This window comes from Taurulus bubalis (genome assembly GCF_910589615.1).
Source record: "Taurulus bubalis genome assembly, chromosome: 20".
Classification (NCBI taxonomy): domain Eukaryota; kingdom Metazoa; phylum Chordata; class Actinopteri; order Perciformes; family Cottidae; genus Taurulus; species Taurulus bubalis.
The window spans coordinates 3475524-3537153 of NC_136608.1; the positions used below are offsets into that span (position 1 = coordinate 3475524).

At 43.5% G+C, this 61630-nt stretch overlaps 1 protein-coding gene across 1 annotated transcript; it reads right to left on the bottom strand.

Annotated features, from left to right (window-relative positions):
* Window positions 1-8432: 8432 nt before the first annotated feature.
* osbpl8 (oxysterol binding protein-like 8) lies at window positions 8433-60357 on the bottom strand (the record flags this gene model as incomplete). The annotated part of the gene is made up of 24 exons (XM_079236222.1): window positions 8433-8562; window positions 8637-8742; window positions 9474-9509; window positions 9769-9871; window positions 11834-11987; window positions 13435-13620; window positions 13736-13872; window positions 14016-14105; window positions 15080-15177; window positions 15274-15372; window positions 15485-15581; window positions 15772-15870; window positions 16312-16393; window positions 16987-17171; window positions 17535-17760; window positions 17872-18037; window positions 19183-19267; window positions 20821-21024; window positions 21135-21236; window positions 21563-21643; window positions 22822-22895; window positions 39281-39457; window positions 40542-40578; window positions 60313-60357. The coding sequence occupies 24 exons, from the start codon at window positions 60355-60357 to the stop codon at window positions 8433-8435; spliced, it is 2799 nt and encodes a 932-aa protein (XP_079092348.1).
* Window positions 60358-61630: the final 1273 nt, after the last annotated feature.

The window sequence follows — 61630 nt, forward strand, 5'->3', positions numbered from 1 at the left end:
GGTACCTGTACTCCTCCTCCACCATGTGATGAGACACCAGGTACCTGTACTCCTCCACCATGTGATGAGACACCAGGTACCTGTACTCCTCCTCCACCATGTGATGAGACACCAGGTACCTGTACTCCTCCACCATGTGATGAGACACCAGGTACCTGTACTCCTCCACCATGTGATGAGACACCAGGTACCTGTACTCCTCCACCATGTGATGAGACACCAGGTACCTGTACTCCTCCATGTGATGAGACACCAGGTACCTGTACTCCTCCATGTGATGAGACACCAGGTACCTGTACTCCTCCATGTGATGAGACACCAGGTACCTGTACTCCTCCTCCACCATGTGATGGAGACACCAGGTACCTGTACTCCTCCATCATGTGATGAGACACCAGGTACATGTACTCCTCCACTATGTGATGAGACACCAGGTACCTGTACTCCTCCACCATGTGATGAGACACCAGGTACCTGTACTCCTCCATGTGATGAGACACCAGGTACCTGTACTCCTCCATGTGATGAGACACCAGGTAGCTGTACTCCTCCACTATGTGATGAGACACCAGGTACCTGTACTCCTCCATGTGATGAGACACCAGGTACCTGTACTCCTCCATGTGATGAGACACCAGGTACCTGTACTCCTCCACTATGTGATGAGACACCAGGTAGCTGTACTCCTCCACTATGTGATGAGACACCAGGTAGCTGTACTCCTCCACTATGTGATGAGACACCAGGTACCTGTACTCCTCCATGTGATGAGACACCAGGTAGCTGTACTCCTCCACTGTGTCCACGTCCTCTCCCAGAACACTCAGAGGACTAGGAGCTGTTGTCTTCCTCCTGAAGTCCACCACCATCTCTCTGGTCTTGGCCACGTTCAGAAGCAGGTGATTCTCGCCGGCCCACTCCACAAAGTCACTCACCACTGCCCTGTACTCCTCCTCCCGTCCATCCCTAATACACCCGACCACCGCAGAGTCATCAGAGAACTTCTGCAGATGGCATGACTCCGTGTTGTACTGGAAGTCAGTGGTGTACAGGGTGAACAGGAAGGGAGACAGAGCAGTTCCCTGTGGGGCTCCAGCATCACTGACCACCGTCACCGAGTTTCCTAGACACTTATGTAATGTGTTCCGTGTGTTAGAACCGGAGGCCCCGAGACCTTGAGCGATGAGCAATGTTTCGATCTGTCTTGAAAAGAGAATTGCTCTTTCTAGACATTCTCCACAAGCTTTTGATGTAGGCCCTTGGCTGGAAAATGTACAGATGTAGCGATGTCGATATAGATTGACTGAAAGCAGCGTTAGTTCCTATCTAGTAGAATCTACCAGTATCCGGGTGAAAACGCCTCATCAGGACGGATGAAGCGATCGAACCCACCAGCAATGCAACCTTCTTTTTGAATTTGACATTCTTAATAGGAAAACCTTTTGAAATATGATGCCTGCCTTATGTTTAGGATACTAAATGGCACAGCAACCACCACTCAGTGGTTTTATTAGGCGGAAAAGCTCATCTTACAAGGACTAACACTTGTAGTATTGCTCCTGTGTGATCTGTTGCTTTTTATGTCTGATCTACTGAACAGTGGACGTATTGCTGCATCTCTGTTTTGCCACTTCCTGTTGCTCCGCATGCTTTGTGCACACCGTCTTGTGAAATGCTGATTTGGTGTCTTATTGTCTTCTGTTTGGATTTCTTCACCTGCCACTTCATTGGGTTTTAGTACATATTGCCAAACGTTTGTAAGAGGTGAGGAGGGATTTCATCAATTTGCATTGAACACAGTGCAGCGGTCCGGATGTCTCTTTCTGTTCCTCTTGAAAGACAACTAATCAATCATCCAAACTTTCTGAAAAAATATACGCACAGTTATATCTTTCTCTGTTTCTTATTATATTACCATGAAATTGAGCTGAATCTAAATCTTTACAATGTTTTCCACCTTGACTCTGTGTGTGTATAGACATGGCAACTGCAAGCAATTTACTGCGAGACTCATGGAGCCTCATCAGAGCGTTGCAGCCCTTAAAAGACATACGCTGATAGATCCCGTGGAGAACCTGGAAGGCAGGAAGCATGAGAGAAATGAGTTGTTTGACTGCTGATAACCCTGGAACAAATCCAGCTGCTTGTATGGAAGGCCATCACAGAAATGGAACAATAATTAAAACCTGGCTTGGATGAAATAGACCAAAGTGAATCTGGACCTACATCTGCATCCAAAGCTGCATTTGTTGTCTAGCAACCCGTGGTTGCAACTTTCTTTCCTTCCTTCCTATCTTTCAGCTTCTTTACTTTCTTTCCTTCCTATCTTTCAGCTTCTTTACTTTCTTTCCTTCCTATCTTTCAGCTTCTTTACTTTCTTTCCATCCTGCCTACCTTTCAGCCTCTCATTACTTTCTTTCCTTCCTGCCTACCTTTCAGCCTCTCTTTACTGTCTTTCCTTCCTGCCTACCTTTCAGCCTCTCATTACTTTCTTTCCTTCCTGCCTACCTTTCAGCCTCTCTTTACTGTCTTTCCTTCCTACCTTTCAGCCTCTCTTTACTTTCTTTCTTTCCTTCCTACCTTTCAGTCTCTCTTTACTTTCTTCCCCTCCTCCCTGCTTTCAGCCTCTCTTTACTGTCTTTCCCTGGCTCCCTCCATGGCTAGCACTTTTGTTGATGCAAAGTAGGGAAGGGACAGATTGGGGGTTGATATCAGATGTTCAGTTGTTATCCGAGATGGACAGGAAGGACTGTTCTGCTCTCTGCACCTTCGGCAACGTCCTTGGCTCAGGAAAAGACACTTGGCAGTGGATCCAACTGTGATGGTCGGGCGGCTCAAGCTCACGGAGAAATCAACTTAAAGTAAACTGTGGCTGGGTGTTACTGGTTTTCTTAAAGTAAATATCTTCTTAGGATAGAAAGCTATGTCAAGATTTTTTTCTTTCATGGTTTCATATTCTCAAATCCATTTTTTTTTTTTTTAGGAACTGCTAGTGTGTGGGAACTTGATATAGAGTATATCGTAATGCTTATTAATAACTGACAATCGCTTCAGACAAGACTTAAAAGTACAACATCTTTAGTAAAGAAAATACTGAACTCTAGTCTCTTGTAACACTTTATATTTCAATATTCTTTATTGTCCTTTGTACTGGCCTCCATTAACAGTCCAGCCTCAACCCTCTGTGACCTCCAGGCGACCATGAAAGTGTCAGATCATTAGAAACAATGGTGAACCTGGCAGGGCTGACAGCTGATGGAGATGGTTCAAGAAATCAGACAGGTCCAATCAGCCCAAACCTTCTGGAAGCAGACGACACCGCCCCCCACTGGTGGGTGAGCTGTTTTACAGAATCCTGAAAATGAGTCTTGGTGGTTTTATCACTAGAAAATGTAGATGATAAAGGTTCATTTTAAACATTTGAATAGGTTATTAGAGCCAATACATTGTTAATAGGGGACTATACACATCTTCATTTGTGTTTGTACATCGAAGAAAAAAATTATATAAAAGACTCTAATTTATATTATTACTATTATAATTTCCAATTAATAGTGCATCAGTGCATGCAAGTGTTTTTAGCATAAACTTAGAAGGTATGCCACCCTGCATTTCACAGCATACATTGTTGTGTATGTCACAAGTAAAACCTCATCTGAATCCTCAAGTTCAAGAGGAAACAACTAATAAAAGTATGACATCTTCTATTTCAGTTTTGAAATTCAAAATGGCATCAACTTCGAGGCCTTTCCAGTGTCATCAATTATTTCACCGCCATCTGCGACAGCATCAAAAATGGGGAATGGCAGGCAAGACTTCATTTTCATTAATAATAGGGGTCAGATAGGGGTTATGTAGTTTTGTACGCTGATCAAATTCAATAGAAAGCTTCAAAAAACATCAGTTCCCTTTTAACTGGAAAAATATTAAATTGTTCATACAATGATAAGCTGGCAACCAAGTAAGCAATTCCAAACATATTTAAATTAATCTGATTCAAATCTATAAAATCCCAAACCAATTGTATTTGAACCATTTCTCTTTCCCGCTCACACACACATCCGAGTACTTCTATCCTTGGGAGGACACACACTAAGATTCAAGATGTTTTTATTGTCATATGCACAGATAACAGCGTTACTCTGTACAATGAAGTTTGTTTTGCTGGGTCCTCCTAACACACAGAATTACAATAAACTATATATTGCATTAGCCTAACCAAAACCATCCCAACTAGATGCCTTACCCAACCCTTACCTAAGTCTAATTTGAACCTTAAAACCAAGTCTAAACCCTCAAACAGGCCTTTGAAAAGTGTCCTCACTTTGAAGGTCTAAAACAGAAGCTGGTCCTCACAAAGATAGATGTACAAGAACACACACACACACACGCAATGATTTTATTCCACAAATCAGGGCAGTTAAAGTTTCTTATTTCTATTCATTTATTATCCACCTTTTGTTTTTTTCTGATGTTATTTAGATTGTATTCTCTTGACCTGAATTAGAGACATATTTCCATAAGGACATTTGTTTTGACCTCACATATGTTTTTAGGCATTTACATGATAATACCATGTTTAGGTCTAGACCGTCTATGTTGCAATGCTCGTGTGTAACGGACAGATGATCCCAACAGTAATGACAGTCATCACCCTCTCATACCATTTCAATAAATGCACAATAATAAATGCAACACTCCATCTGCTATAGCCGGTGATGTGCGTCTTTGCACCGAAGAGACGGACGACCCCAGGATATCATTTAGTTTTTATTCTGTGTTATGTTACATGTGACCATAAACTTACAGGAAGTTATAGTTGCCATGAAGATACAGTAAATATATTCACATACTCAGATCAGAAAAGGGGTAGGTGTGTGTGTGTGTGTGTGGGGTAGTTGACATTGACAGTGTGCACAAGTTGAGGACAGTCGCTTGTGTGTGACGTCAAGTAACGCGTGGTGGGATAAAACCAACTGTGTGCAATTATATAAAATCAGCATTGACCTAATGCTACAAGCAGAAACAAATGAACGTAGACCCACATAGAAAAGAGGAATAAATAAAAGGTATTATTTTACAGAGACAGAGACAACAACAACAACAACAACAACAACAACAGAGATGTTTATTTCCCTCTGAATTTTGGTTTGTGAGAGAGCGGGAGAGGGACGGCGATGCCAACGCAGGGGAGTGGTCTCTCTCCCTCCCTCCCTCCCTCCTGTGGCAGGAATCAGCATCTGGAAAACCCACGGGTGATCTAGTATGGCGATGCTTCGGGGCGGGGCTCTGGAGGCGGAGTCAGACTCGCTTCTAAGGCTTCGTATGGCACGTCTGGTCAAAACACTACAGTGACTCCAGCCGCCGCCATCCAGTCTCAATCCAAGTCAGAGTCCCTGCTATTATTCCAGATTATTGCCATGATCATGAGTTCACCTTGAGACTTGGACACTTTGAGACTTCTCTCTCCCCCGCTGACCTCCTCCCACCTCCAACACACCCCCTATCTACCCGCTCCTCAGTCCGACTCTAGAAGGCACTGGTATATACTTATTTCTCCACATTCTAATATCTGGATTCTCCATTTAAGATGAGCAATCGAGGCAATGAGGATACACAAAAATACACGTACAGATACACACGGGCCAGCCGGGTAACTTACGGGGGGGTACATGTTGGCTCCCAACGTCGCTACCAGTCTTTCTCTACACCTGCGTTAGCATCACAAAGTTCTCATCGCTCAACAGTCTGCTGACGGCGGAGGCAATCGGATATGTAAACGTGGACAAGGCTAACATCATGACAGGCGAAGAAGAGATATACAAAATCAATGTTCAGATACGGCCGAAGAGTTTTGGGATCTTTTTGAATCGCCTTCAATTAAGCCGTCACTGACTTCGTATCTTTGGTGGAAAGTCCTGACAGGCCGTGTGGGTTAATCAGGTCAGCTGTGGCTTCTAATATGCTGCCTTCACCACGGGTTGGTAATGAAAACAACTAAAAACCAAAGTGGGTCTTCGGTCTGCAAAACACAGCTATATAGTCATAGTAAGCCTGTACATTTTACATGTATGTCCATCATCCTCGAGTCTTTAAAATGGCAAAATATTGCGTCTAAAGAGGAAGGCAACAGATTAGAACCACAGTTTACACTCAACATTTTTCCCCCAAAACATCTTTATTTTTGACGAATGACAGCAACGTCTTGAGGCCTTTTGGATAGATTTGCGACGGGAATCTAATCGTGTACCCCAGTAATTCCTTTCTTTTCGCCGATGTCCATGTGTATCTACAGAGCAGTGGACAGAAAGACACACGAGGTTAAAAGACTGGCTTGTGCACGGCAGCGCGGGAGTCTCACTGTGAGCCGCCACGCGCTGCTCGTGAGGACCGAGCGCCCCGCCGGGTATTTACACAGTGAACGGGGTCGACTCCTATTCTACACAGCGAGTTTGGCTGGTACTTGCGTACATTTGGAATGGTTTACTGTGGTGATAGTAGTAGTTAGGTAAAGTCTATCTCCTCCTCCCACCAGTAGCTTACTAAAGTGTCTATACTAGTTCTCCTGGTTAACATCTGAGGCGCAAAAGCACTGAAAGCGATGATGGATGCTCTGGGTTTCTCTTCGCCATGACGGGCGCTGCAGCAGCAGCTGGAACCTTAAACATGGTCCGTCTATGGCTTGGTCAGGGGTCCGTTCTCACATTGGGAGACCGAGCTTTAGGTCAGCTCGTCTTTACATCTGTTGGATTTTTGTCTGCACAACTCATTTTGAAGGAATAGTGAAGTATTTATTCTGGGAAATACAAATACTCACTTTCTTGCCACAAGTTAGATGAGAAGGTTGACACCACTGTACTGTCTGTACTGTGAATATGAAGCTATATATGAAGCAGCTGCTTAGCTTAGCATAAAGACTCTAATCAGAGCCTGGCTCTGTCCATAGGTCACACAAAAAGCTCTCCACATTAACATGTTGTTTCGTATATATTTAATCTGTACAAAATCCAAAGTTTTGGTTAAATTGTACGTGTATCTGTGTTGACTTTATACTTGATTGTTTGTGCAGACAACACTAACAAAACGTGTGACAGTGCCAAGCTGGCTGTTTTCTCTGGTTCCAGTCTTTATGCTAAGCTAAGCTAAGCTAAGCAGCTGCTGGTTGTATTGATCGTACACATGAGTGGTGTCGATCTTCTCATCTAACTCTCAGCAATAAAGCGCACAGGTGCATTTCTTATTCTATTCCTTTAACTAGTTGTACGGTCTAAGAAGGCCGAGTTCAGACTAGCTTACTTTAGCCTGGCTGACTTTGATTAAAACGTATCTACTCCCTTTACCTGAAACGAGGGCAGTGTTCACTGAAACTCATTAAAAATCACAAAAACAACAACAATGTGTTGATGTTACAGACCTCCTCGGAACAGAGTCTATTTTTCACGAAGGTTTAACTGATTGAACTCCATAAATAACACAACTGTTACATTTCCAGTGCATTTGTGCCTTAAGACAAAAATACTGTACATAGGGCTGATGTCCTAAGCGCTCCTCGGCTGTACATGCTACCTACAGTCTACAATGACGCCGACTTCTTTCTTTCAACATTGAATTAGTACGCAAAAGGTGAAGATTTAATACACAGCAGAAATTATAGCTTCTGTACCTTTTGACAATGTAATTTGTCTTCCTCTTCCATTCCCACAAGGTGGAAACCCCGGCTCATATCAAAGTGTCTGATAATAAAAAAATAAAGTCACATAGATTGGACCACTGTGTTTTTCTCTCCCTTATCGCCGCTTGTTGTTCCAAGCAGACCCCTATTCACAAAGCACACACCAAGCAAAGAAACAGATCAATAATAAAAAAAACATTTAAATTAAAGGTGTACTGTTTTTAATCTGTTACCATACGGGCTATGGTACTGGTCTCCGTGTTAAAAGGTTCCCTGTTGTTTGAGGTGAAATGTGAAAGTAGTTTCACTCCATCGGAAAAAAACAAAAACAAACAGCTAAACAAAATAAAAATGGCTGCTGTCTTTGCCTCTTACATCAAGGCAAAGGAATGAGCTCCGGAGCGGCAGTTGAGACTTTGTCACCACAAAATCTCCTTCTCCGTATCGCCGCTCCTCTTCGCTTTTGAAATCTGTGGATCTCCCGAGAGTTTTGGAATGGACTGGTTAAAATAAACACACTTTGTCTTAAAAGTCTCTTTTTGTGTGGGAGTCTCCACTTTTCTGGACGTGTGTGTCGATGGATTGAATAAAGACAGAAGAAGAAGAGAGTCGGAGTCACTTATTGTGAGAGGTCAAAGTTCCCGTCTCTTAAGTTGTGACGCCTAATGTTCATTGGGTGTTTAATGTGTGTGTGTGTGTGTGTGTGTGTGTGTGTGTGTGTGTGTGTGGGCTTCACTCTCTCTCCTTGCCGGTATGGCTGCTACTTGAAGACGTAGTTGATCAGGACCTGGAGGAGGATGAGGAAAGCGATGATGATGTAGTCGCGCTGCTGGAGGAAGGAGCTGCCCTCCACCCGGCCGGCCGCACGACTCCGCAGCACACTGATGTTCCTGCAAACACACGGGACGGTCAAGTCTAGAGACGTCATATCAGGTCATATGTAGACACAGGAAGCCCCTCTCACCTGTTAATGTCCTCCTGCGTCTTCTTTATGGATTCAATGGCACTTTGAAGTTCACTGAGGTCTGCTCCTTTTTTCCTCAGCCGACTGTTATGCTTGCTTTTGTGTCCTGAAACAAAGTGTGTTCAACATGGCGTCCGCCTTTAATCGGTGCACCAAATACAGTTTGAAGACTTTGGAAAGACCTTTTTGACGCCACAAACGATGCAAGTTAATAATACAACATGTGGGTTCAGCCAGGTTTAAGAATCCCGGAAAACCAGGAGGGAAGATAAGGCCCACGACTATTGAAGTACACAAATTAACATCGACATTTATATCACATTATTGTCTTTCCCAGTTGTATATAATACAATAATTCTTAATATTACAATCAATCAATAGAGTGGACTGGACCCAGATAAGCAGCAGAACATTGATGATTAAAAATGGTTTAATAAATAAAAGATTTACGGTTCTGCTTCAATTGAGAGTCCAGAGTTGTGGACGTGCCAATGAACTGCACTGGAGGAAGTTCAGTGAGACGACTTTCATTTATGTTTTTATTGCATGGAAATCCCACAAATCCACAATCCACTGTCTCACTTGTAGATTATGTATGCATAACAGCCTGCAAACTACATAACAAAAAAAAAAACTCACAACTCACATTACTGTCAACGACAAGAAAAGATTAATATTCAGGACCTTTGTAATTACATTTTCATTGGCTGAGTGTTTTCTTGACAATGTTAATTCTAATGATGAGTATTGACACTTGTCCTAAATGAAATATGAAATATAAGCACCATCACCTCCACAAGAAACCACTAACACCACCAGAATGTGCTGTTTACTTACTCAGTCTCAGCCTACTACTAGCAGTCATATGGCCTTCTGCAGATTGGTTAGAAAGTGAAGGCTTTAAGGCTGTCCAGGTAACAAATGACCAGTATTTCAACAGCAATTTGACGTGTTCAAAATCTTAACATAATTAGCTCAGTTTTTACCGAGACATATTTTTACCCGCCTCTATGGCTGTTGTGTCGTTATTTAGACCGTAGGTCAGTGGGACCAAATGTTCATTATTTGTGTGTGTGTGTGTGTGTGTGTGTGTGTGTGTGTGTGTGTGTGTGTGTGTGTGTACGTGACTCACGTTCGCTGCCGGACGAGTCTTGGCGGTCGGGTTCGGGGGAAGAGCAGCCACTCTCTGGGCTCTTGGGCTTGTCGCTCTTGTGTTTCCTCTTTGGCACCGTCACCTACACACAAACACGCACACACACACACACACACACACACACACACACACACACACACACACACACAAGGAGAAACAGGTCAAACAAACAGGCCCCACACACACACACACACACACACACACAATAGGCTAAAACCAAATGAGAGCACATGCACAGGCACAAAGACTCAAGAATACAATACAAACACAATTGTTTTCCTATCAATAAAACAAAATAGTGTCATGATGCAAGAGCCCCTTCCCCCCCCCCCACACACACACACACTCCTTAACATGCTAGCTGGTGTGGGCGTGTCAATGCAAGGCATGCAGGTACACAAGTCAGTCACATCCATTTAAAACACTCAACAGACCAATCCTGCCAAGAGCCGTACACTCAGATTACAGCTCTTATTCTTGATGCTGTGTTTTATGTGATGACATCATAGTGGATTAAAGGTTGGCAGCACAAAAACATTTTGCAATTTGCCTGACAATAACCAGAAGGTCAAAATTGAGAAGAAAAAAAAGGCGGTGTAATCAAGTTTTTTGTTTTATTCTTTTTGATGTAGCTTGAAATATTGTTCCAATCATTCCACTTACGGACGCCCTGAGAGGAAAGGGAGGAAAATAATAATTCTGGCGATCCATTTTTCTAGACTGTTTTCTCTGCTTTGATGAAAAAGGTTTTATCTGGATAAAAAAAACATTTCAAGAGGATCAAGTGTGTTGTTGTAATACACATTTCGGCCACAAGAGGCTGAAGCGCACCACTACTCCATGTTAACTTGGACTAAAAGAGTTCACGGTTATTTTAAATGTATCCATGCACTCTCAACACAAGGGGCATACAATGTGTGTTATGAAGTTACATGAATTACAATCGTATTTAGACCATTTGTCCTCTTGTGGCCAAGATGAGTATAACAACAACAAACATCTTTTAAATCGTTTTCACTGAGGAAGACTCAGTGATCTATGGTCATAAACACGGGAGAGAAAACTAGTTAGATTAGACTGAAAATGGATCACTTGAACGTTTTTTTTGTCTCACTTTCCTCTTCTGGCTTCCATAGCAGAACAAAAAGCTAAACCAAAGAGCAAAGTGAACCGGAGCCCTTGGCCGGCGGTGACATGAACAAACTGTTCCACAGACTGAAACACGCGGCTGCAGCTTCCTCAACACGATGAACGAGGAGCAGCTCAGTGGGAGTCGACACTCGGTGAGCGAACACGTGGAAAACGGACAAAATGGAGACGAGGACGGGTGGAGGAGGGGGAGCGCGGGGCGAACACCCTGAAGCGGCCGGGCGTCGACGGTCTGTCGATGTAATGGATGTTCTCTCGTTTGGACTTTGTATGGGAGAAAAATGTATACGAGTGGGAAAAAACAACTTATGATGCTCTCTACATGTTATCCTAGGGGTCTTATTTAAACCCTCACATTGGATTATTATCATTTCACATTGGAGATTTGGTTTGCAGCTGTAGACGCTGCCGCCTCTCTCATTGTAAGACTGGAAGACGTTTTAATGAGAGGAATGAAATCAATAAAGATGGTTTCAATATGTATTTTACAAGGTGTGGTCCATGACATTAAACTGAGCATCCTCACAAACTCTCTGCCAAGTGCTTTAAAAGTTATTAAGCCGCTTTAATGTCTCAGAAACCTGAATGATCTTTTACCTCCTGGCGAGGCGAGAGAAGGAAGGTGAACCTGCTCCTCCTCCGCTGAGCTCAGCATGCACTTTGACATGACCTCCCCTCCCATACAGAGAGAACAGCTGGAGCCGGGGGGGAGGAAAAAGAAAAGACAGGGACAGAGAGAAAGAAGCAGAGGCGACAACGGCGATGGCGGCACAGCGATGGCGACACAAAAGAGAAGAAGCGACAATGAAGACGGTGCACCGGGTGCTGCGTGGGAGGTGGCGAGCTGCTTTTTATTTGATTGTTTTAATGTCGGTTTTCGATCGGGACGACCTACCTGGCACTTGCAATTGTCCCTCCGCGGCCCCTGGTTACTCAGACTAATAAGACTGCCAGAACGTACCATAGGGGTGCGGTGTCGGACCTTGGTCTGGATCCAGCCGTCTTTCTCGAACTGGATCAAGTCGTTGAGTGGATCCCATGGCCTCGTGCTGGGGTCGGGGCCGAGGGACACGGGGGCGAGGCGAGGAGACACAGAGGAGGAAGACAGGTGAGACAGGTGTGGAATGGAGTGGAGGAAAGAAGTAGACAGTCAACAAACAGGAAAACGACGGTTCTGCCACGATGTATCAGACACGGTTACAGGATATATTGATCTCCATCATCTAGAGCCGTCTGACAGCCGGGTGGACGTCACCTCTGCAGTTATGTGGATCACCACTAGATGGCACCCTGGCACATGGGATGATTCCATGAGGGAGATGGGAGCAAAAGGGTGAAACTAAGCCGCCTAACGGCCCTGATTGAGAGATGAGAACACAGTGTATCTGAGAGAGGTCTTCTGGTGTATTTCTGTAATTATAAATCAAGGTAATTGCACTATATGCCTTTTAACATTCATGTTTTTTCTTTTGTTCCTGAAAACAAGCACAATGTTGTTTTCCTTAAAATATTTGACAAAAAAAACAGCATCAACGAGAATAAAATATAAATAAAAAACACTGCAGGATTTATTATATTATGTTCAGTGAGTTGGGTTTCTGTTGTTCACTTTTGGACACTTTATTCACTGTGGACACTTTAATTGTACTCACCTTGTGCAATATAAATACATTTAAGTACTTTCATATACTTTTATTCCGTCTGTATATCTAATTTAAAATTGCGACTGTATTTTTCTCTTTACTGTTTTTACTACTGTTTATTGTTATTTTATTTATGTTACTTGATTGTTTTTACTATGTGTCTCTATTGTGAGCGATGCTGCTGTAATCCTGCAATTTCCCCACTGTGGGACGAATAAAGGATTATCTTATTTTATGTGATTATACAGAAGCTAAAACATTTAGATGTCCAGGAAAACTTCATCAATACCCCCACTGTATTACTTTAACATCAGTTCTTGTTATTTTGCTGACTGTTTATTTATTTAATTACTTGTAAGTGAAGCCTGAACTATAATTAGGTAGACTGATAATAAGGGATTAATTATTACAATAGTGTCCGATGTTAGCTTGACACTCAAATTGCATCTAATTGTATGAAATAATAATGACAAGTAATTGCAGTCCATTCATGCCAAATAAACGGTTGTAGTAATTAGTGGTAAAACAAACCCACATAGTCTCCATTACATAGTTAGTCCACTAGAGCGCACTCACAGGTTTATTTACATACTACAGGATGACCGACTCACAAGTCATTTTGAGTGTTTATGTTAAAAAAACAAATCTAGATCATTACATCACTGGCAGATTTAGTTTTAAACTTGACTTTACTTAAAATGTAGTATTAGTTAGGTTGCACTTCTCCTGTGTTGCTGGTAGGGTTCAGCTCAATGCATTTACAGATAGTTTGCTGTAGTGCTGAGGTAAAGAGCCTCTTTGCTCTTTCCCGTCACTATAACCTGATGTCAAACCCCAGGAGGGAATCACTCACTCTGCATATCTGTAATGCCACTCTCCGGTGACGGGGTCCTGCTCGAACAGGGCCGGGTTCCACTCCTCGCACTTGGCCTTCCGCTCTCGGGCGGACTTCCTCTGGACCTCCTCCAGGATGAACTTCTCGTTGGTGGCCTCGGTCTGGTCCTTGTTGTTGATGGCCCGCGTCACGTGCTGCCACAGCCTGGAGAGAGGGAGCGAGCAGTCATGAAGTTTACCTGCGCTCACGGAGGACAAGGGGAGTGATACAAAACAAGAAAACTGCACAAGCGGCGTTTTAAAGAGAACACAAAGTCCACCTTTCTGACTCAGAGTCTCCCTGCTCCTCTGGAGGGACGGTGCAGCGCGTCAGGCGACTCTGCCTCAGCTCGGTCGTCGGGTTCCAGAAGGTGTCCACCGTCCCCGTCTTCTTGTCGTTGATGAAGATCTCGCTGTCCTGCGAAGGGAAAGTCACAAGGCTCTCCTTACTTGTCTAAAGACGGCGCAAGAACTACAGCAGAGTAGCATGTTGCATGTACATCAGCGTTTATTACACAACAAGCAGCCGCCAGAAAGGTACGTGTGGACAATGAGTCTCACCCAGTGTCCTTCAAGCGTCGCCAACACCTCCTTCCCCAGCTTGATCTTTCCAGAGACCTGATTGACGCTGTCACTGCTGCCCAGGAACGGCTGGAGGAGGGAGGAGAGAGGAGAGAGGAAAGAGGAGTGAAGGGAGCAGCAGGGAGGGGAGGGAGAGACGGGAGAGCAGATGGACAGTCAAGAAAGGAGCAGGAAAAGGAGGAAGAAAGGACAGCGAGAGAAAAACAAAAACAAGGTGGAGGAGGTGAGGGACATGGGGGTTTAAAGAGGGGGAGATACACGCACACAGATAGTTTACTTTCTGCAGTTACTGTGGAAAAAAATACTGTGTGTCTACATTTGTGTGTCTGTCGTAATTTAAAACAGGATGCTTTCCCATTCAAATATGAAAGAAATGTGGCTGATGGAGCAGAACAAAACATGGAGCGCAGGCTTCAAGTGCAGCTTTTTTCTATAATTTAATGACAAAATAAATGAAGCTAGCAACCACCATGAACTTCTAGCTCCACTTATTAATGAAAGTACTTCAACTGACTGGTTCAAAACGGGGCACTGCCTTTAATACTACTTAATCCTCTCCACTAATCTGAAAAAAGAGATGTATTGATTCCCCGTTAGCTTCCTCTGACATGTACCTGTCGCTAGTTTGTGATGGAATAATGCAGTTGATGGTGTAAAGGGCGGTATGGAGGAGGGGGCGTTTTTCAGGGGGAGGAGGAGGAGGAGGAGGAAGAGTGGCATGGTGGAGTTGGCGATGGCGAGGTGGGGTAAGACATTCAGAAAAGTCATGTGAGAAACTGTTGTTTAGTTCTAAACACTCCTAGAGGTACTGTAGCTAGAACGGCTTTAAAGGTCGTATGAGGTACCTCTCCATAGTCAGGGTATTACTCTACACTAGATGGAGTTTAGAGAACTCCTGACTGGAGAAGTACCTCATACAAACCCACAACACTTCCACATTCTCCCTTTAAGACGTTTATTAGCTCCAAACGGCTCTAAAAGTCCCGCTCTATTAACAGAGGACTGAAAGGATCTACTACTCAGGCTTTTAAACACAGCCATACCTTTAGTTTGAACTCAAGCTGAGCACTGTAGCCCGTCTTCTCACAGGCGATGGTGATCTGCCCGCCCAGCTCCAGGGTCATGGTGCCATACAGGATGCCTACAGGGCGGGAAAAGGAGTTTCAGTCAGCACTGATGACTGAACTCTGACACGCGCTCAAAAAGGGAAGCCGAACAACTTCAAACGTGCACTGACCTTTACAGTGAGCGTAGGGCATGTTCATCACGTAGTCCTCTCCTCTGTTGAGGAAAGTCAGCCGAGCCTCCCCGTCCAATATGGCCGACAGGGAGTTTCCTGCGATGCAAGGAAACGGCAGTCAGTTGACAGATGTGCTGGCACGGCGCAGACAAAATGAATATTGTATTTATTTAGGGTGTTTGCAGGTATTGTCGTTGTGCGAGTGTACCGTAGAACTTGGACTTGGCGAGGATGCTGCCACTGAGGCAGAAGCCGTCCTTCCTGTTGCTGACATAGAAGGCTGACACAGGAGGATGATGGGATACCTGAAGGAAAACACACCGATGCTGTGGGACTGAACGCTACTGAAATAAACATACGAGCTAACTCTTTTGATTTAAATCCGCTAAAACAATAATCATCGGCCAACGTAGTCTATTCGCCTTGTACTATGTGAGTTATCTGATAGCTAGTAGTTATAACTCTACTACCCTACAGCAGTAGGCTGGTTGTTACCTGCTCTCCTATGTAGAAGGTCTTGCTGTTGGTCTTCTGGTGGAGCCACATGCAGCGGTACGTCTCTCCAATAATTGGGTTATAAGGCTTCTTCAACCCCTGGGGATCAAAAACAAACATGACATGTGGGTTTATGATTAATATAATTAATTGTATAAACAGTAGAAAGCACTTTATGGAAGTCCAGTTCCACCTCGAAATAAAGAGCAACTTTCAATATTTTGAGAAGCTTTCTCATTATTATGACATACTCAGTCATTATTTTCAGATATCATGTCATTTTTTTGATATATTAAGACATTATTTTGACACACTTAGTATCTGAATGTGAGACTTAGATTGTTTAAATAATTACTTAATTATTATATCCAGATAAGTCATCATCTTGAGAAAGTTTCTCATTATTTTGACATCCTTACTTTTTGATATCAACGTTATTTTATTTCAGGCTAAGTTTAAGCTTAATGTTTCTTTGACGGTGGAAAATGGCCTCCATAATACTCGTTCACATGAAGTGGGCTATGTGTTTATTCCCCTGACCTTTGGCTTTTTGTAAAACCCAGAGATGTACCACTTCACCACCTCCTTGATCCGGTTGTAAGCGTTCTCTTCGATTGCAGCCCTGAGAATGAAAACAAAGAGTCCAACTTAGACAGATGCTCCTCCATGAACCCGTGCAGTTCTCTGAACTTTGTCCATGCTCTGGCAACATCCTCTCCATCGTCCCTCCCAGAGTGACTCTGCTTGTCACTGTGCACTTCAGGCTCTTCACAGGGAATGAAGACACCCGGATATGGTTTGCTTATCCACACTGAAAGTGTCCATATATCACATTTTATAGAGTAATCCGTTGCTCAACTTCAACTATTGACATTGCCCATTACAAACACCAAGGAATCCCTGTTAGATTAAGTAAATATAAGTATTCTCATGTTAAATACAACTGGGTACATTTGGGAAAAGCATGAAAATATTTCATTGCTGAAGAAGAAAAAGCACGACATCAAAAATAATCATCTGATTTATATGTATTTAATTAGATATTTAGCTAAAAGTGCGACAGTTGCATATTCTGTCTACACTTCAGTCTTTGTTGTACTGCAACAGGCAAACAAAAAGAACCTTAGTTAAGGATGTACTGAAGTCTGGTCATTTGTAAAACGATATAATTTCTACTCCTTTGATAGGACTTTAAAAGCATAGCGTGAGGCTTACTCTGACAGGAAGTCTGCGTGGTAGTAGTAGTCAGACAGCTTGTCCAGGAAGGACCGTGGCTCCAGGATGAAGGTGGGCAGCACCACCTTGGACAGATCCATGCCGGGGCGCACCTGCTTCAGCAGAGTCCAGATCAGAGACTTATTCTCCTCTGAGACCGTCTCGGTCTGGGCCGCCTCGCCAGCCTGGGGAAGGAGACGCATACAAGTCATTTTCTACTGCGGACGTCCTGAAATGCTTGGTCTCCGTGAGTTCAATGCGACTGTTTGTGCAAAAGGTTTGACAGAGGTTTTAATTAGCTCCCAACCGCAAACATTTAGCCTCGGCTTCAGTAAGTGTTTAATTATTGAGCTGTCAAACGTCACTCACGGCAAACCCACACAGATCAAAGCCTTGTTACAGTTTTTCTAAAAGCCCCGGCAGAGGAACATGCTAATTTCTCCTCATTATGCAAGAAAACTAAAAAACTAAAGTTTTAATTTCATTAAAAAGCCTGGAGGAAAAGCAGCAATCTCATGATCTAGGCGTCTTCATCGCCGTCCTCCTACCTCTCCGAGCTCCTCGTGGGACTGCTCCAGGTACGGGGTTTCCCGCAGGTGTTCGTTGGGGTCCAGGTCGATGTAGGAGTCGTCCTGCCGCTCCGACGTGTCGCTGTCACTCTCCTCGCTCTTCTCCAGGCCCTCCGGGTCCGACTCCTCGTGGTCCTGCTCGCCCTCCCTGTCCGACTTGTCCGAGTAGAGGTCGGGGTCTTTCAAATGGTCGCTGTCGTTGAACCTGCGGGACAAGGGGGCGGATCGGGTGGCAGCATGTTTACGACAAATAATGCTGCCTTTGAATGCGAGCAGGCAGCTTATGGAAGCTGATTTGATTTGACTTCCTACTCACTGGAAGCCGTGGATGTTGTGCGCTCTGAGGAGGCTGTAGAAGTTAATGGAGTGTTCTCCGCCGGTGGCTACTGTGCTCATGTCCTCTTTGCCCTCGCGGATCATGGTCCTCTTCAGCAGGCTGGAGCACTTCAGGGCCAGCTCTAAGGCGTCCATCCAGCACCGACCTGGGAACGGGATTCGGAGACATCGGCATATATTTTCAAGCTCTGCTGTCAGTTCAGTATGCTCCTTTTAATGTGGAGCAACAAGCATTTAAGACATTGTACCTACAGCAACATTTTAATATTAACATCATTCAGGGTTCATACACATTCTAACCAGTGGATTTCATGACTTTTCCATGACTTTAAACTAAATTTCCATGACCAAACATTTAGTGAAATCTGGGTGTAAACAGTAAAAAGTGAGTAAATGTAGTATTTAAACTAACAATGAGAATACAAAGCATACAGTAAACCTTAAATGACACAAATGAATGAGACAATAGTTTGATTAAAAGAATAAACATTTATATAGATGCCTGTATGTATGCCTGCTTATATTTTGAGCGTCTTTCTTTTAAAAGCATATTAACTATTTCAAACTCAGCGCAAATGAACGTGATGAACACATGAATATAACACATTTACATGACTTTTACTAAACTTTGGGGATTTCATTTTTTTCAAGGACTTTTCCAGGTCTGGAAATAACCATTTTAAAATTCCAGGACTTTTCCAGGTTTTCCATGACTGTAAGAACCCTGATCATTACAGAAGGCACATTATGTTGTCACTGTGATGAAAACCAAACAGGAAGCTGACTTTTATCCAGAAATAGAAGGGTGCCTGTTGGATAAAAAGTTGCTTGGATTAAGTTTCTGATGGTATTTTGTAATATATAAATGCATACAACTTAGTAAAACTTATAATATTATAAATATTGTGCACTATGGTTGAAAATAGCAAGTGGTTTTGGAAACTGTAGGATTATTCCAGCCCCACGGAGGGAGCGACTAGATTGGGTGTTTCAGCACCATGGACAGTTCCCCATTCACTCACTGTGTAGTGAATTCTTCTTAGAGGTTTTCAAGACATGCCGATATTAAAATCATTAATTGGGTTAAAAATAACAAGCATTAGAGTTTCTGTCATTTCCACACACACATACTGCACATCAACCTAGTTTCAAAACCAAAACTACTATTTATTTTACGTAGCTGATACCAAAAGTCAATAGATTCGTTTATCTTTCAATGTTTCAATGTCAATGTTGCTGCGGACGCGACTCAGACACACAGCTGCAGTGTGATCGGGAGCCTGTCTCTTACCATCAGACTCTGAGGTAGCACGGAAGATGAGGTGGCTGCTGGGTAATGGCTGAGTGATGGAGCCGACTGCTTCTCCCTTAGGACCCTGGCAGCAAGAAAGCAAAGGAGGGAGGGAACACATCAGCTTTATGATCGCTCCATTAGTCCTTTTGATCTCCGACTCTGTTTCACTTTGAGTTATGAAGTCCTTGTTTAACCTGAGTTTGCGTATCATTTCTTTCACCTGGTCATTACTCGTGTGCAAACAGAGGAGACGTCGACTCCCCGGTGTGTCGTTATAATAATGAGCGATGAGAGCGGGACGGGAGGTGAATGCATGAAGTGTTTATTTCAGAAGTGAAGGGGGCGACACGGAAAGCAGGAGCGCCGTAATCTAAAATACACAGATTGCCAATTGTGATTCAAGCCTTCGCCCTGCAGACACAAGGGAAAACAACGGCGAGGCGAGGTCAGCGATGAATACCAAATCACAGTGGAGTGCACGACTGAGCGGAGCCGAGAACAAATGGAAAACGTGCGCCGCCAAATATGAAAATTGCTGGCAGTATGTATAATTTTCCGTGTCTGTCCTCAAATTAAAAGCAAAGATGAGCTCTTAATTATACAGCTAACATCCACATATGTTTAACTATTATTTGTTTTACTGCAGCAGACAAAGGATTTGGTTTCTAATGAAAGATCTTGTCCCCCGATCTGATCGTGTTCTTTTTGTTCCGCTCATCATGCATTCAGATTCATGCTGCGTAACAAACCCTGTTCAGTATTCTGCTTCTCTGGCTTTCTCCTGATCAATCTATCATTAATTAGCAATGGGACGATAAGGTCAGAGGCTTTGTTCCATCGCAGTGTAAAGATAATTAATGTATGTCAGATTTAAAGGGATAGTACAATAATACGCATATTTGCTGAGAGTTAGGAAAGAAGATTGATGCCACTCTCATGTGTGTAAGGTAAATGTGATGCTACAGCCATCAGCTGGCTAGCTTAGCTTAGCATAAAGACTGGTCCGGTTCCCTCTGGTTTACAGCGCTAAGCTAAGCGGCTCCAGACTGTAGCTTTATTTTTTACCACAGACATGAAAACGGTTTCGAACTTCACATCAAACTCTCAGCAATTGCTTCCTAAAATGTCAAACCATTCCTTTTAAATGCCAACCTCACAAATGCTCAACATGATTTCTGACATTCTGAAGTGTGGAGGACATGAGCATCACCGACACGAAACCTTGAAAACTCTCGTCAATGTTAAGCATCGATACTCAGACAGGGCAACTGTAACCGCACCGGACAGATGGATCGTTTGAAAACATCATTGGAAACTGTTAAAAAAAGAGCAGGCTGTCAAAAAATACTTTGCAGGTGATTGGCTGAACCACCTGTCAATCATTACAGACGGGAGTGAAGAGCCTTCTGTGTAGTTTTTTGCTTTTCTTTCAATGAAAAAACGACTCTACAGTTTTGACAGAACTGATGCTATTGCAGCAGCTACGCTAACGTTTTGCATTCACTATTCTTTAGTATTCACCTTCGTACCTCTGTCTCTGTTCAACGGCTGACACGTCTAGTCTTTGCTCCACTGACTACCTTTTCAAACTTCTAAAGGTTGTTTCAGAGCAATAACTCAATAAAAGGTACTGACCTTGACGGCCCAGATGGACTGCTCCAGCGGGTGGAAGAGCTTGAAGCAGAAGCCGTCCTTCTTGGACGGCCTCTCGATGAGCTCGCAGGCGTTGAGCAGCACCGTTCCCACCCACTGGCCGTTTTTGTGGGTTTTATAGATGAGCAGGACGCCCGGCTTCAGCACGCACCACAGCTTGGTCCAGCTCTTCAGGGTGCCACGGATCTGGATCAAAACCACCCTCTGTGTTACTACATGGGGACCTTGAGGATTCAGATTAGCCAATGCCTTTAAACGTGTAATGATATTATAAATATAGTCTATTGTACAATCACCTTGAGCCAGTCGGCCATGACGATGACGGAGGGGTCGGTGATGGTGCTGAGCAGCTCCTTGGTCGCCCTCTTCTTTTCTTCCCTGTAGTTTTTCTTCTGCACCTACACGGAGCACAGAGAGGAGCACAACGCGGAGAACTTCACACAACTGTGAATATTAATATTTCACACCGAATCTCATTTGGCAGCAGATAACGGGTCCTGTGATGACACTCCTCTGTTGTTGAATGACAGCTGGTACCTTCAGACTGCAGTGTGAACTTTGCATTTTATACTGTATTGTGGTGACATTGGTGAACAATATGGAAATGACACCCATCTACTATCAGTATTTTAGACATATTGACTCTTATACGAGTATTTTAAGACTCATTCTTAGTGCAGGGATACACAGAACTTACTCTAAGCTGATTTCTTAGCACACTCACCTTGAGGGACTCCTTCTTGGTGAGCTTTCCTCCGGATGCCGACACATCTTTGTCTGAGCCATTGTACAGCTTTGTTTCAGACTGAGAAAGAGAGAGAGAGAGAGAGAGAGAGAGAGAGAGAGAGAGAGGGAGAGAGAGAGAGAGAGGTTTATTTGCAAGAAATGACACCTGATTAATCTCTGAAGACATCGATTTCTCTATTATTTCTCAACCTAATTATCCAGAACTATTCAATAAGCCATTTGTACATCTGCTGAGAAAGCAAACCAATCCGCTGATTGGAACAAAAGCTTTTCTTTGTGTTTCAAAATGTGTGCCGACTCACTTAACAAACCGGTGTGTTTCACTGCTGCACTCCGTGTTAATAATAATAATAAAGTCTTGTTCCCCTCTTATTAACAAACCCATGAACACAAGTAACACCGTAAACAGAGTGGACCTAAACGAGGACATTACGCTTGTGTGTTGTGGAACAACACGGTTGTGAAACAGCATCTCCTTTCCCTCACGTGCCTCCTTGTTTCCCTGGTGGCCCAAACTTAGCTCAGTTAGCAGAATGGAGCCTATATTTGCCCGTGCAGGCGTCTCTCTGCCAGCTCCTCTCACAAGCCAATTGGAGCGATTTAAAGTGGAGAGACAGACCGCGGGTGTGTAGGAATACTTAAGGTCTTAAGCGGCCATAGACCGGGCTGGACAAAGACTGAAGGTGCATCATAACGAGAGCCACAGCTAAGATCTTCTCTTTCAAATCCTTTTCCTACGGAGAAACCCACACTGAATTTGTTTGTTTTTTGGCTGAACCGGCATTTGTTGCAGTACAGATTGATGGATACACGGCCATGGCTTCTTCCTAGCTTTGCTATGATGGTGCTTGTTCTTGACAGCAGAATCAAAAGATTAATTGGAGTGGGAAGAAAAAAACAAAACAAACATCTTGGTTTTGGGAAGCCTTGCTTTTTATCATACTTCACAAAATCAGAGCTCATTTTTTTTAAAGGATTCGCTGCTGTGACTCAGACTCCCTCGTTTCTCACTGATAAACATATGTGATGTGGGCCTCGAGCGATAAGATAGACGGTCCGTCTCCTCACTGGAAAGGAGGGCTGAGCTTGAATTTGAGTTGATAAATGTTTCTGTGCAACAGTGGACATGATGCGTGTGTCATCGGGATGTGGGCCAGACTGAGAGGAGAGGAGACGTACGTCCCAGTTGTTCCCACCGGTCAGGGAACTTTATCTCAGTGGGGTGATTTTCCGTACCTTGCTCTTGGATATGGAATGTGAGTCCTCCTTCAAAGGCAGAGGCAAGAGGTCCTCCTTCCCTCTCTCGAAACCTGGAACAAAAAAAACAAAGCATAAAAACTCAGTCCACCATCGTAAACTACAGGGTCCCATTCCAGGAGGAAACTAATGGCTGTGGCCCCGTGTCTGGTGGTCAGGTATCTTTACTGATTACGTCTCAGGGACCTTAATGAAATGGTGTTTATGTCGTATTTGGGTGCTCTGGTGCAGTGGGTGCCTTGAGGATGGGTCAGGCTGCTGCAAGATGTATCATAGCATTGATTTATCGTGCGTTTTATAACGTTATTAAAAATATATTTACATTAACTAGGTTTTATGTTACTGTTAAAACTTAAAATAATCTTTAAAAGACCCTAAAAAGGTCTTCCACTTAATAGACCAACATACTAATTGATTTCTAGATGAAATAACTGGTAGACTAAAGCTCTTCAGCTTTTAAAAAAGGTGCAACGTGTAAGATCTGGCCCAAAATGTTATTTTCTCACACCACCAACAGAATGTGAAGCGGTTCAGTGTTGACGGTGCCATCAAAGACGTCTCTGTATTGCGTGGCAATCCACTGAAATGGGCATGCTAACCAGCTAGCCGCGGCCCGTCCTGTCTTGTAATACCACTTGTACCTCGGTATGCGATAGTGAGTCACTGCCTGAGGGCCGTCGATCACGTTGAAGGTAAAGCTTGATGCTGAATGTTGGCTATTTAGCGGAAAACTAATCTTCTGTGCAACTAATGGCAACTCAAACCGTACAGAAAGACAGTTGGGATGTGTCTGTTTTCTTATTTAAACTGAGCTAAGCAAGCTAATGTCAACCATGGGCCAATTGGTGAGATTAACTGGCCGTTGGATATCAAAGTCTTTGAAAGCGGGGCTCTTCGAGTCCAAATGGGATCTCTTTACGTAAAGTCAGATGGGTCACGAGAGCGGGCCGCCCTTCAAAGCTACGCAGAGCAACGTGGATGACAACAAGCTGCTGGAGTCCCTAATCTGAACGGAGCTAAAGTTAGATAACTTGGCAGGTGAAAGGAGATTCCTTGTTTTAATCCATAGTTTGGCCGCGACAATGTGGGTCGCTGAAGGGAACGTGTGCTCAACAAGCTGGGAGATAATGAACGTAGTTGAAAAAGATCTAATGCGTCGCAACAACACACTCCACCTTGAGCCCCACCTTGTTTCCGATTATTAATGAGCCAGTTTCCAACCAATTAGTCTCACCCCGGCAACAGATTCCCCGCTGAGGTTCCTGGCAGTGGGTCTGCTGGTGGGCTCAAGGTGACAGAGAGCCTGTAAATATTTGATAGCTTCCGTCTCCTCCAGCAGTCATGAGAACGAAGGACTCACTGCAGAGCTGGATTACCAGAGGAGGTATTCCTCGTTTGGAAAACAGCCGCATTGCATTTGACGAGCCCTTTGGTTTAAAAAACATATTTTGTGTCTCTAGTTGTGGCAAAATAGGCATCTATGTTATGTATTCTTCCTGCATATGTTAATGTTGTAAAAACAATGTGACTTTGTGTAGAGGTGGCTTTGTCAATAACCTGGCTCTTGTAGCAAACAACCCCCTACAAACAAGTAGGTTTTTTTAATAGGTAGGAGTCCTTTAATTTAGCTGGTTTTATCCAAACTACTCAGTACACATTGCATACATTATAAATAAATTATATACATACACCTGACCATCTGTGCCCACTTGACATCTCCATGCCACCTTCAGCTGGAAATCAACTCAAGGGCATGTCATCCATTAGCCACAGAGGATACATCTCCCACCCCTCTCCAACTATATATATATATATATATATATATATATATATATATATATATATATATATATATATATATATATATATATATATATATATATATATATATATATATATATATACTATATAGTATATATATATACACTATATATATACTATATACTATATACTATATATATATATATATATATATATATATATATATATATATATATATATATATATATATATATATATATATATATATATATATGTGTGTGTTCGCGTGTCTTGTTGCAAACAGAATAATTTCACTACAGCAGGAGGAGCTGCACATAAAGCTCGAGGCAGCTTGTTAAACAGGTACGGTTAGGGATCTGCTAAAGCAAGATGAACTCATCGGTACGTCTAAAATAAGAAAGGAAATGTGAAGACAATTCTGGCCGTTGCTCTATAAAGACGTTTTAGACAGTCATTGGTTCAAATGTGCAACGACTTAAATCGGGTACCTCTCTTTGGAAGGACACTCTCCAACTAAACCTTTCCATCAACAGTAGAAAACGTTAGCTTCTAAAAGGATAAGAGCCGTCTGTCATGTGTAATCTTAATCCTGATAAACCCACAAAAACCTTTTTGTTACATTTTTGGATTATGCTGAATGTTAAGGACAATGGTCACGCTTATAGAAAAAAAGGCTTGTACTGAGGGCTTTTGCAAAACATTGCAAAAGTATTTCTTCTTCTCGGACAAGAGAGGAGGTTTAAGGGACAGCAGGTTTCAGTCCATTTCACACAGTGCTTAAAGCATGCTTTGATTCTTCAGGGCAGTTCTTATTTTCTACTTTAAGAAAAAAAGATCAGCAGGCTTCTTGTTATGCTCACGGTGATGAGTGAATGCCAACCGCTTGTCGTTTTAGTCATTCGGTCATTCAAAACTGACCTTTGATGTATCATTTCACATTTTTTGGCAGTGACCTGCCACTCTTATCCACAAATACCAACCTTAAGTGAGCGGTATTATTTATGTGAGCGGGTCAGAGCTCTGCCACAGAACTGTTTTAATGAAATATTCCCACTTTGCTACCTAATGGAAAAATAAGACATAATACTCTGCAATCTCTTTTAAAAGGAAAGCCAGATATAAAGTAACGGATACAACTAAAGAGCGAAGGATTGAAGAGCAATGAGTTTGCTCAGTGAACATTATTTGGGAGATTTTAGTGGATCCAAGCACAAATAAGAACGGTCCTGTTTTGATTTGATATTTTTTTTTAGATTAAATGTCTGTAGCGTACCAATGCTTCATTTTGCGGTACATTCAGTGTGTAAATCGGCTAAATCTTCACTCTCTCCTGATGTGAACGGATGTCAGAGAGTGTGTGTGTGTGTGTGTGTGTGTGTGTGTGTAGCTGAAGGCTCACGTCCCACTGCAGACTGACTGGTCTGCAACTAGAGCTGCAGTGCTTCTCACTCTGCATCGAAAGATCACAGACAGGATAGAGAAGGGAAGCGGAGAGACGAGAGCTGAAGCTGCTACCATGCATCTGTTCCCACTTTAATGCTCTGCCTCACAAAATGAACACAGTCGAAGTATTAATATGCCTTGGACTACGTACGGACACAAAAGCAGCGGTGATCACGCATCATCTCCGGAAAAAAACAGATCATTTATGTCCAGAAACCTTTTCTCGATGCGTTTCTTGTATTTTCAGAGACGTATTACGGGACGAGGCGACACTGAAGTAATCATGACTCAATGTCAGTTCCACCTGAAAGCATCCCTCTGGAAACCATGGAATCATGTCATCTCGTCCCAATCCTAAAAGGTGCAACACTGCCGCCGCCTCTCCCAACAAAAGAAAAGGAGCTTTTGTTCAAGCCACTGACATGATCTCCTTTTAGAGCTCAGACTGGTGTCTTAGATTCCTACATGTCACAGAGTGAACCATGTAATGAAGCCATGTCGAACATTATGCTTATATCTCCCTATTAAACCACGATTCAAAAGTAATGCGCAACTCTCAGCGAAGCTGCTATAGTGTGTAGGTCCACCGGAGAGGAAAAGAGGAACCATCTGGAAAGCTTCAGCGATGAAGATGTTCATATTTTACATGACTATGCAATTAGTAGCATGAATCAGACTGTGAATCCCTTTATGTGATGAAATACAGTCCAAGCACAAACCTGTTGAGTCTAATCAAAAGCACATTAAACAACTCAGAGCAGTCTTCCTTACTTCCTGTGCAGAATGACCTGCTTTCAATGATTTCGCTGCTCCAACTGAATATAGGATAAGAGGATACTGCAGTTTAAAGCTACATGATCCTACACTTCCCATAATGCAACTCAGTCACTTTTCCTTGACACATACATGTCAAACTCTACACCTGTTGATTGTAACGCAGGCTTCCTGTTATAAAATGTGCACTGGTGACGTCAACAGGGTTATTCAGAGAGACATTTTGACAGAGACATATAAATATAAAGATAAATATTGTACTAAACCGATTGCCATGTCCAATGGGGGAGCTTTAAAAGAAAGCTTTGATTATTCTTTTCTCACTTTAATATCCTTAATATATAAACCTCTTATTGGACCTGAAGCACACTTCTGTTCTTTGCCACTGCAGAGCACCGCTTCCTCGTGGTAATCACACACCTTATCTCACTAATCTCATCTCCGCTGAACGTTTCCAACTCCTGCTGACGAGCCGCGATTCCATCTAGTCATCGACCACAAGGGCACAGCTTTGTTTCCCGCTCTCTCATTAGCTTCATAAAAGGACCCAAATCAATTTCCCTCTTAGTTAATCCCTGGCTAGCGAGGAAGCGGCAGTAAACAATACGTTGGTCCACAGAATTAGAAAGTAATTGCACAAGTGAACGACAAAACTAAATTACGTTGGGACTAAGTGTATTTGTGGGTTGGCTGAGACCGAGCCCTTGATCACTTGAACCTCCAGGTCCTGTTTCTCATGCAGCCTGTCGGAGTGAAGCGCAAACAAACATAACAACAATTGGCCCAATCCACTGTACTTTTATCCTCTCTGCACACAGGAGGCTGACAGGAAAGCACATTATCTCACGGGTGATGTTTCAAACAGGATGTGTCTGGATGAGTGGGGGCATTAGGCAGGTTGCATTACCATGGCTGCTCTTTTGTGTTGCTGTTCTAATTATAGTCCACCGGGTCTGGCTTTGTGTGCACAGCCAGATGCAGGGCCTGTTCTTTGGCCTTGGTAAAGACTGCAGGCAACGACCCGGCTACTGATCTTTAAAGAGAAGGCTTGGGAGAGTCAAACGGCAATGTTTCTGCTCAGAAAAGGAAACCGGGAAAAGAAGAAAGGACTGTTAAATGTATTAAATCCAGGCGGCAACTTCTGGTTCTAAAAAGTGAAGAAAGTGATGATTCAAAACGGCACTTCATATATCCAGTCTACGATTAAACCTTGAAACTAGTCGTGAACTTTTATAATAACTTTCACAATAGCCAAAAAGTGTTGGTTTCCATTAAATGCACTTGACAGAAACGGCTCAGTGGCGGTTCAGTGCTGCCTTCGAGACAATTAGCATACTACAACCAAAAAGGAATCAACCGCCCATCCGTCCATGCGAGGCAGTCTTCTGTGAGACACAGCCTCATCGATTACAAGGTACTGAATATGTTAAAGCAACGCGAGAGTAGACAGGCTCCACAGCGGAACTGAGGGGCGATAGACGTAAAAAGTAAGAGAAAGAAGAAATAAGAAAAACAAAAATGAGTAAGGGCAACCCGCATGCACCAGCTGGCTCCTGCAGTCTCTCTGAAAGCCGGCGCCTGTGAGCGGAGCGTCGGAAATGAGGATGAATGGAGCCGAGGCCGGGAGCTGAATGAGGGAAACCAACATGACTCAGGCCATGTCTCGCGGCTCATGCTATTTGTATTGCCGGTTTAGAGGAGAGAGAAGCGGCTTATGGCCAAAAAGGTCACCGGCTTGAATCCACCGGACGCGGAGAGAAAGGCGGTGACGAACAACGTCCCCATCCTCGGCAACTGCTGCTCAGATGCCCTTCGGCAAGGCACTTATCTGACGGAGGTTGTACCAGGTCTCCGTTTGTGCACAGTCAGCCTTTCCTGGATTAATAAAAGGGTAACATAACAGTGGAACAGAACATCCACCCTCTCAAAGCCCAGGGGGCGGCCAGCGAACGGTGGGAAGATCACAAGAGGAGGCCGTTTTACAAACACCACGCTGATTTAATCCCAGAGGTTCTGGGGGATTTGCCGTGCTTCTAAAAAACGGAAAAGGATTATCGCTGCACTCTCGTGGAGGTACCGCTGGAACCCGAGGGACAACACGCCTGTTTGAAGTGCAGCGGCCAGTTAGTAAGTTATCCATGTTGTTCTCCACAAGTGAGATCAAGCAGCTATGACCTAAGCACAATTATTCACAGAAATCTTTACGTACTTTCTGATGCCACTACATGCATCCTGTGTTCGTTCAGACTTTTCTACCTTTTCGGCTCATGTTTTTGGATCAGAGTAACAAAGTCAGTCTTTAATTTTGATTAAATGGACAATAAAAGTAGTTAACATCACTCCAATTTCCACACACACGTTCACAAGCGGTTGGGCGGTGTTGTGAGCCGATGCCTGGTGTCCCGGTGGTTTTAGTCCTCCATACTTTTAGTGCGAACAGAGGCGAAAGTGCCTGCAAGTGCTTGTGAGTTTTGACAATCCGTTCATTTGTTGTCACCAAATCTGGAACCGCATACAGACTAGAGCCACCTCCTTTCTTATCTGTGACTACAGCTGCCGGTGACTCAGCAGGCGTAGAAATAACCTGAAGGAAATCAGTGCTAACATGAATCAACTGGGCGAACTAGCTGACGTTTTCCAGGTGGAAAACAAACTTGACGGCACCCAAATGTTGGAGCAGATGCCCTAAATCCCGGCTGAGGGCTCGTGTTCGTGGAACGAACGACGGTGAAGTTGACGGCTCGTCTCCTAGCGACGCCGGCGCTCAGATGTCACTAACCAGCTGCCGTGAGAAACTCCTCTTTTAAACTGTGCACAACGGCACAGTTTACATTGTTTTACACAAATTTAAGTTAGACTCATATTTTGCGGTTACCTCCATTCGTGTTTAGCAGTAAGAAATTGCATTTCTGCAGACAGAACACGTACAGTAGGAGAAAGTCGACTGTGTTCATGGCGGTAATGCATTTCCCTGGACATTCTTCTGGGTTCCCTTCTCTCTGCTGACATGAACAACAAGCTTTCTGTCACCCGAGGGTGAGCAAACACAAATGGGTCGGAACAAGCTCGCAGTATATTGACCAGGACGGCATGAGATACTCTTTAAGTGTCTAACACGAGCTTCTGGTGGTCAACGCGACACCTGAGGAGCACGCACAGTGGAGAACTAGTTTGACACGCCTTCGTCAGCCCAAACAAGAACAAACACATTCACTGCTACAGAGATACGAGTCACTCACGAGGTGGAACTACAGGGTCTACTAACGGGTCTCCGCGCCCTCATGCACCCACCTGGCAGCGAGATGGGCGACAGCTCGTTATATCCCCCGAAGGAGGCATTGCGGATGAGTTTGCGTCCGTCCGGGTGCGGTGGTCGGAGCGACGCCGTACCGCCGCACGTGGAGAAACGCCGACGACTCAGCAGGCCCGCCTCCTTCATCATGGGGCCGGCGGCGGGAGCTCCCTCGGCGTGAGCGAGGAAGGGAAGGAGGGACTGGGGGAGCGCCGAGGAAACCCGAGGGTGGAAGGTCGAGAGAGGGGAGGGGAGAGAGTCGGGGAAACAGTCCGATCCGTCCCACGCAGCTAGTGAGCCGAGCGGATAAACCAACCAAAACACACACAGACAGAAGCTCAGACACAGAACGAGTGCAGTGCGCTGCTTTCCTCTACGCTTCCTTCAGCAGACTGCTGCCTTTCTCCCTGGCTCTCTCTCTCTCTCTCTCTCTCTCTCCCTCTCTCTCTCTCTCTCTCTCCCCGAGTGTCTCTGAAAGCAGCAGCCTGTAAGTACTTAATAACAAATAAGCCGAGCCCCTCCTACTCCCTCTCTTCTGGATGGGTAGGAGAGCTGCATCTTCCTCTCTCTGCTGCTCTATCTCTTGCTGCATTTTGCTGTTTTTTTTCCATTCAAGGACTGAAGATTCAAAAGGGGGACGCTTTACCGCTTAACATATTTATTCCAATGGATTATTCATCAGGGTCTAAAATACCTGTAATCAAATTGAGTTTCTCCATTCACTCTACTGGCATCAGTGGATGATGTCAAACCAAATAAAGGAGGATTTGGCTGATAGAAGTTATTCTTTTTCAAATGCAACAAGCAGAAAGCTCCAGCTGCTACTCGTGCTGCTGCCTTCCTTCCTACTGACGCAGCCAGGTAGCAGCGAGTGTGCTGACGGACAACCAGCAGCACGAGGGACGTTGTGTTTACATCCTTACAAACCACGAGGAGTTAATGAACATCCACGTTAATAGCCGTGAAATGTCCCCTTAGCACCCCCTCCCTCTAGTCACACTATTCTATTCATCACTCAAGGGATAGAGCTTGTAAACTGTGAAAGCTATACATCAGACTGCACACACACACACACACACACACACACACACACACACACTATTCAATCACAAAACATTGGCTCTATTGAGGACAGAAGATCACACCGGTGCTTTGTTGACTTTACTATTTTCCACAGCCGTAAACCAATCACTTTCAACCACAGGCCATCTATCAGAGCGACTAATAGCTCCAGGAGAGTCGATCAATCACATTTCTGAAAATAGAATATCATCACATTCTCTTCACGTCGTCATACTTCCCATTTACCGTGTTCAGCCTCGACAGCTGAGGAGACACGGAGGCTCCCGTGTGGTGAGCACGGGTCACTGACTGCTGCATTGAAGTTAAATAGTGAGGAGACAGAATTGTTTTTTGTTGGCAGATATCTGTGGCACACATGTGGACGCCATCTCAGAGAAATGTTATCTCAATGATGCCAAACCAGCTGCATTTTCGCAGAATGAATGTGGCTCAGACCAGAGGAAAAGCTATATATTTGTAGGGTTATTTTGCATGCTGTAAGTAGCCATGGTATGCCGTCTTTTTTTATTCCAAAACAGGGAAAAGTTGTTTGCCTGCTGTGATGAAGGCTGTGAGACATAATTATTTCTGCAAGCGCACCGGCGGTTACTGTATCTCTGCAGAAATGAATAGCCTTGGCTGGCACTGGGCCTTATCTATGAAACCCAATCTGCTGTTGATCCGTCCTCGTATTACCGCCATCTTAATCTTCCTCGTGCCAACTTGCGTTGTTTTTCGCTTTCTTTTCAGCATTTTGAAAGACGTACAGCATCCTGCTGGCACCAAACCGTGCGCCCAATGTCCGTGAGGACCTTCCAGCCAAGACAGCTCAGAGAAGTAAACAGCGTGATCCCCTCCAGAACAGCTGACCCAGAGCCAACCGATGAATCTTAAAACTGATGAATCTGCGGCTCCGCCTGCCTGACTCCAATGTGCTTTAATTAACACAGGTAATTAGGGTGTTCAGCGTGACTAATTCAGATCCCAGACCTCATTAACCTGCTTGCAGAGGAAAAGACCATTTCTGCTGCTCCAATGGCATTTGAGTATCGCCATCACCGGGGTCATTTTTCAAGTTATTTCTAGTCACGCAAATCATCCACCTAGCTAACCCATAGCCAAGCATGGTGTAAACATTCAGTCCTACGGATACAGTTCACGCACCAATAAACCATTGCATGCACTCTTACAACACATTTTCTAATTCCATCCACCGTTCTCCTAAAAGCATTCCCGTCACAGGGACGTGCAAAACCACTTCTTACTGTCCGGATGGAGTTACTGGTGCGACCCGCCGACCTGCTCCAGTGCTTCATCTCTCGTGCGTCTCAGGGGAGGTGGTGTCAGGTATGGGGAGCTGCTGCCATGCCAAACAGGCCGGTACACGGGGTGAGGATGGATCTACAGTATAGCTGCCCTGTAGAGCTGTAGCCCAACAGAGGCTGAAGGGGCCAAAGTTATCACTCGATTTGTGTCCTCAAGGGTTTCCTGATTTCAGACTTTTATTATCCATGACTCTAGAGTCAGTTGGTCCACCACTTTAGCCTGGTGACTAAATATCTTGATCAACTGTTAGATGGATTGCCATGCATTTAATACAGACCTCCATGGTGTCCAGAAGATGGATCCTAATGATTCTCGATTGCCAACTTGAGTTTGTGGTTTCGAGTGAATTGTCTTGACATCTATTGGATGGATCACAACATTTAGGACACACGATTCATGATCCTCTGACTTTTAATCAGTTCAGAATCGTACATTTTCCATAAAACCTGACGGAATACCTGGAAAACTAATGAGATTCCCATCAGCCTCAGCTGTCCTATTTGTTGAGCGCTAATTAGCACATCTTACCACGCTACCAAGCTCAACTAAGATGGCAAACATGGTAAAAACATGCTAAACATCCGCATCAGGACACCCTAGAGTCCAAGTGGATGTACAAATCACGAGACATTTTTTGAAGGAGATCATGAGAAACCATGAAAAACCATTAAAAACCATGAGAAACCATTAAAAACCATGACTACAATGCAGACAAACTAGGACACAGTCCATTCGACAGCATGCAGCCAGTGGGTCACATGCAAACAGACATAGTGTATCTAGTCTTACATAAATGCGAGACGGGAACCCTCTAAAGCCTGGGATTAGCTTCCCAACAAAGAGGCTTTTTGAACATGAGCCTACAGGTATCTCCTGCTGGAGTCCTGTCCTCCTACTCAAACAGCCAATCACTTTGAAGAATAGCGGGATCACGGGTCTTTACGGGTCAGTAAACGCCATTTCACCACGGTGTGATCTTTCTGTCCACACGAGAGCCACCTCACACAGACAATGCACACATACGGTACCGAGTGAGCAGCTAGAACACAGACGTCAAGCGCCAACGACACTACTGCACACCGTACCTCGCTTTCCTTCGGGCTAAAAATTAAAGAAAAGTTCACAGCGCTCAAGTGTTGACAGGACCCCAAGCGTCCAAATCATGTCGGTCCAGGCGAGGCTTCGGCCGTCCGCGCAGAGCTCAGCCCCCGAGGCCGGGATGTCCTCCATGGCTTCGTCCCGTCCTCCTGTGTTTCCGCGGACTCTTTCCTTATCTCCGGAGAGCGTCTCGGCTGTGGAGCCTTGTGCCTCTTAGCGCTCAGGCCTCCCGGGGCTCAGCCGCTCATTGGAGAGTGAGCGGGAGAAGGAACACGGGATTGGCAGCGGCTGAGTCTGGATGAGCCCAGCCCCCTCTGATGTGGTTAACTCCGTCTGACAGGGCGTAATCCCCGAGGCTGATCTTAAATCCAACGCTGACCCCACCTGCTCTCTCGCTTCTCCGGTCAACTCAATTTCGTTCAATTACATTCTTCCTTTCTTTGTTTTTTTACGACTTTTTCCTCAGTTCTCTCACTGTCTTATCGTCTTTACTCCCCCTCCGAGCCGCCGCTGCCTCGCTCTCCAGCACAGGTGGACTCTCCCGTTTTACCTGGAAGGACGACGGGCCAGTCAGTGAAAGGCGGTCAAAGCGAGCACAAGCTCCAAAGCGGATTGAGGGAGCCTTGTCAAACAACCTCCTGGGTTTATTTTTGGTTCTCAGTGAGTCATAATGGAAAAGAAGGGCTCACTTTGCAGCCAGACCACAAACACCAGAGATAGTCTGTGTGAACGCGGGGATGCGACAAAGACTCCAAACAATATTGCATTTTTTAGGTCAATGATAATTGATTCGGCAAAAAAAATATTTAAAGAGTTGTGACCAATATATGTGCGTTGAAAAGAGTTGAAAAGCATACTTTGCTCTCTTGTTACTTATCGGGTGACATGTACAACATTATCTTTATGTGCGATATATCTGTGATGAGTTTTCATATTGGACTGCGCCGAAATATGGAAACTGGGTCTGGGCGATAATATCCAATGGCGCTCCTCAACTAAATAAATTCTGAGTCTAATAACACACATACAGGGTTCATATACTTTCTGACCAGTGGATTTCCAAGACTTTTCCATGACTTTAAACCAAATTTCCATGACCAAACATTTTGTGAAATCTGGGTGTAAACAGTTAAAAGTGAGTAAATGTAGTATTTAAACTAACAATGAGACTACAAAGCATACAGTAAACATTAAATGACTCAAATGAATGAGCAGGCATGAAAACGGGTCAGGGGTGAAAAAGGTGAGAGGTGCCCGGGGGGAGGGGGTTAAATTAAAACCCATAATGATCATAGTTCAGGGTCCAGGGGCATGCTCCCCCGTAAGAAAAATGTAAATATTCCATATTTTAAAGTATCAATCTGATGCATTTTGAGATGCTTTGTTTGCCAACCTGGGGAGAGCTGGAGAAACGTAACTTCAGGCATGAGTCAAAAATTATTATGGCCTCCTTACTAAGTATTATGCAAGCCATTTCATGCCAGCCTGTCACTGGGTCTAACATGTACAGTATATGAGGCACAATATGGTAAGGGCACCACAAATGGCTTAATGCATAACCCCCACAAGAGATGGTGGACATGCTGTAACTTAACTTGTCTACTCTTCCATCATGATTGACAGCCAATACAATGTAATTCAGATTGTAATACATTGTATTGGCAAAGATAACAATTTACAGTTCGTAATTCTCTCAGAACCAGATTATTTTTTCTTCTTTGCCTGAACCACCAGTGTCTCCATCGCCCGCTTTCGCTGTTTTGCCCTTTTCTCTTCTTCAGCAGTCTGTTTCTTGGCCTGCTGAGCACTGCCAGATGCTTCTGATGGTGGTCTGCACTGGTGATGCAAGGTCCTTTGCGTTAATATTTCAATGCACTCACGCTCCCTTCTGGCACGCGCACCTGTTCGCAGTTCACTGAATATAAATACCCCCCGACAAAAAAATTCTCATCGAATCTACACGATTCACGTCGGTTACCTATTTTGGTTTCAAAACGGCGAATTTCATGCACACCTCTCTCTGTGTGACAGTGATTACAACCGCATAACTCTATGGACTATAATTAACTAGAGGATACACTTTTTCCTACACGTAGATCTTAGACCCTTAAATATAAACAGGAGCCCGGCCACCCTACGGAGGAAATTTATTTCGTTTTTTTTTATTAAAATAAAAGTTGGATAAAATCTCCATTGTCCTCTCCTTATATGTAGTCAGGTGTCGGTAGGTAGAACTGAGCCGCCGCTGAGTCGTCGCTCTCCTGTCTGACGCCACACGCGGCCACGGACTCTCCGCTGCCAGTAATCTCACTCGCTGTCTCTCCAACAACGTTAGCTAACGTGCTAGCAAGATGACTAGCTTGCCATTAAAAAACTGGTGGGAGGGGAATGAAGCCGCTGTAGACATCTTAACGCTGATTGGCCAAGACTCGACAGTCAAAGATCTTCTATTGCGAAGATGATCACGACCTCAGTTTTTTTTCCGTGTCCCACTCCAATCTCAGAAACGGCAGACAGTTGACCCCCCCCCCCCCCCCCCAAAAAAAACAAAAACTCTTCGGATCTACACGATCCACGTAGGTCACCTATTTTGGTTTCAAAATGGCGAATTTCGCCGAAAGGTGAGGGATTTTCATGCCTGATGAGACAATAGTTTGATTAAAAGAATAAACATGTATATAGATGCCTGTATGTATGCCTGCTTATATTTTGAGCGTCTTTCTTTTAAAAGCATATTGATTTCGCATATGGTTTTGTGGACCAATTGATTGAGAGGTTTCTCCACAAAGAATCCACAAAATCATTACTTTAAATCTTTATGTTTACCAGAGATGCGTTCATGACTTTCCTGGACACACAGGGCCTTCAAACGTCTCTTCGCATTTCACGTGTCGCATTACAATTGACAAATGCCCACGGACCCTTCAATGTGGGCATCAATCAGAGAGACCCAACATGACCCTGAAGGAGCTGCAACGCTCCACAAGCACAAGTCATTCAGGTAATGTACTCCCATCTGGTGCATTAACACACGACGAGATATTGATCGGATTACTTCCCACCTTTGCCAGTAATTTAATTTAAAAGTGTCTGGAGATGTGAAAGCGGGTTTTATTTGGTTAGGAAACCCAATTAGTAGAACGTTGTGATTCACCATGACGTCGTCGAGGATTTGATTACTGGCCAAACCCCCATGTAAAGTAAACAAGAGGGTTTTACAGAGTGATGTACTCGTGTATAAATATAGCACACTGGCCAGTCAGAGGAGGCCCTTCACTCACTCTGGGACAATCAAATGTGATTATGTTCCAACAGAAATTGGGACAATTATCCTCTAGAAACCACGCCTGCTGTTTCCTGTGCAGCATCGGTCACCACCTTGTGATGCGGTTCAAATGAAGAGAGAAGCATTATGACTGCAGCCTCAGGGGGGAAGAGAGAGAGAAAAGACAACAAAAAACAAATTAAGTCATCACTTTGACGCAGGATCTAAGGCTAGTAGGAGTGAAATCCGTTGCCATGGATACACATTTTGTGCTGCAGGGAGTTGAGGATCAGAAGAAAGAGGGAAAAGGCGTCCATGCTGTTTCGCCGACGAAAACCACCTCACCTGCTGCTGCACGCGCTCAGTGAGACTCTTCTTTCATTATACTAATATGGTGTACGAACAGATGCAGGACAAAGCTGCACAAAGCGGGACGTCATCTACTATGTTTGTGTGACGTGCATGAAGCCTCACTCTGGATAAATGGATAGACAACAATGACAGCAGCCGGGCAACGGTTAAAAAGAAGAAGCTTTTGTGAATGATTGATATTGTTGCACACACACACACACACACACACACACACACACACACACACACACACACACACACACACAGTATCATGTGTGTTATGTGTTGCTCGGAGGTAAAAACAGAGGGCTGTGTATGTATTCCTGTGTTATGCTCACTCCCTCTTGTGGTTGGACGTGAGGTTTACAGCTCTGTGAAAAGAAAAAAGAAACCTGAGCTGTTACCGCAAATGTATTCATGCAAAGGGAGCAGTGCTTAGGGAGCAACCTACGTGAGCTCAAACAGCTCGAGCATTATATTTTCTATTTCCCAATTTTGCCAAGCTGTCATAAATAAACAAAATTAAATTCCATTGATTTTGTAGAGCCCAAAATCACATATTTGAGGGCTTTACAGTCTATACACATACGACATCCTCTGTGCTGGGGACACTAGCATCAGTTCAGGAAAAACTCCCCCCCCCCAAAAAAAAAAAACCTTTCACAGGAAAAAAAAGGGAAGACACCTCAGGGAGAGCAACAGAGGAGGATCCCTCTCCCTGGATGGACAGTGTGATAGATTTAATCTCATTTTCATCAAAAGAAGAAAAGAAAGAAAGCTGACTAAATGAACCTAAACAGCTACTGAGAAAACGTCTATCAAAATCTTGCAGCACACCAACCCCAGCAGAGAATCCACCAGAGGGCGCCGCAGCACAAGAACGAGGTCCAAGCAGCCTGATGAGATGAGGGGGTGACGTAAGAGCCTGGCCGGATCTCTACCCTGGAGCTGATTTCTACAGTTAGCATGAAGCCCAGCAGTCCGACTGAGCTGTCAATAAAACCAAATGAGGGGATTTACAGCCGTACAGACAGATTCTGATAATCTTTTCCAACGACAGAGCTCCACGGTCTACGGCTCTATATAGAGCAACGACGAGAGTCTAACCTGGTCTGGAGTTTAAGTGCCCCCTTGTTTTGGCTTGTAGGGCGTACACAGCGGATATAATGACCCTCAAGGATCTACTGCGTATCCAACTAGAGACCATGTGATGATCGTGTGATCCCACAGCCACACCGGGCCAAGGGAGTAAAGTGGGAGGGAACTGGCCCGTTCCCCACTTCCTCCCTCTTCTATGTGGAAAAAAACATTGTTTCATTGAATGTTTTCTTCTTTAAAAAAGAAAAAACACATTGTTATTTATCTAAATCCGTTTAGATATCAAAAATATATATGATTGTGTTGGTTAAGCGTACCGTATCGTGAGTCATTGTTTCTCCACCAGGAGTGTCTGGGAAAGGTACAGGCTAAACACAACCCTGACGGCTGTCTCCTTCAGGCTCATCACACAGACTTAGTATCACCAGAAACTGTGACGGGGTTTTTATGAAACGTTGGACATCCCATTGCAAATGATCTGTCACGTGAGGAAGACGTCGCCGAAGAGGGAGGGATCTCTGACTCTGAACCGCTGGTAGAACGTGTGCATGTTTTATAACTTATGAGCTTCGCGTTTCATTTCAAGGAAGACAAAAGTTGTTCAATAGTTTCACTTCACTATGAAACCTATACAGGAAGTGTTGGCAAAGTAAAAACCATGGACATTATTTTGTGAGTTAGAAAAGTATTGCTGTTTTTCTTCTTTGAAATAAGCTATTTTTTATCTTCCTGAATTAGAATGTGGCGCGAATTCAGGTAATAAAAAGCTTAAAAGAGTTCAAGAGGTCATTTATGTATTAAATGATGTCGTAAAAAGAAAAAGGTGTTAAAGCTGCGAGTATGTTTTCATCTAAAAATAATCCATGGAGCTCAGTGTAATGCCGCACAAACCAAAGCTGCCCCAAAAGACAAGTTTAAGCCGGGCATTTGAAAGCGGGCCTCCTCACCGTGGCTGTAGCTGACCCCCGGGCTGAGGCTGGAGGGGCTGGCGACCTGCTCCCTGTTGGGCGTCTGGAGGCCCGCCTCCTTCTCCTTCTCCCTCTCCTTGTCCCGCTCCTTCACCTGGCGCTGGCTCATCCTGCCTGGTGTCAGAAGGACGGCGTCATCACTGCAGACTACGGCGGCTACAGCTACAGAGGGAGGGATGGGAGAGGGTGGGAGGCGAGAGATGAGAGGAGAGATCAGACATGTTGCCGTCTTACTTACATCAGAGAACTTCTACAGACAGCCCTCTTGTGGGGCATCTGCTAGGCAATTTGATATCGTATGCAACTGTGGTTTTCATCTGTTTCGTAAGATTGGAAAGAGGCGCTTCGTGAGCGTTGTTTACCTGGTGCTAATGAAGGGAGCAGACTAGCTGTTCCTCGGGAGCTCATTGTGGTTTTGGCAGGAGACCAAAAACAAATATATGAAATGAAAACACAAGTTCTATCTCTGCTTAAAGAGAGAGAGACGCTGCATGATCTGGTTACACGGTAGCTCCTAACAGCACTCCATATAAAGCCCTGTTTCTGATGTGGAACTTCTTGGCTTTTCCATACCCGACTATTGGAATGACAGATACACTGTGTGTATAATGAAATCATGAAATAATATATATATATATATGTTTGAATTAGCTGAGCTACTCCACAATCTTCCCACAAGTTACTGATTATTATGGGAGACAAAATTTCCCATGAAAACACGCTTGACCGAAATGCACTGCTCACATAATCCTGGTTGGTTAAAAGGCTTTGAATCTCCACAACAGCAGTGAGAAACCAAGCAGTAAGAAAGTGGAATAAAAGGAAATGGGTGCTTTTTTAAATTTTTTTAAAGGAGGCAGCCGTTCAACAGACGGACAGATTTATACTACTTGAAAAATCTGCACGTATAAAGAAAGCCCAGGGCTAAGTTAATGTCAAAGAGACTGCACGACATGACAATCTGCAGTTAATGGTTTATTAATGAGGTTGGATCAACTTAAGTGCTGGCAGAGCAATCAAGACAACTGTTAGGAGCCCGGGACCAGTTTAAGTACACAAAAATCATGGAAAAATAAACACATTTAAAAGAGCGTTTGTCAAAAGGAGATTGTGTACAATGGGTGCATGTATATTCGCTCTTTCCCTTCCTTAAATAACCACACACTACCCGTACGTGTTATCTACCCCCTAAATAGCCGCACTGACCCTCAGCCCTTCCTCTGAAAGATCGCTGGCTTACCGGAGCTGGCATGGTGCTCTCTCGGCTCTGCATGCTGCTGGAGGGGGAAAGGGTGGGGACCGAAAGAGAAAAGTACGAGAGGGATGGAGATTTAAATAAAGAGATTTTGGATAAAGATGAAAGGAGGGGAAGGGAGGGCATGTTGTTCACCAGATGTTGTTGACCAGATGTTGGCAGTGGCAGCATCAGCAAAGGGAGCAGGAGGAGACGCCGCAGCCAAACAGGACGACGACAACAAATAATAAAAAGAGGAGACAAGAGACAGAAAACAAAAGAACAGACATTAGTTCAACCGAAAATATCAACGGAGGACACAACGTAACACAAAACAGACAACAGATCGAGCCAATGGCAGAGGTAATGATGGGTAATACAAGAGGAGACAGATTGGCGCCCTGGTACAGTAGCAGCGACAATGTTTACCGTGTTTAGCGTGCTAGCATGCTAACACTTGCTCATTAACAAACAGTGCCGCTGAGGCTGATGAGAAAGTCATAAATTATGCAGCACTTTGGTTAAAAAAAAAAGTGAATTAATAAGTTATTACAATTCATCCCCAAAAAAGCTTGAATTTGTGTAGAACATTTCGTTACAATCCATTGAACACGTCTTGAGATATTTAAGCCACAAATGTCAGCTTCACCAAAGTCATTGGGATACATCATCTGGGAACCACGAATGTCCGTCTATCACAACAACAAAAAGACCATAAAGCAGTGCGGTTTTGTCTTTGAACTTTAAGCCTTTCACAGTGGGCTATCAGTTCATGAAAGTTAATTGTAACGTTAGCATGAATGCGTGCGGCGGCCGTGGGTCGCGTGGAAAACTGACGTCACAGTCATACCTGAAACAACGGCGGATTTCCCTAATCCACAGTGAGACAAAACCCAACCACAGGTAGGTCAGCAAGGAGAAAGACAAAGAGAACAATGCCACTGATTGGATATTTCTCAGTTAATCAGGAAGGAGAAAGCAAAATGCTAAGTCCTGATTGGTTCGGAACCTTAGAGCCACTGTCTGAGAGGATAAACAATACCGAGAGCTGCTTACAACAATAAGGCGAACGGATTAGGCAACTCTCACTGCGCGTCAGAGGTCGATTAACAAGGCTTTGTGGGAGAGGCATCAACAGAGTGGTTTTCTAATTTAATCTTGGCTCAGCTCAATATCCTTGCGGTGGGAAAGTTGGCCACTCCCTCTGGCCTACGGTCACGAGGGCACGGAGGTTAGCGGAGGATGGGAGGATTCCTGGACAGGTCTTCAAACCAACAATCTTCCGCTTTTCCAGTATGATCATTCTGCCGTCCATGATCACAGCTTTCCTGTTTGGTTCCACAAAAAAAAAAAAAGATAAACTCACGGCAATTGTTGCCAACTTCTTCATCTGACAGACTTTAAACTATGTATACCTGATGATTAGGGCCGATTAATTACTCAGAGTGTGGGAGGAGATTGACGGAGAGACAAAATGAGCGGCTATGAATAATCTCAAAGTGTCAAGAAAGAAAATAAATAAACTGTGACAAAGCAGCCTCAGAGGAGTTTTACTGGTACAGTGTAATGAGACACAGCTGGATCACGACATGTGTGGCAGGCCTGTATTAGCGTTTAAAAAGCTTTCTTGACTATACATTGACAATCCAGCTCTGCGGAGGCTGGTGGGTGACGTCTAACTGCATGGCGGGCCAATCAAAGGGGTTCTTTCTAGTTCAAGGTTGACTCATTCAATACGTAGACATGTCCGGGGAAAAATAGCTCATTTTGTATAGTACAGTTTCTTTTTATAGATTTTCAACAAAGAGGTATTGCACAATGTAAAGGTTTTCATAATGACAGGTCATGTTCTTCGACAGGAACAAACCTAGAACTTCCTCTCATAATAGAATCGCTGTGTGAAAGAGTCAAGTGTAGGAGGTCAGTGACACCGCATACTCATACCACATAGGGCTCTGAAAGCCAATTTTCTCAAGCTTCAGGCAAGATATTATGTGCTCGAGCGATTGAGAATGTGTGGGTGTGGCAGCTTCCTTCCATCTCAATAATAATGATCACCTATAGAAGGAGCCAGAGCAATAGGCTGTGTTCAAATGTGTCTGAGAAAGTGTTGAAATACATCTCTCCAGGATGAATCTAAGCTTGCAGTTGGGGTTGACTCCGATGATAGACGGGCACACTTAGAGGACGAGCACCTGCTGGAGCAAGAAAGAGGGAGTGGTCGATATCTTTCTCCCAAGCTGCTTTTATTTTGGTTTAAGGGGCTCAGTTCACAGAGAAGCGATACGGGATTCTTGAGTTATGGAATTGAAGGCGAGAGCCAGATCGATGAAACTGGTGTCAGGGGCCTGGGGAAGGAAGGCAGGATATTCAACACTGTGGGTTAAGTCCAGACAGGGGGTCGAACAAGAACAACTGTTTTGAGTTGCAGTTTTTATACAGTTCAGGGATGGGAGATTCGGGATGTTTTCATTCGCCACGATAGGATCAAATCTGTTAAATACACTTTTTTTGTGGCAGGACATTTCTGAAGAAGTTTGAAAAATTGCTCTTCCACAAATCAAAGCATTAATATGGCAACTAACAAACGTTTGTCAAGATAAGTGCTGCAGGAATGAGTCCTAAAACCCAGAAATTAGTCAAAATGTTTGCTCTTCCCAGCCCCTCAATGGGTTTCTTGTCAATAATGTTTTGGTGAGATGCCTGAAATAATGTCTTACGAGATTCAAACGTTTTGTTCTACGACATAAAATACTTTGTAGGACTACAAAACCTACAGTATGGCGACTGGTCCGCCTTTAGCTTGGTGGTGGAGATGTGAAGTCATATGACCAGTTTACAGTTAGTTTATAGTATTGTTTATTGTCCATTTGTGAAGATCATCTTGCCAAACACAGTGTGTAAGTATCATAAACCTTTGTTTGCCAAAGAGTTTATTTTTCTAGGAGACAAAATCTTCTTTTCTGGAATATATATGTACATGTAAGACAAAAAATACATATAAATGCATCAATCATTTTAAAAGGCTCTTCCAAAAACAAAAAAAGCGTTCTCACACAAAAGGTCTGATTAAACACTGGGAAAGATGGCAGCTGACAATCATAGCGTTTGTTTGAACAAAATCCAGATGACTTTCCAGTACATCTACCCTGAGCCGCCCAATACAACCACATTCTTTTATGAGACAGCAGATGGACTTTGATGACCCTGTTTGTCATTTGAGCGTAAACCAAACATCAGGTCTTAGAGTGAAGCAATCAATGTTTCAGAAAACAAGACGTGGCAGCTCCTGCTGCACGACAGGACGGTGTGCAGCCCGCTGGGCTTAAAAGGCAAAATCAGATGATATGACTCAAAGCAAACAGACGTCACGGTGACGACTCGCACATTTAGATCCCAAAGTAGTCTGCTGTTCTGCCGCGAAGGACAAAACATAATAGAGATATACTGTTTGGCTCATAATTCGACCTTGGGTGCAGCTGCATTCACATAAATCGTGCAATCGTGGCATCGCCTCGCTACCTCAGGGCTAGTTTCACAGCATTTATACCCAGATTTGGTTTGAGCAACTGGCTTGAATGTTGTAAGAGCTTACGTATGCCTGCATGCATGTCAGACAACCGTCCCTGGATTACCAGAGATGAAAAGAAAAGAAAACAGAACAATGGCATCATTAGCTGAAGGTAGTTTGGTTGTCGAGAGGGAAAACAATTTAAGACACGGTGATATTTCGCCTTTTATCTTTCAGACCAAAGCCGACAGCCTGCTGTGTCAATGACATGACATCCAAGGGCGGTGGAGGAGATGCTCTGAACTAATACTGAAATATCTCAAGTTTTGTCTGAGGCAGGCACATAAAGCAAAAACAGAGCAGGGAGTAATGGTGCAAAACACGAGGGTTTTCTCCTCATTTTGAGAGAAGCCGATTTTGTGGGCCTCTTGGGAGGTTTTACTGTTTTCTTTGGAGTATTTTTACGTGTACAAACGCCTCCAATAGCGGCACCATTCACTAATATGTTCCTTTCTGCGGAAGTCGGATTTACATGCCCTCACATGTACGGTTCAAAGTTAGTTAGCTGCTGGGATTATCAACTGATTATCCACTAGCACGCCATACTTTAGCACCTTTACCAGTAATGTAACTTTAACGAGACTAATCGCCCACAGTGAGCTGCCAATAGCCAGTATCTATCCGCTGTTTTGGGCTCCCATTCATAGTTTTGACCCCCAGCTTACACAACTCTCTGAAGTAATGCCCAATACACAATTGAAACCATTGCTCCTGGCCAGAGTGGAATCACAAACCGTAAACCTTTGCAGGCAAAAAAAAAGCTAGCAAGCACGTCAACTTCAGCATCTAGACCAAACATGCTAATCAACCACCGTTTCTGGGACATAACTAAGAACATCTTGTCGTTGATACGACCCTGAACACAGCGTAGGCCGTTCAGATGGAACGCTTTCTGTTTAGAAGAGCTCTGATAGATCGATGGCGTCGTAGCACGACTTCTCAGCTAAGGGTAAATAGAAGAACGTTGAAATCCTTTACAAGGACATCACAAGTTTGTCTAAGACTTTAGACTTTGACTGGAAAATTGGTGAACTGTTTTCCAGGTTTTCCAGGATGAGTGTGAACCCTGTGAACCTCCACCGTGTATTGTCCTCTAGCATCTTCATTTATTCACACATGCATTCCCACACTTGCACATAAGTTCTCTACATTGCATCCCACCGAAACAAGTTCAGCATGGTAACTCAAGATGTATCAGAGTTCAACTGCATGGAGTAATTACTACGAAAATGACCATATATATATATATATATATATATATATATATATATATATATATATATATATATATATATATATATATATATATATATATATATATATATATATATACACACACACTGTGTCACAGAAATGACCCTCATCTCCTCCTAACGCTGCCTTTAACGCCGCACGCTCTCTCTCCCCTGGAAGGATGAAGTGCTTACGCTGGATAAAATGCCATGACATATTACGTAATGTTTAAACATCACTCGCAGCAGCACATTTCTGACCCAGTTTCTTTTTTAGTAGCAAGGAAAACAGAGATGACAACAGATTTTTTGTTTTGTTTGTTTTTCTATATCTGAAGGGCACCTTTTGCCATTTATTCAGCTTTGAATCAAAATATGTTGACATAAAGGCAAAACATTAATGCTAGACCAATCTAATACTCAACGGACTGTCCTTTGTATTTTAAGCAACAAAGACAAGTGTTGCTTCATTTCATTAGTTTGCTGACTGGGTTTTTGATGGTGGTGGTAGGGGGAGCGGTCTAACAAGAGACCCTTCACATGTGGTGACTGAGAAGGTCATGGTCTAATGATCCACCCCGGGTTATAATAAATATCATTTTTCAAGCAGTATTTTAATGTTTTTTAAATGTTAATGCTAAACGATGCATTGCTGTTGTGTAGCTATTGATGTTGAATGAGTAGTAAAAGGAAAGTGTCCCGCCTACAACACACTATGATGACATTTAAAACAGCAGCCGGTTTAATCAGCAGCATTTACAAAGCCGAGCGGAGAGCGCCGTCATCGGTGAATCTTATTACTGGGATTTAAGGTTTACATACAAAGATAAGACTATTTCCAAGAGCTTCAAAGTGTGTTCACATTCTCCAGAACGTTTCCCTCGTAAAGAAAAATGAATTGTAATCAGTCTAATAAAAACACCTGGAACGTGTAATCTCTACCAAAACCTATCTTATAAACAACATAAACTTCATACTGCCGAATAAAAAGCAGCTATATATTTTTGTCGTTTCCAGGAAAGCCACAGCACATGATGGCATCTTCTATCTCGTTTCATTCTCTGTGTTTACTTAAGCAACCTGACACAAGCTCTCCTCTCCTGATGTCCCAATAGAGATCAACAACACGGAAAGGACTAGTCCAGACTTCTCATATGATGTTAGAGGGTGTGCTTGCATTACTATGCCATTAAGTCAGGGGCATAAAATGGTCCTTAATGAAACCGACATTGTCTATAGCATTTGGGACGATATATTTTTTTTTTTTCCGCCTGCCACGACAAAAGGGTTTATCGTGGCAGGCGAAGAGGTAGAATCTAAATCAGTATCACGAGAGAATGTCCGCCTTTATTTCCTGCATGAAGATAAACATTAACTGTAAACTCCTGACGTCAAGACCAGGCAGGAAGGAGCTTGTGGTCACAGGGGAGGCGTTCAGATCCTCTGAGTAACCTTCAGCACACGTCAGAATTAAACTGACCCGAGTTCAGGTAACGACCGATTGAAAGCAAAAGTCACAATTCTAGGAAAAAGGCAATATTCCTGATTAGTGAGGAACCATTCAAGCTCTTCTGACCAATGACACACGATTATTCTAAGATCTGAACTTAAAGTGACTGACGACAAACACACAGCCATGCATTTTAAATCGTAACAAACAGCTTCTGGATTGTCACAGATGAGCAAAAGTCATAGAATGCATTTTTTTTTATGTATTCATTAGGGGGGAAAGAAGCAACATAACAAATTGTCACGGTAAAAACACATCTGTGCAAAGCAAAACTTTCTGTGTCATTTGTGCCTTGCCAAACCACCATGACAGTGCACTCCGCCGACTCCCAAACGCGGCGTCCTCTGCAGCACGAGCTGAGTGAGAAACGGCTTCATCCATCAAAGAACTGACACATCTGTCAGCGCGGGGCGACTGTATGGAGACACAGATTGTGGGAGACGCCCATATGGTGGCTGATTTACAGCTGGACTGGACTTCAACACGCACCATCGATAAAACATCCGATCACGTGGTCCACAGTGTCCAGAGGAAGGCCTGAGCCAAGGTCGTCAACACTAGTCCTTCATGAACACAAGGCGGACAGGTAGGAGTTACACTCTATCAGAAGGAGCAGCCTGCAAGTCTTTAAGTGCTGCATGCATTCAAACGTCTGTGTCGCCTGCTTCACAGGCAGGTGGTGAAAACACACAAGCCTCCATAGACACAAACTCGCCTGCAGACAGTTAGTTGGTATGGGATAATCCAGAAAATACTTTCTGAGCCTGATTTATAGCAAGGAAATATTGAAGTGTGAGCTCAGTGCTGACTTGTCCGTGTAAACTAGTGTGTATGTGTGGAACGTGTCCTCCTAGCAGACAGTATAAATAAACAACCAGTGGCATTGGTGTGGAGTACGGTGCTTTTCTTTCTCTCTTCTTTCAATACTTATTTTTTCACGACATCTCATCATTTGCTTACTTGGCGTCATGAATGGACACTCGTATGAAGCATCCTTTTGTTTGTAACATTGAAGAATAAAGGGAATAACTTCACCCCTTTTTTATAATGTAAATACTTTACAGTTAATGGCTCTGAAAGTGGTTTTAAATATAACATGTATTCGGTTTATTTAACTTCTTCTCCAGATATGGGTGGAGGGGGACGGAGAGGAAATCTGAAGCCTTGTATGGCCAGACAGGAAATCTATAAAGAGATAATTGTCAGCAGCAGGGCCTGTTTCTGACACTGGAGCAAAGCAGAGAAATCCCACCATCTTTATGTTTTTCATCCTCTCTCTCCGTTGATATCATAAAACCTGATGAAGAGGCGACTGGGAAGCAAATAGATAGAACAAATACAAATAAAAGAAGCCTGTTGGGTGTCGGGTCGACAGTCGTTTGAACAATATTGTCCATGGTTTTATCTTTCATGAGGGAGGAACAGGAGAGGGGGACATTCGACCTCACGGGGTGCAGACAGCATTTCATTAGACTGGAGCAGCGTTTCAGCGGTGGGGGTCGCCGGGTGGGTCCATGGGCCTCACATGGAGAGTCTCAGTTTCATCACTGTTACATGTTCTCAAAAGGGAGGATGGCCACAATATTAAAGATTCATAATGGTTGTGATGGAGGAATCAGGCTAGGTATAGTACTACAGGGTTCATACGCATTGTGACCAGTGGGTTTTCATGACTTTAAACCAAATTTCCATGACCAAACATTTTGTGAAATCTCGGTGTAAACATGAAAAAGTGAGTAAATGTAGTATTTAAAATAACAATGAGCGCGTATGCCTGGTTATATTTTGAGCGTCTTTCTTTGAAAAGCATATTAATCATATCAAACTCAGCGTAAATGAACGACATGAACACATGAATATAACACATTTACATGACTTTTCCAAAACTTTTCCAGGCCTGGAAATAACCATTTTAAAATGCCATGACTTTGAGGTTTTCCATGACCGTATAAACCCTGGTGCTACTACAGAATAATACTATGTTACTCTTCATAATATTAGTATCTACCAGTCTCAGCTGTGAGCCACCGGGACACGGCTCAACAGAGAGGAAATGGAACATCTGGCTGATCACAGCTGGATAGCAGGAGTGTCCAGCAGGTGGTTCAAACTGGATTATAGTTACACTTTTAAGAGCTTGAGTTAACAACAGCGTGGATATTTATCAGGGTTCGACACACAGAGCTGGAAGGAGCTGCCAAAGACAGTTGCTTACTATAAATAATGCATCACTAATAACAATCCAATAGCATACCACATACATGTAATACCTTTATTGCCTATACTTAAGTACTTAACTTGAGTAGGATTTTAAATCCTTATGGTTTTGCTTCTTTTTAACACTTGTTCCACCACTGAAAACAGCAGCATGAACACAATATCAGAATAACGACAACAAGCAAAGTGGCAATTCAATCTGATGACCAGATTTCCTTCAGGTGATTACATTTAAGTGTGTTGGTGCTCTGAATTGAAAACGCTCCCTTAAGCTCACTGTGGAATATCACTTCATTGTTCTAAAGCGATTCCCTGTCCTAGGAAGGAGGCAAAACCCCGGACTGCGGCAGCTGTGCAGAGTAAATGAAGACAGGCCTCGGCCGGCACTATCAGTCTGATTACACTGTCTCCGGCCCAGCTGCCTGCCCTCCTGTGCTGATTCCCGCAGAGCCTCTTTTGTGGGCAAAAAAAAAAAGATACAAAATTTACAACAGTTCCTGGAAATCTGTTGTTGCGCAACTGCATCCCAGCAATGGGTAATTGGTTAAAAAAAACAATCCCCTCTATGGGGCTGATCGGATGTTATATAAAACTGTAAATCATAGCTTGTTTGATGACAAAAAGCCCAAAACTGCTGTATTTGGATGTATTGAACACCATAAGTAATATACAAGTGAAATATATGGTTTGGTACAATGAACAATTCAAATGTCACAGATGTGCCCCAATGCAAATTTTGGAGACCTCGCCTGAATGTTCTCTGTACTAAACCCTCTCTTACTTTGCTCTGTTTACTTTATCAAAGTCAACCTTTGCAGAGAGGAAGTTCACATATTGTGTTGTGATTTGGGTTAGAGTTGGACCTTACAGCTGCATCATTTCAAAGAGATAATCATCCTGAAAGTGATTTTGTTTCTAGGCGGACCTGAAACCTTTAAAACATTTTCGGTGTGTCATCTTCATTTACTCTTAACCAGTAACATATAGACTGATATTTACACATCTGAACAAAATCTCACATGTGTACCTTTTATTATAACACCCACATTATTCAAATAGCCCTATTGGTTGCAGAGATACACCCTTTTTATTTTGGGTATGCAATTTTCGAGGAAAGGGCCAAAAACAGGTTGGTGTTAATTTGCCCTCATTCCAATGAGCCACACACACGGTCACACATCTAGGTAGCAATTCTGAATCCTGATTGGCATTTTGTTTGCTGTACTTGAAAGCCTCACTGGGCTCTTGATGGGACTCCTAGAGAAGTGCTGCATTGAGTAGCTATCGCGTTTCTATAATGCATTGTCTTTTTCCTCCATCCTCTGTTACGAGCAACCAGAAACCAACCTCCCCTCTCAACTCTCGGCCGTTAGCCTTGATTAGGGCCATAGATCGGCTATAGACCTGCAGACACAGTCAAGGATCCATCTGAAAGAGAGCACTGGGCCAAGTAACTCTCTCCACCACGCTAATGGGAGCAGCATGATCTGCGTTAGCTATCCATGAAGCCCTTGAGCAAAGTGTGGCATGGCAGAAGTTCAGAAGCTAACCTTTTATGGCAACAAGTCTGAAACAACATCTTCATTGGAACAAATCCTTCAAATGCGACTGTACACACAGTATGACCAACTTCAACTCGGCCTCACATGCAGTCCAACCCGCCCACTCCCGTTCCTCCTTGTGACGCTTGACGGTGTTGAAACTCGCTTGAAAGGAAGAGAGGAAATGCGTACCGTGTGTCCGGTCGGCCCGGGGAGGTGAGCTTGTCGCCGCCACAGCTTCTCGGTCCGACTAAACCATGGAACGACAAGCCACTGAGCTCAGCCCCGTCTCTCCCACACGCTAAACACTGAAGGGAGGAGACAAGGCAGAGAGAACGAGCATACAAGAGAACTCGAGCCCCTCTCTCTCTCTTTCTCTGATGAGTTCCCTTTCCTCTTTTCTTCTCCTCCTCCTACGAGTAATTGTCCTACTCTCTTCCCTCTTGCTATCTCCCCGCCAATCTGACCGATTCCTTCATCTACTCCTCTCTCTACGAACCTCCCATCATGCGTTTCCGACGTACAATGCAACTCTTTTACACGTGTTTGTCAGACAAACATCATCTGACACACGAACCCGGGAAACAACAAGGAAGTGGGCTGTCGCTGCTTTTTTTTAAAGGGCTCAACTGAAAGCCACAATGAGGATCTAGTGTAGAAGCCGCCCTCGAGCTAACCACACGGCTCTTCCTCATGCTCTTGTTTACTGAGGCCCTTCTGCGCCCATAAACCAAGCGAGTGGCCCAATCTCCCGGGCCATCGTGGAAAATCACCCCGAAGGAGGACGCAGCCGCCCTGGGACCTCATTATGGGCCCAATAATGCAAGCTTTAATGCACTACAGTTTCCATTAACCTGCTTCCTGGAGGGCCTTTAAAGCCACGTGTAATTGAACATATGCTGAAGAGTCGCGACTGTAGATGCCTAAACCAAAGGTCGTTTGTCAAGGTAGCACACCACGGGAGTGTAAAGGATCTGCAAAACAAGATTCAGCCAAATGGTTCCCATGTCATCAACACACACATGTGGAGTCCTCAGGCAAGGTGAAGCCGAGGTCCGCTGCGTTGACTTTGCACAAGAGAACATTTTTGTCGGTACTCTGTAATTAGGACAAAACGGACATGTGGTTTAATGGCTCTAATATAATGGTATACCGTGGCTGCAGCCTGCTGTGGTTCTCACCAAAATGTCAAGATTTAGAAGGTGATAACTCAGTTGGTGGCAGTAAACAACTTAAGATAGTGTGAAAACCTATGTATGGAGACTGTATACTCTGCATGTTAATTAAATTAATACTGTATACTCTGCATGTTACTCAAGTGAATATTTTATCCTCTGCATGTCACTATAGTGAATACTGTACACTCTGCATGTTACCTGAATTAATACTGTATACTCTGCATGTTACCCAAATGCTTAGGGCATGCGTGTGCAGTCCTCGTGCTTGTGCTGGTAGAGCATGAGATACCAGCAACAGAGAGACCTGCTCATCAACACACACAATCCAAGAGAAGAAATCTATCGTTTGCATCTTGACCAAAAAAAGGCCTGTTCCTGGCACTGCTTCCAGACGGCAAACAGTCACCAAAACTTCCTTTAGACGACTAAAAATAGTCAAAATCAAACAAACTGCATCAATCACATTTGGAAATGTAAAGCTCATTTGCAATTTAACACTGGCCATTTTAATTAGACTAAGGAGTTCGGCTGCTGGCAGGAAACCCCTGCTGAGTGTGATTCAGTCTGGGACTTTGACAGCGTTTTTTCAAAGAGGAAGAAATAACAAAGCACCCATTTAAGGTAGTGATTGTGGCAGGAGTAAAAAAAAAAAAAAAACTCAGTAATTTGGTGCTGCATTCTTCATTTTCTTGAGAATAGCTGCAATTCAGTTATTTTTAAAGGCGCAGAACCTTGTAAAATTGATTTCAAAGGGCACTTATTTAGTGGCTCAAAACCCCCCCTATTCTAGACTGCTATGGCGTCTCACAGCCACGTCAAGTATAGGGAAACAAGATGCTGGTCTAACATAGCCTTGCTTGGGCGAGTTAAAGTCCTGTTAAGGAAGCCTGAAATGGTGCGAGACTACTTATAATTGGACATAAAACAGACAAATACTGTTTACTTTGCCAAAACTGTGCCAGGGAAACTTTTCATCAACTTCTGCATTTAACCCATCCTAAGCGTTGGGTAGGACTATATTATATATATATATATATATATATATATATATATATATATATATATATATATATATATATATATATATATATATATATATATATATACACACACACACCCACATATACACACAGTGGAAGCCGGGTATCAAACCGACAATCTTGTGACTAAAAGGACCAACGGCTTTATCAACGTATTCTCTCATTTGTTTTGCCGCTCAAACGATTCAGATTTCTACTTTACTAATTGGGAATTTTGATATTCATATTTTAAAATACATTGACATTAACTTTGTTTTAATGTTTTACCATATCACCAAGACATACATTTAATGTCTGGCATATTCCACAGTATAATATCATATTCATGGTCAGAGAACTGAACTGCTGCATTTTTCCTCCATTATTGGGAGGAAACATAACCCCCAAAAATGTATATAAAATAAAATTCTACAGCTCCTATAATATATGACATTGTATACAGTGGGTACTACTTGACATAGGACTATAAGGTACCTGTGCATATAGCTACAGGAGGATACACTTGAAAAAGAGGACACGCATATTACTCGATGCCACACATGATTTCGAGGATGGCTGCCACCCCTCCCTCTTCCCAGCATTGAAGCCGGCAGAAGACATACTTCATCACAATTGCAGCCAGTGAGCTGACACACACTATATTACCCTCCTCGGGCCAAACTCCAAGAGGGATGTGTGCATGTGTGTGTTCATGTGTGCCCGGATCGATTCACACCAGAGAACCAAAACAGAGCTGAAAGGGATTCAAACAAATCCAAAAAGACCCTATATTAAAAAGCAACACTTTAAGGGAACACACACACACACACAGACACACACAGACACACACAGACACACACAGAGAGTGTGTCTACCAATAAGCCAATCTGTGTGATGCTACATGCTGCCTGCCTTTTTCATTCCCCATGCTAATAAATCCATACTGCCTTGACTGCTGCCTCCAAATCAATAACCCACCCACCGCCTCGACTTTTCTGTCAGGGAAGGACTGAGCAAATCTTAGCAGGAGACACTCAAGGTTCTCCACAGCACTTGGTTAAATCCTTAAAAATAAAAAAATAAACCTGCAACCTCCCCCACATCGTCTAATGTTCACTTTGTCGAGACTTTCTTGTCGTTCCTGTATATTTCCAGACTTTCGTCTGAGGCCAAGCTTGAGCCGTGGAGAATAAGCTTTACTTTAGTGGTGAGAATGCGTCTCATCAGCCCGTGCCGTCAGCTCGGTTCTGTCAACAGCACCCTGGGTCCCGCTACTGATGTGCAGAAGCTAAAGCAGCCTCGGTTTCTCACTCCCGAAGAGCTGAAGCCAATTTTCACCACTGGCTACTTGCAGCCCTCTGGAGCGTATTGCTGTCACAGTCTGTGGCCCTGGGTGTCTCCAGTTAAGACCGTGTTCCTTTAACGGCAGGATCCGGATCCATCAAGTGATGCATCAAAATGGGCACTATTGGCATTGGGTCTTGCATTTCTGGGACATTGTTGTTTATTTAAAGATGTGTATTGCAGCAGAGGAACAGATACCAGGATGCCTCAATGCAATAACAAAATATGAACACCTCCAAGGGGGGGTGACTACTTTTCTTAGGTGCTCTAGACAAGTTGAAAAAAAGTGCAAAAAAAGTGCAAAAAACTACAAATCCAGTTACTACTATCCATCCAATAGCAGACAATTAACTCCTCGCCAAAAACATAAACCTCAGGGTGGCGCTAGAGGAAAAGTAAAAAGTCATTGGAAGGCATCCAGAGGAACCACGCATATCTTTAGCAAATTTCATGCCGCGTGATCACGCAAAAGTTGAGATATGTTTCGGTGGAGCTTTTGACCTGCTGGAGGAGTTTGGTGAAAAGTAATTGGATCAACACAGTGGAGAGCATTAATTGTCATTGGACCATTAATGTCTTGACCAAATCTCATGGCAATTGAGATCTGGACCAAAGTTTTAGAACAGATTTTTAGCGGCATTAACTTTGTCTGTAGGCTGCAGCACAACAAAGCAGGAAATAACAACAATCAACACAATTAAAACAGACCAAAAAGAGACAATTTAACTACTAAGCTTCTGAAATACTCTCTGTAGCCGCGAGGAAGACGGAAGCAAACTTGCGGTTGGAACGTGGCGCCAGGTGGAAACCAGAGGTTATCCTCAGAAATCATTCATATTGGTTTAGATTTTCATGCTGATGATTTATTGAGCCGTGTTGGGCATTGACACGCATTAAAAGAGTCTATTAGGAAGGGGGTTAAACCATTTGTCGATTTTCTTGGCCTCCAGACTGTCAACATCGGCCTTTATGAGCAGTAAACAAGAAGAGATGCACACACGTTTCTTTATTCATAAAGACAATTCTGGTCTATGAAGGCTCGATCGTGAACCTCCTGGACGTATTATGAGTCTAATTACGTTTGCATCAACTGGTTGGTGGCGTGTGTTGTAGTTGCATCCGATGGGAATGGTCCCCACGTTGCTCCTGAGAGGATTGCAATGACTACATTAAAACATTTATGAAAGGGACTTCTCAACAATGCATTCATAGCGAGGAGCTTCCCAGCACAACTAGTCGTGTACTGTTGGCAACTGTAAAGCAGCTCTGGAACAAATGGTGGAGATGAGCCTTGCCAAGGGGCAATTCAACCGCCACCGAGGATGAACGCCTTTATTTCCTCATTCAGCTGCTCAAATCCTCCTAGTCACAGATCCTGTGTCCTTACCTCTAAGCTTCCCCAAACCCATTGTTGGAGTGCCTCGTGTCTGTCTGTTCTGAACAGCAGGTCACCGGCTCTTTCTTTATAGTATGTACAATGCAAATGACAGCAGACTGAATGGTGGCGGGTGTTTGAAACAGGAAGGCCGGCTGCCTGAAACCTTTCCTGAAGCGTCTCCTGACTGTGAGGATGTCAGAGCGCCAGACACCTGGCGTGCTTCCCGGGGCCTTTCATCTCGTGTTGGGAGCATCCTCTCAACCGACGGGCCCTTCTTCTTCTTTTATAGCAAACAGCAGGACAATACGTCCCAAAGCCCAAGTCTCACACCGTCCCGGTACTGCGGGAGCCCATAATGTGTGATCGAGTGATAACGCAACGGCCCGGAGACACCACAAGGATATACATTTATGCATCTAACTACTGCATCTGATTGCATTATGTTTCGATGCTTTTAATGGTTTTATGTGAAGCACTTTGAATCGCCTTGTTGTTTAAATGTTCTATACCAGGGGTCGGCAACCCGCGGCTCCGGAGCCGCATGCGGCTCTTTAGCCCGTCTGTTGCGGCTCCCTGAGGCTTTGACAAAAAAAAAAAAAAAAAAATAGAAAACTTTTTTTTTTTGCCCAGTGGAAAAACTTTTAAAGGGAATTCCTCTTATCTTGGAGTTTTAGGTGATATTGGGTCAGTGAAAATAAAAATAAATGTTTAAATATTTCTTTCACTAAAATGTGCGTCACGTCGCTGTCAAGCCTTCGCTCCTGCAGCTGCTACTCGTGACTCAGAGCCCCGCCCTCACGCGCAGATGAGTGCAGAAGAGCGATTCCTCAACTGCTGCAGCAAACTGAGTAAAGTAGATCTACTTTCAGGAAGTGGATCACATCTCCAAACTCCACTACTGCTGCGGGTTCTGTGTCAGCTCAGGAGTAGGGTTGGGTACGTCCGGTACCTACCGGACCGAAAAGCAACGCAGATTTCGGTGCTTCCTTCCGGTGCCTGAGCCGATTTAAATACTTTTTTTTTACACTACTCTGTAAAGTTGCACGGTATATAGATACTAAAAAGGTAGCGCGGTACCCGTACGTTAAAAACGATTATTAAAATAGCGCGGATCAGAGCACACTCGCTGCCCTGCTCTCTGTCTGCCTGCATGCAGAGCGGGGCTCGAGGGGGCGGGGCTTCCAGCGCTCACACACACACACACACAGTGCGCGCACACAGAGATCGCTGGAGACACGAGCACGAGCTTTTGAACGTCCGTCCTCGGCTTGATGGAACAAATCTCTCCAGTTGATATTAATGATGACGTGTAGTCCAGTAAAGCAGCAGTTTTAGGATCCAACAGTGTCTGAGTTCTGTTGCACACGGTCCCATCAGGCCATGATGCTTGTGTCTGTTCTTTTTTTAAATATATATTTTTATAGTTTGAAGTTAAAAGGTTTGAAGCTGTAGTTTGAAGCGTGTTTGTATGTGCTTATTTATTTATTTATATCTATAGTATACTTTAAACAGTTAATAATATTGTTCAATTTGAAGAAAAAAAATTGCCTTGGCAATAAAAAAGTATTGGTTCAGGCACCGGTATCGTTTTAAAAGTATCGGTTTAGCACCGGTATCGGTTTAGCACCAGTATCGGTTTAGCACCGGTATCGGAAAAAACCCAAACGATACCCATCCCTACTCATGAGACAGTGAGGCGTCCGTTAGTAAAAACGGATCCGTCCTCCGTTTGCGGTGCTCTAGTGAGGAGGACGCTCAGTGTAAACGTAGCAAAAGATATGCGTTTAAAATGTAAAACTCAGTGAAGAGGACAGGTATAACCTGCTACCTTGCAGTTACAGGGCAAACACTCTACCACATGAGCCACAAATATAGATAGACCTGAAGGTCTGCATAGTTGTGTTTTTAATTAACCTTAATGTAGCCGACACATGACTATTTTTTGTTTGATAGTTATGAACAGGTAAAATAGCAATACAATGTAAAAAAATGTCTGTATTCTTGTTCTATAATTTCATAAATACAACAAACTATAGTTTTTTGTATATATAATATGACTATATATAAAACTTCAGAAGCTGTGATATCAAATCATTTTTGCGGCTCCAGACTATTTTTTTTTGGTGGAAAAAGGTCAAAATGGCTCTTTGGATACGAAAGGTTGCTGACGCCTGTTCTATACGAATAAACTTGCCTTGCCACAAAGGAGGCTTATTGCAAAATCACAGAGAGGTACACATTCATCAAATTCACTGCAATCAAAAAGAAAGCATTCAGAAGACACTGTAAATACACCGACGTGGCTTTAAAATCAAGTCATGCATCAGCAGTCTGATTACGCAGCCGCTGAAACAGGCTCCGGAGAAGGCGGGGGGAGGAATTCGCTCGCACTACCAGCAGACATCGAGTGTTATTAAAACTCACTCCCACTCCCAAGCAAGTCTCAAAGAAGTAGGGAAGGGCTTTTAGCTCTGCTCCCATACGATCCCATTGTGTGTCATTGTCTGCGGAGGCCCGTGGGGGAGATGGCCAGAGCCGTTATCACCCGAGTTATCTGCAATTATAATTGCCCTCCCGCTCGCTGCAAAAATGGCTACTGAGGATTATGATGAAGGTGAAATGAAAGGGCAGAATCACACTCCTGAGAGCGGAGAGGAGTGGAGTGGTGCTCTATATATGTGCCTCTGTGTGTGTGTGTGTGTGTGTGTGTGTGTGTGTGTGTGTGTGTGTGTGTGTGTGTGCTTGCTGACTGAAGGGGCCACTGGTACCCCGTCCTGCTAGGTCCATTTAGCAGTCCATTTTTTTTGACACCGAGAACTACCGGAAGGGTAAAAAATCAAATGCAGGACTAGTTGTTTATAATAATCTATAATAATATAACTTTTCTTGGTTTACTTTAAATTAATATAACCCATTAAGACCGTGATTTTCAACCACTGTGCCGTGAGAGATAGTCAGGTGTGCCGTGGGAAAATGTCCAATTTCACTTAATCGGTCCGAAAAAATATTATTTAGTTGCCGCAAATAATATGCCAGTGTTGAGCGTCTGAGCCTGCTTTATAGTGGCTGGCCTAGTAATAAATACTCTTCCATGCCAGTAGGTAGCGCAATAATGACCTACCATATATGCTGTATTATGCTACAATGTGACATTTTGTAACTTTGTGGGTTGTTGGTGTGTCGCGGATCAAAAAAGGTTCACTGATTAAGAAAGAAAGAAGAAATTATTCTTTATTAATCCCCTTGGGGAAACTATTCTCTGCATTTAACCCGATTCATTTTTTTTAAGCAGATGATAAACTTGGGCTCTTCTCCAACTCAAGCGGTCTGTATTCTACCTTTAACATTCTTCAGACATCTCTACAACACCTTTAACTTAAATAAATATGTTGACAAAACATTACATTTTACATTGTCGTGCTATCCGCACGCATAACGGGACTCAAAGTTGTTCAATCTTGTAAATATGGAGCCAACTGAAGATACAAGAACTCTGTTTTTCTCTATGCAATCCACCGTCATCTCCTGTACTCCAGTGCTGCTCACACCACTTGAAAAACAATGACGCAGTTCATCGTTGTCCTTTGCTCTTCATTACAGGAGATAAATATCACACTGTTTCATATATATATATATATATATATATATATATATATATATATAAATAAAACTAGGCTGGTGCTCACTAGCAACAAGAAGAGAACTACACAGGATCATGTTGCATAATAAATGTATTATATTCACCAGAACACACCTGGCTAACTCTCACAAGTAAATACATTGGATATAATTCAAACATTTCTTCTTTGACCTGTTTAAAGAAGTCTGTGATTGATGCTGATGCTGTGTGTGAACAGTTTGTTGTGCGTTTCCTCTCTTTTAGGCTCAATGAGATTCATCTAGCCAAAGACAAAAGTGTTTCCTCGCTTTGTTTGTACCTCTATTTTAGTCAGTAACTAAATGTACTCTACAACAAACAAACAACCTACACAAAAAGAAAATTAAACTTAATTAAACACCTGATACTCAAGTGTACTCAGTTCTGTCTTTCTGCTGCTTTCAGTATTCCGCTAAAATACAACAAATTGCTTGTTGGGTTAAACATTGACAAGAAATGATTTCCAACATTCTTGTGTTGGACAAACATTGAACTGAACACGAAAGGCTCCAATAGTTACATTTTAAAGATATCAGTCGGGACTATAAAACAGGGCTTCAAGATAAACACACCTCTGTGTGACATTTTAAAGTCTGCAGATAAAGCTGTCTATCTATTGACACACACACACACACACACACACACCCACACACACACACACACACACGTTTAATTACTAACAGGAAAGTGCAGTGTCTGCCAAAGCGAGCCTGACAAGCCTGTGGCACGTTAGCAATATTAGCACCTTACGCTAATCATTAAGGTTCAAAGAGTGTTCTCCTGTCACTGAGGTCGGCTGGGAACAGAAACTCATTCTGACTTCAGGCTATACTTGGAGGTGGAGTGAAGACCACCAATTATTGGGGACCATTATCAGCGTCTAAGAGGCAATGAGGCAGGCTTGGTGGATTTAGGATAACTTCTTGATCTAATGTGGAGCCTGCAGAATGAGTTTTGTGTGCAGTGCATGTGTTTTTTCTTACCTTTAATACTCAATCTTTAAAAATATAGCACTTAGGACATATTACCATCTGAAAGCACCATAATGATGGTTGATTTATTCCCGATTGTTTTAGAAACAGTAGGTTGTTGACTCTCTGGCTGCATGTATGCGAGTGTGTCGACTCACCAAAGTCTTCTCCGGCTCCTGCTGGGACTCGGAGGAGGACTCCATGGTGGCGATGAACCAGAGTCGAGCCGGTCAGCGCTGCTCTGACGACTGCATATCTGTTAGGAGGGAGAAGCAGTGTGTTAGCACAGCAGGACAGCAGCTGTTTCATTTCTTTCACTACAATGTGTTCATGTTTCGGTCCCCTGCGTTGTTTTAAGAGCAGTTATTTTCTGCCTTGAACAGCACTAGGTTTTACATTAAGTGCAACACCATGCCTACTTATCTATCACATTTCAGAAGGAACCGGCAGCACTGGCTGTTTTCCAATACAGGAGCACGACCAACGATCTTCTTTCGTCTCCACCCAAACAAACGGTGCCGCAGCTCCAGGCCTGCTTCTGGGTGTCTGCTCCTTCTCCCAAAGAGTCCTGAATAAAATCCATTCCTTTGGTCTATTTTTTTCTGCTGTCGGGCCTCAGCTTGCTTTCCCTATAGAAGTGTTGGAGCGTGACACGGTTTCCAACCTTTATCTATCCCAGGAAGGTTTGTGCTGGCTGCCAGCTGGCCGCTCCACCGACCCGCTGGGAAGCTACTGGTGGCTCCACCAGTAGGGCGCCTGCTGTCGGCCGCTTCACGAGCAGGACTTTGAATAGTTACTGTTCTTGGTATATTTAGGATGGCTTGTTACAGGAAAAGCAACATGCCAGCTGCACACCTACCTCCTCAGATGTTGTTAGCACACTTTACTGATGAAACAACGGCAAAATAAAGTTGCTTTACTAATAAAACAGTCTGACAAACCTTCAGGGATTAAATCTATATCAAACAGCCACTTCACTGCATTAAAAATTGCAACGCTTAGCACCAATTATAAAGAAGATACTTTAAATGCCTCATCTGGTTTTTTGGTGCACAGTTCAAGGTGAAACAATGAATTGATTTAATGATTATTCAGTCAACAGCAAATTAATAGGCAACTATTTTGATAATTGGTTTATCATTGAAGTATGTTTTTTTTTCTGGGATAGAATGCAAATTTAATTGTTTCCAGCTCCTGCATCTCTTTGTTTAGAGAATTGTGAACAAAATAAATTTGTATTTTCAGGCAAAACAAGGCGGTTGAAGACATCAACTTTGGTTTTAGGTAATTGTGATGGAAAAATTGAATAAGAAAAATGTTCATTAGACTTATCGATGATTAAAGTAATTGTTAGTTGTCGCTACGGCTGCACAAGTAATCGGATATTAATCGGGATCATGATTTTGACTGTTATTGACGTTTAAGATGTGTGCGAAAAATGCAAAGGTATATATGCAGGGCTGTGTTTCCACATTT